General features: G+C 37.9%; 5 protein-coding genes across 5 annotated transcripts; 2 read left to right on the top strand and 3 right to left on the bottom strand.

The window, feature by feature from the left end:
- The first annotated feature begins 2,342 nt into the window (after positions 1-2,342).
- On the top strand, positions 2,343-3,402 carry U2A (small nuclear ribonucleoprotein polypeptide A'-like U2A). Its single transcript, XM_067778092.1, has one exon. The coding sequence runs from the start codon at positions 2,503-2,505 to the stop codon at positions 3,298-3,300; it is 798 nt and encodes a 265-aa protein (XP_067634193.1). The 5' UTR covers positions 2,343-2,502; the 3' UTR covers positions 3,301-3,402.
- Positions 3,403-3,406: 4 nt separating this feature from the next.
- On the bottom strand, positions 3,407-4,718 carry LOC137247028 (GEL complex subunit OPTI). Its single transcript, XM_067778093.1, has 3 exons — positions 4,476-4,718; positions 4,165-4,268; positions 3,407-4,092 (listed from the first exon to the last, which is right to left on the bottom strand). The coding sequence occupies exons 1-3, from the start codon at positions 4,587-4,589 to the stop codon at positions 3,897-3,899; spliced, it is 414 nt and encodes a 137-aa protein (XP_067634194.1). The 5' UTR covers positions 4,590-4,718; the 3' UTR covers positions 3,407-3,896.
- Positions 4,719-7,836: 3,118 nt separating this feature from the next.
- Positions 7,837-9,781, bottom strand: mus81 (mus81 structure-specific endonuclease subunit). The gene has a single exon (XM_067778091.1). The coding sequence runs from the start codon at positions 9,635-9,637 to the stop codon at positions 8,369-8,371; it is 1,269 nt and encodes a 422-aa protein (XP_067634192.1). The 5' UTR covers positions 9,638-9,781; the 3' UTR covers positions 7,837-8,368.
- Positions 9,782-9,981: 200 nt separating this feature from the next.
- On the top strand, positions 9,982-10,651 carry mRpL52 (mitochondrial ribosomal protein L52). The gene is made up of 3 exons (XM_067778090.1): positions 9,982-10,131; positions 10,202-10,350; positions 10,411-10,651. Exons 1-3 carry the CDS (start codon positions 10,083-10,085, stop codon positions 10,597-10,599), a joined length of 387 nt encoding a protein of 128 aa, XP_067634191.1. The 5' UTR covers positions 9,982-10,082; the 3' UTR covers positions 10,600-10,651.
- A 1,782-nt stretch (positions 10,652-12,433) lies between these two features.
- LOC137245249 (host cell factor-like) lies at positions 12,434-17,346 on the bottom strand. Its single transcript, XM_067775593.1, has one exon. The coding sequence runs from the start codon at positions 17,241-17,243 to the stop codon at positions 13,734-13,736; it is 3,510 nt and encodes a 1,169-aa protein (XP_067631694.1). The 5' UTR covers positions 17,244-17,346; the 3' UTR covers positions 12,434-13,733.
- Between the last annotated feature and the right edge of the window lie 33,862 nt (positions 17,347-51,208).

The following is a 51,208-nucleotide window of genomic DNA, read 5'->3' as shown; positions in this document are numbered from 1 at the left end:
TACCAAAAAGCAAATGAGACATTGCAGGAGTTTGCTTCGGATGTTGAAATCCAGAGTTTTATAAATGGAATACGGGACGTAGAAACGAAGCGAGCGACATATGCAAACCCAAAACCCAGATTCGCAGAAACGGTATCCTATGCACTGACTCAAGAAACAGCGTCGCTATTGAGTAAGCCAGTTTTCAGAGCACGCCGTGTGGAAATAGAAAGGCCAGAGTGGGTAGACGCAATATTGGAGGCGCTGAAAGGATCGCAAAAGCGGATTGAAAAAGTTATCAAATGCTTCAAATGCGGTAGGTCCGGTCACATTGCACGTCATTGCGATCTTGGCCTTAATAGTACCAACAATGTGGGTGGGCGTAAACGCAAAGCTGGAGGAGATGAGCAAGAGCGAGTAAGAGGTAGAGAGCTAGATCCAGCTATTGAATGCCCTGTGATATCTGTGTCGCAAATTGGTAGAAAATCGAGCAGTCTTACCGTCAGAGGGAATGTGGATGGCAAAGAACGAGTACTGACTTTAGATACGGGCGCATCTCATTCCTTGATCCGATCTGACTTGGTCAACAGGAGAGTAAAACCGTTACCTGGAGCAAAGTTGTGTTCGGTCACTGGCGAGTATAACCAAGTTCAGGGAGAAGTGATATGTGAAGTATTGACTGGGAAGGTCATGGTTCTACACAAATTTGTTGTGGCGGAGATTGTTGATGAAGTTATATTTGGAGTGGATTTCTTGGTTGACCATGACATCAAGATCGATATGCAGAGAAGGGTGATGCGTTATGAGAACCAAGATGTGCCACTTAACTTTAGTTTGGAAAAAGGGTTCAGCAGTAATCGGGTACTGGTGGAGAAGACTCGACGAAGGCCACGAAATTCAAAGGTAAAGGTTGATGGAAAAAATGGGCCAAACAAATCAAAACCGAAGGTACCTGTGAGAGAAACACTGGCATTGAAAAGCCCTAACGGACGTACTAAAACGAAGAAAGAATGCAAGGGTGGTTTCAAGCCGAGGCACACTACTGTTGTGAAGCGTCGGAGCGATACTGATTATGCAAAGCAAATCCGTCCAGCGCAAGCTCTTCGAAGTAGTTCTTCATTGGCCGAGCAACAGAGTGCGAGGGAACGATCCAGGATAATGAGTAGTAAGATGAAACACAGGTACGGCAAGGAAAATAATTCGGAAGGTTTCCGGGAGGGAGATTTGGTACTGTTATACAACCCTCACCGGCGGAAAGGTGTTCCATCCAAATTTCGGTGCAGTTGGGGAGGCCCGTACAAGGTTGTGAAGAAGATCAGTGATACCATCTACCGCATACAAAGCATTGAGAAACCACGGAGTAGAAGAGTGGTACATTTGGCGTTGCTAGCAACGTTTAGATCGAGAGATTTGTCTGGTTGGGACGATCAGACTTAGGTGGAGGGCATGTTACGAATATTAGCAAAACTAAGGAGTGCTGCCAGCTCTAAGCGATGCTAAGCAGTGACGTGAATGCACATCAATAACTCAATCATCATGTATCTACATAAACGAAACAATAACTGCGTCTACATGTATGTACCATGTACGTATACGAGCAGCGGAGAGTCAATGCACAAATACATGCATATATCTGAGATACTCCTATAAGTATGCAATGAGAAAAACTACAAAATTGTGCAATTGTAGTTACAGCTGAGAAGTTTGAGAGCTGCTGGACTAGTAGATTCTGTAAGCGACTAGAAGATGCGAATGTTAAAATCAAGGAGTATAAAAGGCGACAGATGTAGAGGCGCTGTAATTCAGTTTGATTTGAGTTGTCAAGCAGTTACGACTAAGACGATATCTAGCGAGCAATAGCAGTATTATTTTGAAAGTCAGTTTCCTTTAAGCTATCTGTTTGGTTGTTAAGCTATTCGTTGCACAGTTTGAGTGTTATTGTGAAGTATTTTAATAAAGGCCATTTTTCCATTATTCAATATTGGAGTTATTTATTCACCAGTTCAGCGATACGAACCTAGCAAAAGGGCAAATAAGAGGATTTGTAGAAAATTCGTTACAATATTTTGTGTTCTATTCATTTGTCAGCTTGCAGTTTTTAACTGTGAATACTGTTAGAAAAGTACCAACAGTTGGGAAAATAACTTAACATGCAACATGTGAGGGCACTCTTAGGCAAGGAAAATGTCGAAATTGGCTACTTTCTCATGTCAGATGTCGCTAGTGTCGTTCGTTCTGCCATTCTCCAAAAAAATACCCGCATCATACATAAAAAACTTTTTGCAATATATGCAACCATGCAGTCTCTAACTAGGCAGCACTTTTTTTTTTGACAATTCGATTGTCAACTTACATGTCAAAAACGTTTGTAGCGATTTCTAGCGCTTGTCCTCATTGCAATTTATACATTTTCAACAATTTTTATAAAAATATTTAATTTATATCAGAAAAAGTGAAATTAACCAATTACGTTGAGTCGTAATAAGTAATACTGCCTCAAAATACAAAACACATCTCAACAGAATGGTGAAATTAACGCCAGAGCTCATCAATCAATCGATGCAGTATATAAATCCGTGCCGGGAACGTGAATTAGATTTACGCGGCTATAAAATACCGCAAATAGAGAATTTGGGTGCCACACTAGATCAATTTGATACAATAGACCTTTCCGATAATGATCTACGCAAATTGGATGGTGTACCGTATTTGCCGCGTCTCAAATGTGTTTTACTTAACAACAATCGTATCCTGCGCATTGGTGATGGTCTGCATGAAACCGTACCAAATTTAAGCTCAATAATTTTAACTGGAAACAATCTACAAGATTTGAGTGATTTAGAGCCACTTGCATTACTACCTCACCTAGAGACACTGTCTTTACTTGTCAATCCCGTATCAACAAAACCCTACTATCGTGAATACATGGCTTTCAAATTTCCACACTTACGTTTACTCGACTTTAGAAAGATAAAGAGAAAGGATCGCATTGAGGCGCAAGAATACTTCCGCACAAAATCAGGTAAAGATATGTTAAAAGAAATAGCGAAAAAGTCAAAAATGAATGCAACGGCTGCTGCAGCGGAAGCGGGTGCAAAAGGTGGTGCGAGCAACTCAACACGGTTGGCTAATCCAGAAGACCTGCAACGCATACGAGATGCGATAAAAAGAGCTAATTCGCTGCAGGAGGTAGAGAGGCTGTCGCGCATATTACAGAGTGGACAATTGCCAGATAACTTTGAGCTCCAATTAAGTAAAAATGGTATGACGCAGCAAAATGGGAATGCGTCTGGCGGTGGTATAGAAGCTATGGATTATTAATCTCTAGCTAGATTAGTTCATTATGATGAAATTTCGAGTAACAAAGTTTTCTGATTAGCTATTATTTGTATTAAACAACTGAATTCAAAACGAAAAATAAAACTCATTTTAAGAATTAAACGTCTGTTAACTACACGTAAACGATTATTTAATTGTAAGTCTAATTTTTTCATAGAAACAAGTTTTAACAGTTCGTTTGGGTAGTGGGTACACGTTTTAGCTGTCAATTCTTATGTTCTACAATAATAAATTGCGAAAAAATGCAAGCACGTTTTAAGTAATTAGTAAACGGAAATTCACTATTTAATATAATTTACATATATGTATATGTTATGCTTAGTAATTTTACTAATTACTAAAAATCTCTTGTATCGATAGATAATAATTTACTCAGGAACAAATGCGTTATCTTGTTTGGTTGATTTTCCGACAGGGTGGATTCTTTCTTTGTAACATATTGATATTGGAGCTATTTGAAACATATCCGTATCAAACAGGGAAGATATATTTGAAAATGGTAGCATCACATGTTGATTTGTTTCTTGTTGCTTTAAGTTATTGTACAAATTACTTAGTGCTTATTTGTAACTATTCTATTACAATTCTTTCTCTGCCATAATAGTATCATAATGTAGGCCAGTATAGAAAATAATCCACGTCACAAGAAAGCCAGCAAATGATGTCATAAAACCTTCCTTCACTAGCTCCCAAGCGCCACCGTAGGCCTCCTCATCAATACCTTGGAAGTTGATGGCGTAAATGTAGACAATGCCACAACTAATGCCGGCGAATCTAGTGTATACAAATTTAAAAAATGGATACTTAAGTTACATTCCAGTATTATTTGCAACCATAACTACTCACAGTACAAGCCCTAAGAATCCTTTTAATGGTACAATACCCCATACAACTCCCAGCAGGATACCAAAAACTTGTCTTGCCCAGTAAATAACGTCCAAAAATTCATCCTAGAACAAAAATATATTTTTTTAAGAGAAAATCATTTTATATTAAATCACAAATTCAGGACGAATCATTCAAGTTGAATTGTTTTCGGTTAGCGACAGCCATTCAACAAAAAGCTTGTTAATGTACACTTCAAAAGCAGTAAATGCTGCAGCAGCTGAAATACTCCAACCACCCTCTACACCTTGTTTTCTCAAACATATTCTCACCTTGTCGGGCCATTCTGAATTCGCTGTTACTGCACGGGAGCAAATTTCTGAAAGATTTACTGCTTTTGCGCTGCCACTGCTATTGCGTTCAATTGTGCTTGTTTTTGTTGACATTTTACGTAAAAATTTAGCTTAAAAATATTTAGCTATTGAATTAAAATCAATTTAATTATATTTTATCTCCTGTAATAGTGAAAAAGTTCAGGGACGTGTAAATTAATTGGTGTCAGTTTGACATTTTGTTCCCAGTGATGTGACTATAAAATTTACTTGTAGCCCAACAAACATTTTACGTTTGAAGTGAACTCAGTGATGCCACTTTTAAAACCAATACAGGGACCCTATTCGCTAACTGTGAGTTTTAAAGTGTACACTAGAAATTGTGTAAACCTTGAAATTCCGATTCTGTAAAGCAAAACTGTGAACAAAAAAACTCACTAATAAAAACTTCGTGATTTTTCTTTGCAGCCAGTGTACACTTTTATGAGATTCAAAACTCATACGCACTGTTGCAGAATGCCATTTTTGTTTTCATGGCGTTTGTTGAATATATTCTCACTGACATACGGCTTTTACATTCAGCACTCATTCAGCAAAACAATGTGCACAATAATTTTCATTTCATTTATTTATTACGGCAAAAAAGCCTAATTCATAAATTAAATTATATTACAATTTACTATCTTATTGCTAAAGTTTGACAATATTCATAAAGTTTTGCTTTAAAAGCTACGATTTCATTACAACTTTTTATAACTATAGACAGTTCATTGAAACTTTTTAGACCTTTATAAAAAATATTTTGCTGATCTATTTCAGTTCTGAATAAAGACAGTTTGAAATTATGTTTATTCCTTGTATTAATGTTATGTGTTTGCTTAACTAATACTACGTTTTTACTTAGATATTCAGGTACATTTTCACTTTTAATATTAAATATAAACTTCATAGCGTGAAAAAAAATCTTTTGCTTGACACTTAACCAGTTCAAACTTCTCAGCATATCAGCCGTACGAGTATCTCTAGGTTTTTTAAGAATAAAGCTCATACATCTGTTCTGCATCTTTTGAAGTTTATCTATTTCTTTGTCTGACACAATGAATAGAATAGATGGACAGTTTACAAAGTGCGTTTCTATAATGGACTTATATATAATTATTTTGTACTTTTTTTGAATATATTTGGATGTTCTCTGCATAACCCCAATTTTTTTCGCAACTTTCTGGACTGTGTAGTTTATATGTTCTTCAAACTTGAGTTTGAAGAACCGCATGAAAAGTGTAAATTGTGTATACAAATGAGTTTTCAATGAGTTTACATTTTTCAGTTTTTCACAGTTAGGGAATTGATCCCCAATAGTCGATTTTGTAAAGGGGTGATCGGATTTTTAAAAGGAGATTTTGAGCCGATCAAGTCGAATGGTTTTCATTATATCCGGAAAATATCAACAGTAGACAAAATATTTTTTTTAGGTACTCTGGTAATTATTTACGACAGCATGACACTGCTAACATGCGTCCAAAAATATCGAGAGATGTATCAAACGACGCGTCTTGACATCAGTATTAATAATCCGAAGGCGGAGAATAAATATTTTAACTCTTTCAAAAGATATTAACGAAAAACCGAAAAAGACCCGTGGGTACCTCTGAAACCGGGGGTGGTATCCATAGTATTTTTATGCAGAACACCTTTCTGCATTGGCGGCCTTTGGCCGTGCTTATAAAAAAGGTAATAGTCTAGTTGAGGGGTCGACTGCTAATACGCTACCAAAAATATCGAGAGAGGTGCCAAACGACGCGTATTAATCTCGAGAACAATAATCCGATGGCGGAAAAGAAAAATTGTATCTCTGTACGGAGATATTTGCATTTGAATTTGGCGATTTCCATGTGGTTGTTGTTGTGTTTGTACCCCCAAAAAAAATTGTGCATTACCGTGGCGGTAGCCACGGTTATACCACACACCCGGACTTGGCATGGCGTAGCCCAGGGTTATTTTTATAATCGCGGCCAAAGGCCGCCAACGCAGAAAGGTGTTCTGCGCAAAAATACTATGGATCCGACCCCCGGTTTCGGAGGTACCCGCGGGTCTTTTTTCGGATTTGTATAATCACTGCACTACGCGGCGTGACAGGGAGCGGCAATGCTGAAAAAATAGGAAAAAAAAATGTTGCGGCGGGTCGCCAACGCAATCCCTTGCTTAACATGCCACCTAATATAAACGCACGCAAGACATTTTCTGTCAAAATTGTCTCATGCACATACAACTTGTATGAGAGCAACAGAAATTGAATTTGCTGCGTGAAAACCTAACTCGATTTCCAATTTTTGTTCTGCGTGACATTTAGATTTGACGCTTGCATACATGTTTTACATTATCGCAACGCATTCTTATTTCGGTTCGGGCAAAAAACGCCGGTTGTTTGCGTGCGCTAAACAAATGCAGTGCGGTTTTATTAGCTTGGCATGTATTTGGCGCGCATTTTAACGATCAAACATTTTTATCGCACAACATCGATTTATTGCCAAACGGCTCAAATGACATCACTGGGTTTTTGAAAATTTTTGAAGGTTGTTTTCTTAATTTGAACTGTTTAGTATTTTCTTTAAATTGTAAGTATTTTTTTGAAAGATTACTTTGAAAGCTGCCGATTGCATTTCGCGTATTAAATCGTTACGAGAATAACATATTAATGTACATCGATTTTGTGTTCAGTAAGCGGTAAGTGGTCATTTATAACTCAAAAGCAGTAACTTAACGTTAATTTGGGATTTCGAAAGGTTCATTTTGTTGTTGCAATAGCAAACACGTCATGTAACGTTAAGCACATTCCGTTCTCGTATTTTGGGCCGTGTGGCGTACAGTGTCATCCTCGGTTCAACTGCAATAATTTTTGACTTTTTCGGTTGAGCTGAAAATTAAAATAGGCCTAAAGGTTGTCTTCTGTGCTCCTTGCTGGCGTTTTGGCGGAGTTGGGAGATGCAATGCTTCCCTGACCTGCAGTTGGGGAGGTTTTTTGCACTCCTAATAGGAATCAGTGAAAATTTAAATCTGGCGTGGTGCCAAATAAAGACCAAACGTTTTTTATATACGTAACGTAACGAACGAGATAGTAAAAAAAAGACATGGCTACACGCCGCTAATTGGATTCTGAAATACATATTACTGATTTTGTGCCTGGCGTGGTGCCACAAATATAAACCAAAAAATTTATATTTCGGGAAATAACGGAATTGAATAACGAAGCTACTGTGAATAACGGAGAAGCAAGTGAAATGAAACGACAAATTGACTTTGAATAAAATAAAGATAACCTGGCTTTTAAGGGCTCTTTTAAGCACCTTGCCATTCGACCCTTGCGAATGCAGTGTAAATAAAAAACAAAGAATGTACCATTAAGGACCTTTAGCAGATATGAATTCTTATCATAAAAGTGCTTAAACCTTATAGTTTTGGCATTGGGCTTTGTATTGACTTAAACTTATTAGAAGAAATCTGGTTCATAAGTTCCTAATAAAATTATTTCGACTCAATATACCCAATTGATCGAAAGGTGTGCGCTTCCGAGGCGGCCAGGTCTTTGTACCGGAGCGACTCAGAATCATTCCCGGCAAAGGGTTAACTTTTCAAAGTAACGCCATTTAATGTATTGCATATTAGCAGCCGACCGCTGTTCTCGACCTCCGAGCCTTCGAGCAGTTAGTCTGCATTTACATTTCCTCTGGATTTGTACTGACTGTTGTTGTTGTTGTTCTAGCGATAAGGACACCCCAAAGGCGAATAGATCTTGTGAATTGCCTACATTTTTTTTTAAATAAATGTTAAGTAAAAAAAATAATTTTCTACTATTATACGAAATTTAAAATATTCCCAATAATTTTGGACTACTACTAAAACTCAGTTTTGTAGAAATCAAAGATACTTTGACTTAATTTATCACCCAACGGTCGTTGTAATGGTCCACATGGTATATTACTCAACAGCAAACGAGCTTCTTTCTCACCACCAGCACAAGCATTATAGGCGTCGAAAAGTAGACGTGGTGTAGGATACAATTCAACAATAGCCAATGCTTTTTCCAGCGACAGCGAGTGCAGTTGTAGTAGTTGCTGTACAAATATTTCACGAACAGTTAGCTGAGCGCCTCGTGCCGAATCTTCATATAGAACACGAAATTTTAATAAACCAATCATATCAGCTGTGTGGCGGTAGGGACGCAAATCTTCTTTGGATGTACTGAGCAAAACTTTCTTGCGGAAGTTGCGGATCAGTGTCTTGGTCATGCATTGTAGGTATTTCATCGAACGATAATTGTTTTGAGTATGTGCTATATTGAAACCCGAATGTATTTGCGTATTGACGATTGCCTGTTGTAGATTCTCCATTGGTAAACCCAAATGCTCATTATCACCATAATCTTCAATCAGGTAAATTACATTTTCTAAGCCACAATGGCGCAATCGATGTTTTTGTTCATGGAAACGACCATCTCGTATACTTGACGCTAAATCATCAAAACGTTTACGTTCCACGATAAAGGGGAGTACGAGTTCATTGCCTTCTTGATCGCGTGCAATCCAAAGAAAATCACCAATTGTCAAGCGACGTACCTCATACAACACCTCTAAGCTTTCCAAATATTGACGAGTTTGGTCTAAAGTGCGTTTATTTTTGCCACTGGTTTCTTGTATGTCCACAAGTAAAATGATACGAAAACTCTCCGGACACATAATAACTTGACGTTGGCGTTCCTCTTCTTCGACTAACGCTTTTTGTTCCTTTTTAGTCAACTTTGTTTGTGTGCTTTTCTGTGGCGAGTTTCCACCTTTACTCTTCTTTACTGTTTCCACAATTTGTTTTACATCAGCTTCGAAGATTTGCATTGTTGGCCCTGGTGGTGAGTTTTGTTGCTTTTCTCTATACAATCGCAGTTCTTCATCAATTAGGTTGCATAGTGTGCTACCGAAGCCTCGTAGTATAGCACATTCGCGTCCTGAAGCCAGTGGTAAGGGATAGCTACGTAGAGCGGTCAGTGCATCACGTAGTTTGTATTTGGATTTGGCATTGCGACGCTCAGCATCTTCTAACCATTTCTCAAGCCACTTTTCGAAAAGAGGATTGGGCTGCTTTAATCTGATTTCCAAACGTTGTCCTTCCATACAAACAAAATAAATTCTGGAGTATTCTGCGGGAATCTAGTAAGATTTGCAAAAGGCGCTGTTTTTGTTTAATTTAATCAATAAGAACAGTGCTGCCAAGTTTTATTCGAATTATGATAACAACCAGCTGGACTTGACATACAGGTTATGTTGTTTTGTTTATTTTTGTGGTTATAAATTGAGCATAGTGTACAAGTATCTGTCAAGCTTTCTGACAGCCACTCGCTGGATTCGGAATGACAGCGAATTCAAAATGGATACCATTACCGAGTGCGCCGAATGATTGAAAAAGTCGATACGATTGGTAGTCAAAAATGTTGTTGTTGAGACCAAAAATGCGACTCTAGACCTGAGATTTCCATCAGGTGAGCGAGGCTGTTTGTAGTTTTGACGTTTATCGCGTAGTGAACACACTTGTATAGGTACACTATGAAATTGAGGTAAAATGTTGAAGATATCAAACGCGCTGATAAATATTGCAGAAAATGTTGCAAGTATATTAGAATAAATGCAGTACGATATATGCATGCATGCATACGATATAACATTTACATTCCTTTACAGGTTCTCGCCAACTATCCTCGACTGCGGTTCGTTCAATCGATCAAAAGTGGCGTGAACAAAAAGGGCTACCAGTGAATTCCAATGCATTTGGCCCGCTAACCAATTTACCTGACTACACATTCTTAGATGGACGACCTACGCCATTGGGTGTATGTAAAAATAATTCTTAATAATTTGCGACTTCAAAAGTTGATATTATGTTTTTGTAGTCAAACCAAAAGCGGCGTTTGCAAAAACAACAGGAAATTGCCGTAAAGATTGTAAACCTAAGCGGTGAATTGGACTTTGCTAAGAAACGTTATGCCCGCATACAAGCAGAACAGGCGGCTGCCAAGGAGAGCGTTGTCAAGGGTAAACTCAAGCCCAAAGGTCATTTGATGCTCAAAAAAGAGGATTGAATGGTGTTCTATTTTACGTTGGTATTTAAAAAATAAATAGCTTTAAATGCAATTTATAAAGCGTTGTAACTTTCTGGTCTTGGTGAAAACGCGACTTAGCAAGGTAAACCTAAAAAATTCGAAGATTTATCAATTAGGCTTAGGTAAACTTAAAACTCATGTTTGTTGGTACTCGTAATCGTTTATAATACGAATGTTCGGGTCAATATCAACATCTATTTAGTACAATTTAATGAAGTTTATAGGTTAATTTCCCAACCGTTCAATCAATCCAACCATCCGAATGACTTTCGGCCGATCACCTGGTTGCACTGTCCCTCAACAGCTGCTACAAGTTCTGTTGATTTATCAAACTAGGGGTTCATAAGAGCAATACAAAGCTTTATAGGTCACAGCTTTCGCAACCCAATTATCAAGGGCATATAACCGAGGGGAATCCTTCTACAAATAGGAATGTATCATAAACATATTAAGCAGACGACTCCCATTTCCTCTTGGAACTAGGCGATGAGGGGCGGGACGCTTCCCAAGGCAGCCGGTTCTATGTACCGGAGCGACTCGGGATTTTTCCCGACCAAGGGCTATCATTTCAGTTTAACACCATTTAATTTGTAACTCTGTTTTCTATCCATCAAGTATGAAGATATCCAACATAGAAACAAAGGTGGAAAGCCTAAACGATCGAGTTTGAACAGAAGATGTGAATGGGAAACTTTATCGAAAGCTTTACTAAAATCAGTATAAGTTACATCAATTTCGCTGTTAACCTTAAATACGTTCAGCACATGAGTTGTGAACTCAAGCAAGTTAGTCACGGTAGATTAACCCATGCAAAAATCATGTTAAGACAAGTCAATGGTTGAGGATATCCAATGAGCTAGTTGCTTTGTGTCGATCGATTCCAAGAGTTTGGGGATAGCACTAAGCTTTGCTATTCCTCGGTAATTTGAAACACATCATCTGCTCCCATTTTTGTAAAGTGGTATTATAAAAGACGCTTTCCACTTTTTGGGAAATATCACTTGGATTAGAGGAAATTTTATGCTTAATCTTTTTTAAGTAATCCGCATAACATCTTCTCTGCAGCCTGTTGTACTTGTGGCATAGAATAGATTATGCCACATAGTCACTTCTTGATCCGATAGTTCTCTTAAAATAACGCGTTTTTCGTTTTTAAGATATTTGAGTTCTTTAGAGCTCCAAGAAGAAGTGGGAATTGCTGAAGAGGTGTTAGATATAGGTACGCATTTGTGAAATATTGGATATTTCAATATCTCCTATGTAGGCGGACCAGGTAATTTTGGAAACCTCATCAGTAAGCACGGACAGATTAAAATAAATAAATGTAAGGCGCGATAACCTCCGAAGAGATCTAAGGCCGAGCTTCTCTTCCAATTTACGTCGTGCTCCTCTTGATTTTTCCCTACAAATTGGCCGGACGGGACCTACATGTTTTATGCCGACTCCGAACGGCATCTGCAAGGCAGATGAGTTTTCACTGAGAGCTTTTCATGGCAGAAATACAATCGGAGCGCTTGCCAGACACTGCCGAGGGGACAGGACAGATTAGCTTTCCTAAAAATAAACCCGCCAGAACACACATTCCTAATAGTTCTACACTCCGGTACATGGAGATAATCCAAGTATAAAGCCAGGGCTGGATGGTGTAGCTAATTCCAACAAATTAATAACTATTCATTTTAAGTTAAAACGAGCATGAAAAGTAAATTTATTGATATATGTATTTATGAATGACACTACAGCTTAAACCTCGCATATTGTTCTTTATCCATATAACCCCTCCCCCTTGACCCATAGTTAGCGCAATATTAAGTGTTCTGATCTCATCATTAATAATTATTTATTTATATCATTTTTTAATATCAACATAAAAAATAATGAATTTATAATAATAACCAGGCATCTCTATTTCACATATTTAATTTTTAGTACCTATGTATTAAACAAAAGTTGGCGTGTGGTGAAGTATAGCACCTTGGATAAGGTTGTAAGGGTTAAGTACAAATTAGAGAATGTTCGAACTTTGACTTCTACATCGACGTGGATCATAATCGACCACAAAGGTGTTCTTAGATCAAAAATGAAAAAAAGCAAAAAGCCACGCACTCGTGTATTTAATGTAATGTTAATTTTATAGTTAATAGAGATATACAGTAACTTACAATGTTATCGACTGTTAATAACATTTGCCTATTCGGCTGCGAACTAAAAAATCGATTTTCTCCCGCTCTCTAATACAGTTATATAAGTTTAGTGGTGTATAAGTTAAAACAAAAATTGCTTCTTTTGATTGAAGCCATTTATCTTAAAATAATAAACTTATCGAATCCTTCGGAACCTATTTAAACAGTTATTTAAATTTTTCAGTTCAAATAAGTTGACCACGAAAACTCCACTACGGGTATCGCAAATCTTTTTATTTTTGGAAGTTTTTTAAAAATAATTGGTGAACCTATATTTGCACCTCTCCACAAAAAAGTTGGATGTGAATTTCTGGACGATACACTTAGCACAAACTTAACGAATCGCTCATCTGAGTTTAGAATATTGTAACAATTCATTTAGATTAAAATATGTAAGCTGCAAGATAATTTAAAGAAAGGCATTTAAAAACAGTTTTGAAAAATAGGTAAACAAATTCTAAACGAACTTGGGGGTATTTTAATAGCCCAACCTAATATAACAAAAGCATACACAAAATAAATTATCCAAATTAGTTTCAATTTCGGTAATATTACATTCACACTGCGCCTTAAATGGAGTTTATGGACAATTTTGGAATTCAACAGTAGGTATTAACAACAAAAATTCCTCAATGCGCTATGTGAACATATTACAACTCTCATATATGTTGTACTTTTGAATAAAACGAGTTTGAGATTTCAAGAGCAGTGAATTGCTACATAATATGTTTCCTTCGGTTGAGCGATCCGCTTACTAGGTTAGGTTAACCATTTATTTATTTTCAAATATATTAGTGATCAAAAGTTTCTCTTCTAAGGACATTTTTCTATACAAAGGTATGTTAAAGCTACAACAGTTACGAGCTCCTGGTACACTCAATGGCACATACTTAGATCGTGAAATTGAAACCAGAAACCTACATATTTAGCTTAAAAATCGAAAGTGGAATTATCTTGCTTTGCTTTTTTCATATGTGGCTCAAAAACACCATTATTTTCAACTTCTTCCAAATCTTCATCGATTTCCATCAAACGTGCTTCTTGGTTCGTCGAGCTGCTGTCGTTGTTGTGAATGCCATAGGTGTCTACAGTACCATCTAATTGTTCGATAATATCATCCATCGCATCACCTACACTCATATTTGAATCTGTTTGTAAAACAGTGCCCTCACTCGTCGTACCATCAATATTCATTGGTGTAGCAATACCGGCAAGCGTATTTGATGCACCTCCTGTTGTTTGCATCATATTTTTAGATGTCAATGTTATGGCACGTGGCAGTGTATTTGCACCGCTCGCGCTAATAACATTCTGTGTACCGGTTGTGCTTAATATATTTACGAAACCTTTCTTATTACCTCCATCAGACGTAGCATTACCAGATAACATAACCAATTTACTACCACCACCAGTATTGTTGCCTGCAATGCTACTAGTAACAATAGCCTGTCCAGGTTGACCTTGAGCGCTTGAACCAACAATTGTAACAGTTTTGGTAACATTGGGATTTGAAGCCATTTGTACGGTGACAGCTTTACCACCCAATGTTATAGTTTTTTGTTGTAGTTGAGCTCCTACAGGTAAATTAATTTTTTGTTGATTACCTGTTATTTGTTGGTGCTGTTGATTCAATTGTGTTTGTGTTGTTGATGGTAGCGTGAGTGTAATTGGACGGCCGGTTGTACTTGTAACGCTGCGTATCATTTTAACACCTGTTTGTGAGCTACCAGCACCACCCGCAACATTTCGTACACTTGTTGTTGCTGTTGTAGAAGTTGAACCAACTATAGACACAATACTTCCACCAGAGCTAACTTGTGTCATTACGCTGGAGGCAGGAATTGTACGTAAATTAGATCCAGTGGTTACAATTATTATTTGTTGGTTTGTTAGCTGTTGACCTTGCTTATTGGTAATAACAAACGCAGGTTTTCCACCTATATTCGTGCCAACTTTTCCCATTTGTAAGATATTGGAATTTTTCATTATTAATTTACCTCCACTACCCACGGTATGTGGTGAGACTAATTTGACAAGATTGCCCGAAATAAGTGATTTTTGTTGACCGCCACTATTTCCAGCATTTGAAGTGTTAGCGTTAACTGCCGTAATAAATTGTTGCTGTGATTGTGAAGTGACATTGCCAGTGATTATTTGCCCACCAGCTACTCCAGTCTGTTGCGACTGGCTCTGTGCGACCCCACCACTGTTTTTAACCAAATTTAAATTAATTTTTGGTACTGTCTGCACCGCCACACCGCCAGTGCTGGTTTTTACTATTTGGAATTGTACATTTGAGCCTAATGTTAGCGGTTTTTGTATAATATATTGTTTGCCACCGATCGTCGTTGCAGTAGCTATTGAGGTATTTGCATTTGCGCCAGTTTTTAATTGCCCCACTGCAGTTCCTGCATTTTGTGCTGTTTTTAATATTGTAGTTGTGGTTGGATTGGCTGTTGATTGTGTAGTAGCTAAACGTAAAGTTTGTCCGGTATTTCCAGATACTATCCTTACAGTATTACTTGTGTTTGCTGTTGTTGTTATAGGCATGCCTGCAGCGTTAACAACACGTAAACCGCTGGTTCCGGTAATGGTTTGCTGATTGGAAGAAGATACTACAGTTGCGCCACTTATGACGGTATTAGGGCGGAACTTTTGTAGCATGGTGACATTACTATTAACCAAAGAAACAGTTGGCTGTTGCTGCGATACAGTTACCAATGTAGCACCAGAAACGCCACTTGCACCCACAGTGGCTACGGATGTGTTGGCCGCTGTTGGCGTTGCAGATGATGTTAAAATTTTGATATTTGTTTGAGCTTGAGAAGGCTGTTGTTGGCCAATATATGTGCTTTGTTGCGCCGATTGATGCTGCTGTGGTGTTTGTGTTAAGTTAGTTTTGTTAGCAGACTGTTGTTGTAAAGTTGCAGCAGCTGCTGTAGGAAGTGCAGAACTTTGTATCTTTTGTTGTTTCGTTGTTGCCTGTTGAGTAGCAGCAGTCATTAATGCGGTTGGTTGTTGCACTCCGCCTGATGTAGCTAATGCATTTGTGTTCATTTGATTGGTTGAAGGTGGTGTTACAACTTTAGTCGCGACCGCTGCGGTTTCTATTTTTTGTATTTGTAATTCATATGCCGTTGCAAAAGTAGTTGCGGTCCAACATAACTCGAGAGCATTTGTCGATGCGCGTACTAAACCAACTTTAACTGCATACAGTGGTTTGGTGACATCCAAATACCACAGATCTTTGCAGCATACTTGATTATTCCATGCTTTACGATATCCATCACGTCCAGACCATACGTACAAACGACTTTGTATACCCACCGCACAATGCCCAGCGCGCGCTCTCGGCACATCCTCATCAACCGTGTCGACTGTTACATTTTCCCAAGTCATTGTATCTAAATCTAATACGGCAAGTGTATTGGTACATTTCCACTCGCGCTCTGTAGTTGATTTGGAATCGTTTATCACTAATGGTACCCACCCACCAAATATATACATTTTGTTACATATCATTGTGGCGCTATGTAAAGAGCGTGGCAGTGGTGCATGTCCGCGCGTGCGCGGTTTTGACCATGTCATAGAATCGATATCCAAAAGCCATAGATCACCTAAACGGCATCCACTCATACCGCCGTATATTAATAAATTCAATTTATTTGTAGTTTTGCTTGTAAAGGCTACACCTGTATGTGATTCACGCGGTGGTGGACTCTCTCCATACGTTTTAGGTATGATCCACTTTCCGTTATGTGAATGTACACCACGCGTCTCTAGTATATACAAGTCATTCAAATATTTTGGTATATTATTTTTAGGATCATCAGATTCATTAGCTAATCCTCCGAAAAGATATATACGTTCACCTGCCATAGTAAAGCTATGACCTAAGCGTGGGCATGGTGCTGGCCCATTATCCGGCAAATCCGGATGCATTTTGCGCCATTCCCATTTTGCTGCTTGCAGTTCGTATAATTCGTTTGAATATTTTCCATATTCAATCATACCGCCAAATACAAACAGTCGTGTACCAACACACACAAAACCATAAGCCGCACAACCAGGTGGCACCTCGCCACGCATGGCTGGTACAAACCACTGGTTTGTTATAGAATTATATACATGCAACTCATCTACAATACCCTCATTACCACCACCAAATACCACCATTAATTCTTTTATGTTGATTGCGCGATGTCCATGCCGTGGACGTGGTTGTGGTCCAGACGGATTACCGAGTCGTTTCCAACGAAATCTTTTCACCCCATTCTTATCCTCTTCATTATAATTCTCCTTTTCTATTTCAACACTTCCGTGCACTGTATCATTATTGTTGTTGCCATTTCTTTCAGCAGGTACTATATCTTGTTGCTCTTGCTCGGTTTCATTATTATTTGTTATACTGGTACTTATAAAATCTGAAGATTCCATCATATTAAATTGGTAGTATACAGAATTTAATTGAATAGCAAAAAAATTAGCAAGTCCCACTGAAAGCGAAAAATTAAGATGGCAGCTACTATCAACGAGTAACGAGTTATTGGCGTATACACATTTTACATATTCACAATGCATCAGAATCAGTATTGTGAATGCATTCACAATTGCAGTCGATGCTGCCATTTTAGGGTAACCATGTATGTTAAATAATTAAAGCATTGATCATAAAAAAAATAATTTGTGCCTTGAATAGCACTTTTTATCAAGGGGGTCAACTGCCAATACCTGCCTAAAATGTTCAGAGATGTATCAAAAGGTGCGCTATCTTTGTTGGTGGTAATTCTTTACGACAGCATGACACTGCTAATACGCTACCAAAAATATCGAGAGAGGTGTCAAACGACGCGTCTTCACATCAGTATTAATAATCCGAAGGCGGAAAATAAAAATTTTAACTCGTTCAAAAGTTATTTACGAAAAAGCTAAAAAAAGACCCGGGGAACTCCGAAACCGGGTGTAGTATCTATAGTATTTTTGCGCAGAAAACCTTTCTGCATTGGCGGCTTTCGGCCGCGCTTATAAAAAATTACCCTGGGTGGGTCCAACACCGGTTTGGAGACCAAAACTATATCCGCACAAATGCAGTATCTGCCGTATCTACCGTCCTTTGCCAACTCATTAGTTTTTTCATTACGCATTACCTCGACTACGTATAGATGTACGCTTCATTCTGAGAGAAATCTCCCTAAGGTTTGTTTGACCCTATGATATTTCCAAATAAAGTGTTACACGATATTACTGCCTTATGCTTTCGCCTAGCTATACAAGTTTTATGCAACCTTCTTTTGACCTTCACCCAAAGCCCCGTCAAATGAGCAGTTTTTCGTGTAGATGAGTTTAACGCAATTTTCTGCATGATGCGCGTAGTTTTATGAAGAACGGCCATCTGACGAGAAAAAGGACCCAACTTCCAACTTTTGTTGCAAGCAAAGCATATGAAAAAAAATTTGACATTTGCGGGTGCTTTCACACTTTGCAAGTGAAATTATTTTTCCTACTAGTTGGTACTTTTCTAATATTTTTCTCAGCTAAAAACTGCAATTTAATAAATTAATTGGACACAATATGTAAGCAAGTATTTTTATTGTATAGTGGGAATGTTCATAACAGTGCTTCGCGAAATTTTGTATTTGAATGGGCAAGGCAAAATAAGTTTAAATTGCGAAGTCTGAAGTTCCTTGATATTTACAAACGCAATATCTTGCGTGATTGTGATGATGTTACTGGCATGCATAAGAATCCCTTGAACGCATCTCTATGAAAAAGTTTATTGTGGCTCGGCCTTAATGTTCACTAAAAAATATTGAAAAAATGCTGGAATAAGTAGTTTGTAAAATGTAATAAATTATAATAAAGAAAAAAAAAAAATTGTTTCATAATAACACGATAACACGAAATTTACTTAATCTTGAGCTAAAGAAAATTTTGGTTTGCGTTTTTGGAAAAAATTAAAAAATAAGGCGATTCAGGGTTTTGTGGATTTGGCCTTGGAAATATTGCAAGAGCAAATATAAACTACGGACCGTGAACAACTTGTACCCCCAGCGGGTGAGGGGGCTTAAACCATAACCGAGGCAGGTGTGCCTGTCGTAAGAGGCGAGTAAAATAGCAAATTGATTAAGAGGTTGTGTAGCGCAACACTTGTAAGGGTTGCCAGCACAATTTATAGCTTCTCCAAGCCAAGTGTCCACCTCATTTACCGGTAGCGAATCCTGCTTCTTTAACAGCCTAGGCTCTGGCGACCCCAAGTTTCTCGTGGAAATAGGGAGAGCGGGATGGCCTAGAAAGTTTCATGTGACCATACTAAGTCGTTCCCGAGATGGTCGGGCCAGTACCTTAATGGTGCTTGTTACCGGAACGTACCGGATCTGCATCAGGCCAAGAACCATCAATATCGAAAATACTTCTCAAAACCTTCAAGGAGTGTCCTTATCGCTAAAACAACAAAAAAATTTTTGCACATTTTGTTCGAGATTAACAGTTTCTGATATGCGATGACCGTGGTGTTCTGGTAACGTGCTCCGCCTACCACACCGAATGCTCTGGGTTCACACCCCGGGCAAAGCAACATCAAAATTTTAGAAATAAGGTTTTTCAACTAGAAGACAATTTTTCTAAGTGGGGTCGCCCCTCGGCAGTGTTTGGCAAGCACTCCGAGTGTATTTCTGCCATGAAAAGCTCTCAGTGAAAACTCATCTGCCTCGCAGATACCGTTTGGAGTCGGCATAAAGGTCCCGTCCGGCCAATTTGTAGGAAAAATTAAAAAGGAGCAGGGCGCAACTTGGAAGAGAAGCTCGGCCTAAAATATCTTCGGAGGTTATCGCGCCTTACATTGATTGATTGATTGATTGATATTTTGTGGATGTATTGTGTAAGCATAGTACATCAGTATGCAAATGCAATGTTGCATTTGCATAAAATCATGAACTACCCCTTAAAAAAATATTTGTGTGAACAATTTTTTTCGAACTGAAGGACGGATACACATAGAATTCTTGTTGCGTTGCTCCGCTTTGATGATTTGACAGCGCCATAAGCTAAAAGTATCTCAACTTTTTGCCTTGCTTTATATTACCAAAACTGCGGCCATATCTTGGGTTCAGCTGTCATATAAAACAATGCAACCATTGTTTATATATAGTTTGGCAGCTTAAATAGAGGTTATGTTGCGAATAGAGTGGAAGGCAGTGGACTAGGCAGTCGAATGCCATATAATGAAGGAATGGTGTTCGGAGTTTTTCAAAGTTAAAAAAAAAATGATAAAAGCTTTAATATAAATAAAACTATTGTTTTAATAACAACAAAAACGCCTTATATATTGTATAATATAATATATAATATAATAATGATTATCTCACTTTAAAATTTGAGTTAAATAATCTAAAGTTTTTTTTTTGAAACTGAGTCGAGAACTGTGCGTGTGAATGTGCGAATTTTCACCGATCAGCTGTTAGTTGCGCTACTTGGTAAAATTTACAATGAATGCAACGTTCGCAAATCCGGCTCACCATGGAAATAATTTGTAATGGCAACACTAATAATTAATGGTCCGTAACTAGCGAAATCGGCATTTGAGTATGTATACGCCCCAAACTCGCTACTCGCTTAGCAAAACTAGCACCGAGTAGATTGCCACTTTCATTGTGAACTCATTCAAGTTGCTAATATTTGAAAACAAAACGTTCACAATAGTAAACAGCAGCACCTGTTTAATCACTATTCGATTATTTAAATCATTTGCTCATTAGCGTTTTTCAAAGATTTTTGTGGACGACTGGTATATTGCATTATTTACATATTTTAAAATGTTTGCTTAACTGGCTGCTCAGATTTTATCATTAACTGGTTTTAGAAATCAATATTAATATGTAGTCTTATTTTCTATATACACATTAAAAAAAAGCTGATTTGAAACACAAATGGGCATTTAATGGCACTTCAATTTATTAACCGCGAGCAAAAAACAAACCTTTCTTCCATTCACTGCCCTGCAAAAATTGTTGGATTACGTGTTCCATTTTCTTCATGTTGGAGTACTCTAACAATACTCCTTTGCAATGCGTTTGCAGACCACCATCAGCCGAACATTACTCGTTTTTTAACGACCGTGATCACGACACAATGAGGATCGAACAGAGTTGCCAAAAGTAAAATCACCCCTATTCTGCATTTCGAATAAGTTCCCGTTCTACGCTCCGCTTAAATCGAAGTTGGCTATTCTGCATTACGACGGAATCGTAACGAGAAGAGGAATAGCAAATGATTTTTCGAAATCAGCTGTTTGTGCGGAATGTGTGAACTTTGGAACAAAATAAATGAAAGAAAATTTGTAAAAAACACTGAAAAACGTTAATATTTTATTATCCAAGACATTTTGTACAAAGAAAAGGAATGGAATATATTGCCGCCGTGTTATATTTTTTTGAGTGACGAGCTTTCATAATTGTTAGTGTGTTTTTGTCGTTCTTTTGTCCAATTCCCTGCCGTGGCCACCAGGTTTTGTTAAAACGGATTCCTTCACGAATATAGTTGCCATTTTCTGAATTGTATGGATGCTCATTTCATTGCAGTGGCCTAAAATACTTTATGAAGATTTATTTATTCTTTCCGCAAGGATTGTTTACGTTTTCGCTTCAACTTCCTCTACTCCAGCAGCTTGCTTTGGCATATAACTGAACCCAAGGAACAGACACAAATTAGAGCTGTCCATTATAATGCAAGCAATAGCCGCGGCATTATTTGTGGAGTTGGAAAGCAACGCCTACGAAAATGGCCAGGCGAGAATGGAAAGGCAAATATTGCGAGATTTGTGTAATCCATTTGAGATGAGTGACGAATTGTAAGAAATTTAACTTAAAAGTGGTAAAGTTTAATGACTTATTTTTATATTTAGGTTAAAAAAAAACTTTCGACTTAATAAGGATGCTTTCAAGTATGTGTTAGATACTTTTGCTGGGCAAATATGTCCAAGGACTTCGACATCGACATGTTGTTTTTGACCTGGAAACATAAAAAACAATCATCATCAAGCCTTTTACGTTTCTCAACATGTTTTACTTACATTTTTGCTAAAATTCTGTTATAAATTAATAAAAAAATAAAAAGAAAATATTTTTCCGCCAACTAATTTGCAACTTAGAAAAACGATCGAAATGCAGAATACACAAAATCGAACGTTTCGAAGTTGGATCGAAAGAGATTGGAAAACAGAATACCAAAATTGCCAAATCGAAAAAATTCCAATCCAAGTCGAAATGCAGAATAGGGCTGAATATTGCATACAAATAACTGATAATAAAATTGTACTATGGCAAATCTGATAAAATGCAACCGCGCACTGGTTTTATGTATACATACTCACCCCTATTCTGCATTTCGATTACGTTCCCGTTCTACGCTCCGCTTTAATCGAAGTTGGGTATTCTGCATTACGACGGAATCGTAACGAGAAGAGGAAGAGCAAATGATTTTTCGAAATCAGCTGTTTGTACGGAATGTGTGAATATTGGAACAAAATAAATTAAAGAAAATTTTTAAAAAACACTGAAAAACGTTTATATTTTATTATCCACGCCATTTTGTACAAAAAAAAAGCAATAGAGTATATTGCCGGAATGTTGTATTTTTTTGAGTGAAGTGCTTTCATAATTGTAAGTGTGTTTTTGTCGTTCTTTTGGCCAATTCCCTGCCGTGGCCACCAAGTTTTGTTAAAACGGATTCCTGCACGAATATAGTTGACATTTTCTGAATTTTATGGATGCTAATTTCATTGCGCTGGCCTAAAATACTTTATGAAGATTTATTTATTCCTTCCGCAAGGATTGTTTACGTTTTCACTTCACCTTCCTCTATCCGGCAGCTTGCTCTGGCATATAACTGGACCCAACGAACATACACAAATTATAGCTGTCTATTATAATGGAAGCAATAGCCGCGGCATTATTTGTATAGTTGGAAAGTAACGCATACGAAAATGGCCAGGCAAGAATGGAGAGGCAAATGTTGTGAGATTTTTGTAATCCATTTGAGATGAGTGACCAATTATAAGAAATTGAACTTAAAAGTGGTAAAGTTTATGACTTATTTTCTTATTTAGGTTCAAAAAAACTTTCGACTTAATAAGAATGCTTTCAAGTATGTGTTAGATACTTTTGCTGGGCAAATATGTCCAAGGACTTCGACATGTTGCTTTTGACCTGGAAACATATAAAAAACAATCATCATCAAGCCTTTTACGTTTCTCAACAAGTTTTACTTACATTTTTGTTAAAATTCTGTTATAAATTAATAAAAAAATAAAAAGGAAATATTTTTCCGCCAACTAATTTGCAACTTAGAAAAACGGAACTACGATCGAAATGCAGAATACACAAAATCGAACGATTCGAAGTTGGATCGAAAGAGATTGGAACACAGAATACCAACATTGCCAAATCGAAAAAAATTCCAATCCAAGTCGAAATGCAGAATAGGGCTGACTACAGTATAGAGTAAAGCGGCAATTACCCACCGACGTGTGCCGTACGTACGGACGTTTGCCGTACGAAACACGTTTCACCGAACCCTAATGCGGCAGTTACTCACGAACGTACATACCAAAAACGTGTCAGCTGACACGACCTATCTTATGAGTGTGCAATGTAAACCAAAAGTCATCGACGTGTAACGCCCGTACGTACGTAGCCCGGAACGCAGAAATCAAATCAATTTTGATTTTTTCCGTAAGGACGTGTCAGCTGATCGCTCTCTCACTAGACAGAGTTGCCTAGTAAACTTTTGTGCTCTAATTTTTGACCGTTTGCAGTTTTATGCAAAAACACCTAATTAAAGTTTGAAAAATTGTGAAAATAATTCGAAAATGTAAAAGTGCAGATTATAAATATGTAATCTATTTATATTTATTTAATATTAATTCCAGCCTTTTACAACATCAAAACCTAAATTGGAAAAATTTGATGTTTCCATAAGCACTATACAAGAAACGAGAGGAAATTAATTTCACGTGCAAAATGTGAAAGCACCCTAAGCTAAAGCAAATATCAAATTCTTCTTCTTATGCTTTGCGTGCACCAAAAGTTTGAAGATGGCTACTTTTTCTTGTCAGATGGCGCTAGTGTAGCTCGATCTGCCGTTCTCCATAAAAATACATAAACTCATAATCCATAAGATGGTGATAAACGCATCTAAATGAAAAACTGCTTACGTGGTGGGGCTTTTGCATATTGCTTGTAAGCAAAAAAATTGGCAAGTTTTTTGTAAATCCGCTTAAACCAGCGCAGAGGTGGAACGTGGTCCCGATGGCGTCAACTAGTACTATAGACAAACGTTTTTTAAGTTATTTAAAAAGTTATAATGCAAATTAAATATTGACCCTGACAAACGGCACTAATGTGCATTTAGACAGCTTATTTTGAAGGTTTTCAAGATAAAAAAACTACCATTTTGACCTTATATTTTGGACTCTTGCGGAATAAAACAAGCTCTCAGAAGTCTTATTATTGATTTTTTCATGTCGTAAAGTTTTGTTTGATCAAGAACTCAATCAAACTAAACAAATTACATGTTTTTTTTCTTAATCGAGCAGCAGTATGCAATAAAAAATTAGATTCGTTTGAAACAAAAACAATTTGTGTTGTACATCTTAACACAACTGTTACATATGATACTTCAACCAACTCAAAACACTTCTTTATTTAAAAAAAATATCCTCAGCATATTGGAACGTGTAAAGTATCATCTGAAAGGCAAGATTAAAACCTGTTACACATCTAACCGACAGCTGAGAAACATATTTCAGACTCAGACAGTAGATTATAAAACATACCTAAAACCACGATCAGATCACTGCGATTTGTAACGTCTAAAGAAGGCTGTACTGTACCAGAAAAATAGGATTTCCTTTGAATTATGCCTGGTTTTTCAGTGCAAATTTAAACTCTAGTTAAAGTTGACTAGAGTTTAACCATGCCACTTTGCTCGATAACATACAATATTGCTGCTCATCTCAGTTTAAGCGGACGAAGTGGCAGGGTTAAACTCTAGTCAACTTTAAGCTGGAGTCATTGGTGCTGTATGTCGTATCGCTGTATCCGTATCCCTAACGTAATCAGCTGTTTATCGTTACGACGGTAAACCAAAACCCAATTGGGTGGCTACGATACGGTTACAACTTTAGCGGCACCAATAATCGATTGCATTGATTCTCATAAGGTTGGTCGAATCAGCTGTTAAAAGGTTACCGATACGGTTACCGATAAAGCACCAATGTCTCCAGCTTTAACTGTGCCGCGGCACAATGACATTATTCATATAGATGCTTAGCACAAGCTTATGCATTCCAATGACATCGTCACAATCAACCAAGGTGTTGCGTTTGTAAATATGAAGGAACTTTAAGCCGGACTCATTGGTGCCGTATGTCGTATCGCTGTATCCGTATCCCTAACATAATCAGCTGTTTATCGTTACGACGGTAAAGCTGGAGTCATTGGTGCCGTATGTCGTATCGCTGTATCCGTATCCCTAACGTAATCAGCTGTTTATCGTTACGACGGTAAACCAAAACCCAATTGGTTGGCTACGATACGGATACGAGTTTAGCGGCACCGTAGCCAACCAATTGGGTTTTGGTTTACCGTCGTAACGATAAACAGCTGATTACGTTAGGGATACGGATACAGCGATACGACATACGGCACCAAGGACACCGGCTTAAACCAAAACCCAATTGGTTGGCTACGATACGGTTACGACCTTAAGCGCCAAATACACGACACGAACATTTCCGCGCACATTCCCGTTATGTCATGTTTCTGCGACCTTTTCTGTCGTGCATGGTGGTGTTTGCAGTTCGCGCAAATGTTCGCCAAAAATCAAAATATTTTAATTTTTGGCGAACATTTCCGCAAACTGTTCGTGCGTGTATGGCGAAATAGCTCATAATCGTAGTAATTTCTGAACGGAACAGACGTGCGCGGAAAAGTAAAATGGACAATAAAAAATTTCTGAGTGAATTTATTGAAATGTATAAATTTTTTTTACGCTTAATTGCCACAGCGAGCAATATTGCTGCAGCACAATTGTTGTCCGTATTCATCGCTGTCTGAAAGAGAACTAATGTTCGGCCAAAAGTTCGTATGGTGTATGGCCAAATCTGCGAACAAGATTGCTGAAAGTTCGCGGAAATGTTCGTGTCGTGTATTTGGCGCTTTAGCGGCACCAATAATCGATTGCATTGGTTCTCATAAGGTTGGTCGAATCAGCTGTTATAAGGTTACCGATACGGTTACCAATAAAGCACCAATGTCTCCAGCTTTAGACTTGGCAATTGAAGTTTATTTCGCCTTGCTCATTCACATACAAAATTTCGCGAAGCACTGGTATGTATATGAATGTATATCCCTATACAACAAAAATACTTGCTGACATATTTTGTGTCGTATTCATTTATTATATTGCAGTTTTACTTGCGAAAAATGTTATAAAAGTTACCAACGAGTGGGAAAAATAATTGCACTTGCAAAGTATGCCAACACCCTTAGCCAAAGCAAATGACAAACTCTTCTTCCCATGCTTTGCTTGTAACAAAATTTGTGAGTTGGCTACTTTTCCATGTCAGATGGCGCTAGTATTGCTCATTCTACCGTTATCCATAAAAATACGTGCAATCTACTCATAAAGCATAAGCTTGTGTTAAACGCATCTATATGAAAATTGTCATTCCGCTGCGGCCTTAAAAATTAGAAATTGCAAAAATAAAGGAAATTACAAGAAAAGCCGAAATCGCGGATTTTAATAAATAATCAATTTAGCAACTTTTTTAAAATTTTACGTAAAATAACTGAGAATACATTTGTTTGCTGCATTCACTCAACGTGTTTATAACCATACAATAGTCTTGTTTTTTAGTCTTTAGAGGTCGCCCACAAATACCCGGTTTGTCTAATTTTCGTCGGCTCCCGGATTGTTGGATAGTAAGAAAACGCCATTTTGGGCGGCCTCGGCCGACTTCTAGTCACCAATCAAAAATACTCAAAGATTCCCGCATGAGGATATCACCGAGTAGCGAGTGGGGATGATGACTATTTTGAACATAGCATATATCCATTGTGAGCTTATTAGTATGCAACATTTTTCCGACTTGTTTAGAAAGTACAATTATTGATTTAACTATTTCTGTTACCAAAACTTGACTGATGGCCGCGTCACAATCAATTTTCTCATGTTCATGAGATTTGATGACGTGTTTGTATATATAAACATAAAAAGTGTTGGATTACGTGTTCCATCTTCTTCATGTTGGAGTACTCTAACAATACCCTTCATGTTGGAGTACTCTATCAATACCCTTTGCATTGCGTTTGGGGACCATTGTGAATGATGACAAAGTGTGATCTCTTCTGCATAAACGTCAAAATTCCAAAGTGATTGGATCACCTGATTCGTATTTGACTATCGCTGTCTCATTCTGTATCTCTTTCTATCACCCGCTGAAGATAGGCGCCGCCATATTGAACAGCCTGTCAAAACGCTGAAAAGTAGCCATATTCAACAGCCTGTCAGGCAGTTGACAGATAAGAGATCACACTTGCGGACCACCATCAGCCGATCATTGCTCGTTTTTTAACGACAGTGATTACGACACGATGACGATCGAACAGAGTTGCCAAAAGTAAAATATTGCATGCAAATAACTAATAATAAAATTTTACTTCGGCAACTCTGATAAAATTCAACAGCGCACTGGTTTTATGTATACATACTAAAGTATGTATAGAGAAATATTAGTTTCTTTATTGACGCAAATGCTAAATAACGTAAGAATATTCGTAGTATAAAAAATAAAAGTTGTATTGCCCCTCTTCATTTACTTTCATTTTAAATTAAATTCACTTCGATAATTCTTTCCGACACAATTCCTCTTTAGCACTTTGGCATATGATCCTCTGTGGGTGCTCCATGGAGTACTACAGTGAAAGTACTTTGGAAAGTACTCTCACGTATGTACTCTATGGATACTCACAAACAAAGCGAGAGTGGGATCACCTACTCCTCTACTAGGACATCGCAATGTTAATTGGAGCACATATTTTGTATGGATACAGATTAGATTTGGAGCAGTCCTATACTCCCAAAGGAGTATTCTTTACATTATTTATAGAGTACTCGCGTTTTTTGAAGGGTTGTTTCGGCTTGCCCATTCATATAAAAACTTCTGCGCGGCGCGGCCATGTTGGAAGCGCAGTGTAGTGCAGCTCAGTGCGGCCTTGGTTTAAGTATAAACGAACTTCAGACCTGGCAAATAAATATTACTTCGCCTTGCCCTTTCACATACAAAATTTCGCGAAGCAGTGTGATAAACATTCTCACTATACAAGAAAAATACTTTTATATTCGTTAGTTGAATTACAGTTTTTAACTATGAAAATTTTTTTAAAAAGTACCAACAAGAGCGAAAAATAATATCACATGCAAAATGTGAAAGCACCCTTAGCCAAATCCAATTTAAAATTCTTCTCCTTATGCTTTGCTTGCAACAAAAGTTGGTAGATGGCTACTTTTTCATGTCAGATGGCGCTACTGTCACTTGATCTGCCGTTCATCATAAAAATACGTGCAATCTACTCAAAATGCATAGGAGTGTGTTAAACGCATCTACATGAAAAACTGCTTACGTGACGGGGCTTTTTACGAGCAGAGGCTGAAAATTGTTCTCATTCAAGCGATAACTATGCTATAACTTGGATCCATGACGAGTGCATTTGTCATGAGTTCACATATGTCTTTAATCCGATCCACCATTTCAGAGCTATTGTGATTAAAAATGAATTTTGATCGCGGATCGTAAAGCTTAACACGGGCCCGGGATTGTTTGGTTAAATTACTTAGGCCCACTTGCAGAACGGCAAGTTAACTTTTTAACTTACTCTCTGCCAACCGGAGCCAATTGGTCACACCAAGGGAGTTTAAATCGTTTTCCACTTGGTCCTTCCAACGGAGTGGGGGCCGCCCTCTATTTACTCCATCATCATCGATTGCGAGATTGGGTTCGTCATCTCTGTGCGGTAAATCGTTGTCTCCATTTAGGAGAGCAGAAAAGTGTTCCCTCCATAATCTAAGTACTCCCTGGACATCAGCTACAAGGTCGCCGTTTTCATTCTTACAGGAGTTTGCCGCGGTCTTAAAACTTTCCGTCTGTCGCCGAATGTTTGGTAAAATTTTCGGGCGTTATTCCTGGTGGCTAGCAGCTCAAGCTCCTCGTACTCACGAATTTCTGCCTCTGCTTTTTTCTTCCTGAAAAGGCGTCGCGCTTCCCTTTTTAACTCACGGTAGCGTTCACGCACTCCTCTTGTTGCGCTCGCTTTTAACGTAAATCTGTAGGCAGCGTCTTTTCTTTCGGTTGCAACGCGGCATTCTCATCGTACCAGTTGTTTTTTGTGGCCGCCGGTAACCAAATTTTTCCTCGGCGGCAGTACGAAGTGCTTTGGAGATATGCTCCCACTGCTCCTGTATTCCTTCAGGCTGAGTTGTGCTCTCAGAGAGCAGGTGTGAGAGTCGAGTTGCGAAATCATTGACAGTCCGTTGCGATTTCAGCCTTTCGACGTCTAGCCGTCCTTGTGTTTTTTGTTCCTTGGTTTTAGCCGCGCTGAGGCGGGTGCGCATATTGGCTGCGACGAGATAATGGTCCGAGTCGATGTTAGGTCCTCGGATCGTGCGCACATCTAAAACACTAGAGGCATGCCATGCGTCTATCACAACGTGATCGATTTGATTGCGAGTATTTTTATATCAAGGGAAAGCCATGTAGCTTGATGTATATTTTTATGCATGAACCTCGTTCTGGATATGACCATGTTTCGAGCACCGGCAAAGTAAATCAGCCTCAGTTCATTAGGAAAAGTTTCATTGTGTAGGCTGAACTTTCCGACTGTAGGGTCAAAAACACCTTCTTTGCCTACCCTGGCGTTAAAGTCGCCAAGCACGACTTTTATATCATGGCGGGGGCAGCGCTCGTATGTGCGTTCTAATTGTTCATAAAAAGCGTCTTTCACCTCCTAGTCCCTCTCCTCTGTCGGCGCAAGGGCGCAGATGAACGTTACATTAAAAAATTTTGCTTTTATTCGGATAGCGACGAGACCATTGTTTACTATATAGTTTGGCAGCTTAAGTAGAGGTTATGTTGCGAATAGGGTGGAAGGCAGTGGACTAGGCAGTCGAATGTCATATAATGAAGGAATGGTGTTCGGAGTTTTTTCAAAGTTAAAAAAAAAAATGATAAAAGCTTTAATAAAAATAAAACTATTGGTTTAATAACAATAAAAACGCCTTATATATTCTATATACACAAAATTCTTAAGGATTGTCTCACTTTAAAATTTGAGTTAAATAATCTAAAGTTTGTTTTTGAAACTGAGTCGAGAACTGTGCGTGTGAATGTGCGAATTTTCACCGATCAGCTGTTAGTTGCGCTACTTGGTAAAATTTACAATGGACGAGACGTTCGTCCACAGGCGTGAACGCCAATACTTGGCGACAAAGTCTCTCTCCACCACGAATCCGACGCCGAAACTTCGCTTATTTGTATGGCTACTCCAATAGATGTCACAATATTTAATCTTCTTTCTTCCTTGCTTCGTCCAACGCATAAATTAACCTGCATAAAAGAAATGCATAGAAAAATTGATATCCATCGGAACAGTGGCTATATTTTGCACGCGTTTTTTATAAATTTACCCAAATCTGCCCCTCGATTCCCAACCAAGTTCATTGTCTTGCGGGCGTGTTGGCGAAAGCGAAAATATCTAATTAAGCTAGGTTTTAATTTAACCAGTAATGATTAAATCGGCCCTTGGCGATCATTTGCGATAAAGGAGTTCAAGATTTATAAACTATCTATAGCATTTACCTTCAAAAAGAGTCCTCAAAATGAGAATATTGATTAATTACACAAAACAAGAGCATGTGTTGGTGGGTTAGGGGCTTAGAATATACCCGCGGCAGGTATGCCTTGCAAGCACAATTTATAGGTTCTCCAACCCAATCGTCAACCTCACCTACACGTAGCGAATCCTGTTCCTTTAGCATCCGAGGCTCTGGTGACCCCAAGTTCCATGGAACTAGGGAGTGTGGGGAGGGATGGCCTAGAAGGTTCAATGTGGTCATATTAAATTGTTACCGAGAGGGTCGGGCATGTACCTCAATGCTGTTTGTTACAGGAACGTACAAGATTTATATCGGATTTATATCCGGAAAAGGACCGGCAGCATCGATAACACTTCCCAAACCTTCGGGCTTTCCTAGCAAAATTACGTGCATCAGGGTGTCAGTAAAACGAAAGCGACGCAAATTTTTTATACTCAGTTGAGCAGAGCTCACAGAGTATAATAACTTTGATTGGATAACGGTTGGTTGTACAGGTATAAAGGAATCGAGATAGATATAGACTTCCATATATCAAAATCATCAGTATCGAAAAAAAATTTGATTTAACCATGTCCGTCCGTCCGTTAACACGATAAATTGAGTAAATTTTGAGGTATCTTGATGAAATTTGGTATGTAGGTTTCTGGGCACTCATCACAGATCGCTATTTAAAATGACCGAAATCGGACGCCCACTTTTTCGATATCGAAAACTTCGAAAAACCCAAAAGGTGCGATAATTCATTACCAAAGACGGATAAAGCGATGAAACTTGGTAGATGAGTTGAACTTATGACGCAGAATAGAAAGTTAGTAAAATTTTGGACAGTGGGCGTGGCACCGCCCACTTTTAAAAGAAGGTAATTTAAAAGTTTTGCAAGCTGTAATTTGGCAGTTGTTGAAGATATCATGATGAATTTTGGCAGGAACGTTACTCCTATTACTATATAAATGCTTAATAAAAATTTGCAAAATCGGAGAACGACCACGCCCACTTAAAAAAAATTTATTTAAAGTAAAATTTTAACAAAAAAGTTAATAACTTTACAGCATATAAGTAAATTATGTCAACATTCAACTCCAGTAATGATATGGTGCAATAAAACACAAAAATTAAAGAAAATTTCAAAATGGGCGTGGCTCCGCCCTTTTTAATTTAATTTGTCTAGGATACTTTTAATGCCATAAGTCGAACAAAAATTTACCAATCCTTGTGAAATTTAGTAGGGGTTTAGATTCTAGGACGATAACTGTTTTCTGTGAAAAAGGGGGAAATCGGTTGAAGCTACGCCCAGTTTCTATACACAGTCGACCGTCTGTCCTTTCGCTCGGCCGTTAACACGATAACTTGAGCAAAAATCGATATATCTTTACTAAACTCAGTTCACATACTTATCTGAACTCACTTTGTATTGGTATAAAAAATGGCCGAGATCCGACAATGACCACGCCCACTTTTTCGATTTCGAAAATTATGGAAAATGAAAAAAATGCCATAATTCTATACCAAATACGAAAAAAGGATGAAACATGGTAATTGGATTGGCTTATTGACGGAAAATATAACTTTAGAAAAAAACTTTGTAAAATGGGTGTGACACCTACCATATTAAGTAGAAGAATTAAAAAGGAATTAAAAAGGTCTGCAGGGCGAAATCAAAAGCCATTGGAATCATGGCAGGAATACTGTTCGTGGTATTATATATATAAATAAATTAGCGGTACCCGATAGATGATGTTCTGGGTCACCCTGGTTCACATTTTGGTCGACATCTCGAAAACGCCTTCACATATACAACTACAACCACTCCCTTTTAAAACCCTCATTAATACCTTTAATTTGATACCCATATCGTACAAACAAATTCTAGAGTCACCCCTGGTCCACCTTTATGGCGATATCTCGAAAAGGCGTCCACCTATAGAACTAAGGCCCACTCCCTATTAAAATACTCATTAAAAACTTTCGTTTGATACCCATATCGTACAAACAAATTCTAGAGTCACCCCTTGTCCACCCTTATGGCGATATTTCGAAAAGGCGTCCACCTATAGAACTAAGGCCCACTCCCTTTTAAAATACTCATTATCACCTTTCGTTTGATACCCATATCGTACAAACAAATTCTAGAGTCACCCCTGGTCCACCTTTATGGCGATATCTCGAAAAGGCGTCCACCTATAGAACTAAGGCCCACTCCCTATTAAAATACTTATTAAAAACTTTCGTTTGATACCCATATCGTACAAACAAATTCTACAGTCAGCCCTGGTCCACCTTTATGGCGATATCCCTAAATGGCGTCCACCTATAGAACTATGGCACACCCCCTCTTAAAACACTCTTTAATACCTTCCATTTGATACACATGTCATACAAACACATTTCAGGGTTACCCTAGGCTCATTTTCCTACATGGTGATTTTCCCTTATTTTGTCTCCATAGCTCTCAGCTGAGTATGTAATATTCGGTTACACCCGAACTTAGCCTTCCTTACTTGTTTTGATTTGACTTTCTTTCGTACGGCGTTTTGGCTAGAACTTGCTTTGCTATCACCTAGTAGATTCGTCTTGGTTTCGTGTTTTCTGATTAGAGGATATTCAGGTAAAATTTTAGAATTGGAGCACCTAAGATACCTGTCAATCTTGGTCCTAAAGATGCAAATTATAGCCTTCGAACGGGAGTTTTGAGCGCACTAGCAGTGCAGCGAGCATTCTATGTCTGCACATATCCACAAATTATATAGTCATTTCTAGGTTTGGCGCAGTTATTGTGTTTTGATGCTTTGCGTTACTTTTCATAAGTAACCATATATCTTGGTGGACAGACGCTGACAACGTAAGAAAATCCGTCAGTGCCCTACCTACTAAATCTCGTTTTCTTTCTGCCTAGACCAGGGTTTTGAAACTGCCGTGGTGTAGTGGTACCGTAGTCGCTAACCACCTCGAAAATCCTGTGTTCAAGGCAAAAACAACATCAACAAGTAAAGTTGTCTAAGTTCGGGTGTAACCGAACATTATATACTCAGGGTGAACTTCAATTGTACATTTAATTTCAGATAAATTACTTTTCTATATAACAAGTGGCACCTCCCGTTTAAAAGAAAAATGTCTCCCCATTTCCTCTTACAGTAAAACTTGATAAGTGAAATATCATTGATTCAAAACTATTTTTTGCTAAGTTATAGCTTATTATTCCAGTCTACGACCCTTTTAAAAATCTTTTATATAAAAGTGGGCGTGGTCCTTAACCGATCTCGTCCATTTTTTCTAGAAATATTTCCTGCTATAGGGAACATTTTTGTACCCAATTTTATTACGATGCGTTAATTTTTCTTCGAATTATGGCTCCCGAAACATAGAAAATTGTTTAGTCATAAAAGGGGCAGTGCCACGCCCATTTCTGAAAATGTTTTCCTATTTATTGTTATAAATACACTTGGGAAATGAAATACCATTGATATAAAGCTCCCTTTTGCAAAGATATAGCTTATTTTATTCGTCCACGACCCCTTTAAAAATCTTTTGTATAAAAGTGGGCGTGGTCCTTAACCGATTTCGTTAATTTTTCTTCAAAGCATTCCTTACAGTAAAGGCAACCTCTCTGTCGAATTTTGTTACGATACGTTCAACGATTTTTGATTTATGATTAATAATATTTGTAAAATTGATTTTATCGCAAGCGGGCGGGCCACGCCCATTTAAAAACTTTTTTTTTTTAATTTTATCAAGAGTCTCAATATTAGTCCACACGTCAAATTTCAACAGCTAGGTCTATTATTTACAAATAATCAGGTTTTTTGTGTTTTCCAAAATGTTATATATATAAAAAGTGGGCGCCGTTATCAGCCGATTTCGCTCATTTTCAATACCAATCTATTTTGGGTCAAGATAAGCTAGTGTACCAAATTTGGTGTATATATCTCAATATTTACTCAAGTTATCGTGTTAACGGACAGACGAACGGACGGACATGGCTCAATCAAATTTTTTTCGATACTGATGATTTTCATATATGGAAGTCTATATCTATCTCGATTCCTTTATACCTGTACAAGCAACCGTTACCCAATCAAAGTTAATATACTCAGTGTACAAAGCACTCTGAGTATAAAAATACGGTAGGAAAAGTTTTTAGCTCCTAAGTAGTGCTTTAGCAAACACTCTGCGTGTATTTCTGACATGAAATGCTTCTCAGTGAAAATTCATCTCCGGTTCGGTGTCGTCATAAAACATATAAGTTTTGTCCCGCCAATTTGTATGAATGATTAAATTGGAAGAGGATCTCGGTAGAGATCTTTGTGGAAGTATATAACGTCTTGTATTTTTTCTTCTATTTTCGATTCACGATAATGCTGACACACGTCTCGGTTGGCGTCTGTACCAATTGGTGCCTTACTTTTATCAGACTATACATCACATTCCTGATCGTACAAAAGAACTCCTAGCCAAAATGTGTAAATTGCAAGCACAATTAAAGTACTAAAATGGGATAACAATTATTTTATCCACACACAGTGGTAATGCGAACATGCTGGCTAAAGCTGATGGAGATTCCCCAAAAAGCTATTTTCAAATTGATTTGCACTTTCAGTATCGAAGGAGTTTGTTTACAACAATATCAAGTACCTATGTACAGAAAAGCCAATAAACAAATGCAATTAGCAGTGGCGGATCGTGAGCTTGGCTGTAGGGGGAAATGGTATCAAAAAGTTTCATAAATTTTGTTTTATTTTTATAAAAGCGGCATTATGTATAAATTGCCATGTATCGTGAAATGCCAAAATTTTGTGCCTACTGCTATTTTCATGCTCAAGAAAAATGCAAAATTTTTCTTGAATGTTTGCTTTTGATCTGCGTACAGCGCTTAATAATATCAAAATGTAAGCTTTCGATTTCAAATTATTTTCGAAAGTATGTATGTATTCTGTTTTTAAATACTTTTTGTATTTTTTATTTGGTACTTTTATCAGCACTGGGTGTGTACATTTCATACTTATATAATTTAAAAAAACAATTTTATAATAAAAAATAAAATAAATGTAAGGCGCGATAACCTCCGAAGAGATCTAAGGCCGAGCTTCTCTTCCAATTTGCGTCGTGCTCCTCTTGATTTTCCCTACAAATTGGCCGGACGGGACCTACATGTTTTATGCCGACTCCGAACGGCATCTGCAAAGCAGATGAGTTTTCACTGAGAGCTTTTCATGGCAGAAATACACCCGGAGTGCTTGCCAAACACTGCCGAGGGGCGACCCCGCTTAGAAACATTTTCTTCTAATTGAAAAATCTTATTTCTAAAATTTTGATGTTGCTCTGCCCGGGAGTTGAACCCAGGGCATACGGTGTGATAGGCGGAGCACGCTACCATCACACCACGGTGTTTTATAAAAATAATGTAAATAAATGTTATGTTTAATTAAGCACAGGGTGAAAATTTCTGAAAGTGATCACCGAAAAACGTCATAATTTATTTTAGAGCAACAAAGGTATTATTTGGTAGCTATCGATAATACAAACAAATGCTCGTCTTCGATTTTTCCAAAAAAGACTGTATCCTTAATTATAGCCATTTGAATTTTCTTTGTCCTTTTTCTTTTAAAGTTGAATAGCAGCCGATAGGTGTGTGACAATTCGGTAAAAGTCTAGTTGAGGGGTCGACTGCTAATACGCTACCAAAAATATCGAAAGAGGTGTCATACGACGCGTATTGACGACCTCAGTATTAATAATCCGAAGGCGGAAAAGAAAGATTTTAACTCGTGCAAAAGATATTAAACAAAAACCGAAAAATGACCCGCGGGTCCCTCCGAAACCGGGGGTGGTATCTATAGTATTTTTGTGCAGACCACCTTTCTGCATTGGTGGCCTTCGGCTGCGGTTATAAAAAATTACCCTGGTTGGGCCCAACACCGGTTTGGAGACGAAAACTATATCCACGCAAAACACTTATGTTCACGATTATTTTTGTGGGTACAAAAACATTACAACAACCACATGAAAATAGCCAACTTCAACTGCAAATATCTCCCGGCAGAGATACAATTTTTCTTTTCCGCCTTCGGATTATTGTTGTGGAGGTCAATACGCGTCTTTTGACACCCCTATCGATATTTTTGGTAGCGTATTAGCAGTCGACCCCTCAACTAGACTTTTACCGACAATTCAAACACCAATTTGCTTGTAATTAAAAACTCTTTAAAAGCACATTTTTTATTTCTGTGAAATAAATTTCTATTTTTAAAATTGTTGCAAAAACCGAGCAAAAAAAATTGTTCCGAAGCACGTTTTTGCACGCAAGGAAAACCACGTACGCAAAATTTTACTCTCTATGATATTCCGTTGAGAAAAAAATGGCCCGCAGTATTTATGCTAGATATTTTCATTTGCACACCTTGGACTTGAAGATTTTCCATACAAAATTTTATTGTTCAAATACTTTAAGTATTGAACATTTGAATATTTGTTTTCTTTGGATATTTCATTTTCGTTCTGTAAAGTATTTGAAAAATCAAATAAAATTTTGCATGGAAAATTTTTAAGTCCAAGGCAGGCATGCTTAACCAACGAAACGATATCATTTCGTTACGATAATCAACGTTAATAAACGAAACGAAGTCATTTCGTTTCGTTTATTAACGTTAAGATCGTCAAATTAACGAAATGATTTCGTTTCGTTTTCTGCCATATCAAAACGAAATCAAATCGTTTATGTTGATTATTAATTTCAAACTATGCTGGCAAAGCTGATTGATGGCGGAGTCATTAAAGGTGAAAGCATTAGCCAAGCTGATTGCAACTTTTCTCATGAATTTTGACAGTACGAACATTTCTCAGAGTATTTTTGACATTACCACCAACGAATTACACAAACAAATTACATAGAGTTTGTGTGTGTATGTGCGCTCGTTGTTGCCACCTTACGGCTTCACCATGGCTATAGCATTGCCAGCACAATTCAAGCATAAAGTATCACGTTTTCGTTAACGTTTTTAACGTTAACGAAAGCTTTTCGTTTCGGTTAAAAACGAGATACAATTTATCTTGATAATTTCTTTATCGATAATATTTCGAAGTGTTTCAACGGAAACGGTGGAAATTTTTTGATAAACGATTAGCTTAACGTTAAGGTGCATCCCTGGTCCAAGGTGTGCAAATGAAAATATCTAGCATCAATACTGCGGGCCATTTTTTTCTCAACGGAGTATCATAGAGAGTAAAATTTTGCGTATGTGGTTTTCCTTGGGTGCAAAAATGTGCTCCAGAACAATTTTTTTTGCTCGGTTTTTGCAACAATTTTAAAAATAGAAATTTATTTCACAGAAATAAAAAATGTGCTTTTAAAGAGTTTTTAATTATAAGCAAATTGGTGTTTGAATTGTCAAAATCGGTGAATCCTATATAGGATGCTACTCAACTTCAAAAGAAAGAGGAAAAAAAACTCAAATGACAATTATTAAAGACGCAATTTTTTTTTGGAAAAATCGAAGATAAGCATTTTTTTGTATTGTCGGCAGCTATCAAATAATACTTCTGTTGCTCAATTATCACGTTTTTAAGTGATCCGTTTCAGAAATTTTCACTCAAAATGAAACACGCACTATAAAACCATCCTATGTCCTCCCTGATTCGCGAATCGTTCGACGATCGATTGTTCAATTGAATTTATTAATTCAAAATACAACAAGTAAGGAAGGTTAAGTTCGGGTGTAACCGAACATTACATACTCAGTTGAGAGCTATGGTGACAAAATAAGGAAAATAACCATGTAGGAAAATGAACCTAGGGTAACCCTGGAATGTGTTTGTATGACATGTGTATCAAATGGAAAGTATTAAAGAGTATTTTAAGAGGGAATGGGCCATAGTTCTATAGGTGGACGCCAATCAGGGATACCGCCATAAAGGTGGACCAGGGCTGACTCTAGAATTTGTTTGTACGATATGGGAAATGGAAGATGTTAATGAGTATTTTAAAAGGGCGTGGGCCTTAGTTCTATAGGTGGACGCCTTTTCGAGATATCGCGATAAAGGTGGACCAGGGGTGACTCTAGAATTTCTTTGTACGATATGGATATCAAATGAAAGGCGTTAATGAGTATTTTAAAAGGGAGTGGGCCTTAGTTCTATAGGGTGACTCTAGACTTTGCTTGTACGATATGGGTATCAAATGAAAAGTGTTAATGAGTATTTTAAAAGGGAATAGGCCTCAGCTCTATACATGGATGCCTTTTCGAGATATCGCCAGGGGTGACTCTATAATGTGTTTGTTCGATATGGGTATCAAATTAAAGGTGTTAACGAGTATTTTAAAAGGGAGTAGCCCAAATTGTATATGTGAAGGCGTTTTCGAGATATCGAGCAAAATGTGGACCAGGGTGACCCAGAACATCATCTGTCGGGTACCGCTAATTTATTTATATATGTAATAACACGAACAGTATTCCTGCCAAGATTCCAAGGGCTCTTGATTTCGCCCTGAAGAACTTTTTCATTTTCTTCTACTTAATATGGTAGGAGTCACACCCATTTTACAAAGTTTTTTTCTAAAGTTGTATTTTGAGTCAATAAACCAATCCAATTACCATGTTTCATCCCTTTTTTCGTATTTGGTATAGAATTATGGCATTTTTTAATTTTTCGTAATTTTCGATATCAAAAAAGTGGGCGTGGTCATAGTCGGATTTCGGCCATTTTTATACCAATACAAAGTGAGTTCAGATAAGTACGTGAACTGAGTTTAGTAAAGATATATAGATTTTTGCTCAAGTTATCGTGTTAACGGCCGAGCGGAAGAACAGACGGCCGATAAAAACTGGGCGTGGCTTCAATCGATTTCGCCCTTTTTCCCAGAAAACAGTTATCGTCCTAGAATCTAAGCCCCTACCAAATTTCACAAGGATTTATAAATTTCTGTTCGACTTATGGCATTAAAAGTATCCTAGACAAATTAAATGAAAAAGGGCGGAGCCACGCCCATTTTGAAATTTTCTTTGATTTTTGTATTTTGTTGCACCATATCATTACTGGAGTTGAATGTTGACATAATTTACTTATATACTGTACATATACATATTACATTTTTTGTTAAAATTTGACTTTAAACATTTTTTTTTTTAAAGTGGGCGTGCTAATTTGTATTAAGCATACATATAGTAATAGGCCAAATTTGATCATGCTATCTTCAACGACTGCCAAATTACAGCTTGCAAAAGTTTTAAATTACCTTCTTTTAAAAGGGGGCGGTGCCACGCCTATTGTTCAAAATTTTATTAATTTTCTATTCTGTGTCATAAGTTCAACTCACCTACCAAGTTTCATCGCTTTATCCGTCTTTGGTAATGAATTATCGCACTTTTCGGTTTTTCGAAATTTTCGATATCGAAAAAGTGGGCGTGGGTATAGTCCGATATCGTTCATTTTAAATAGCGATCTGTGATGAGTACCCAGGAATCTACACACCAAATTTCATCAAGATACCTCAAAATTTACTCAAGCTATCGTGTTAACGGGCGGACGGACGGAGGGACATGGCTCAATCAAATTTTTTTTCGATACTGATGATTTTGATATATGGAAGTCTATATCTATCTCGATTCCTTTATACCTGTACAACCAACCGTTATCCAATCAAAGTTAATATACTCTGTGAGCTCTGCTCAACTGAGTATACAAATTAATCACAGACCGGAAAAATAAAACAAATTAATATATCTTACTGAGAAAGCCCTTTTTTTTCAGATATCTGTTGCTAGCCGTGATAAACCGAATTGGTTTTGCTGGTTAACCGTTAAATGCAATCTATGCTATCACGCATTTAACGATGCGTGCGCCACCTATAGGAAATTTTTACATATATATTATTATTACATTTTCGTTGTATACTGAATCTTGTAATGTATTCCCCTGGCGGAATTTTCCCTAATACAGGTTATCGCCATTAAGTGCTGAGGCGTAAGTATTCCAATTAAAACGCCTATAACTCCATTAAGATAACTCATACAAAGATAGCAAAAAGCAATTAAATTGGACAAAAAACCGATTCAATAAAATGAATAAATATATTTTTATGAACGGAAAATTTTTGCACATCTGCCACAGACAGTCAATTGTGTCTGGTATGTTTGGCAATAAATAATAAATATTTATTATTTGATTTGAAATTTAAATGAGTGTGTGAATAAATAGCTAAAGAAAGAGCGTGCCAAATCAAGGAAGTACACAGAGTCGTTGCGGTTAGTTTATAATTTTGTTTGCTTTTCGACAAAAAAAAACACCACCCATATTTTGCAAAACTGAATACAATTCAGAAGGAATAAAAAATAACTACAAATAGTAAAATAGTAATAAACGTATAAATTGGACAAGGTTAAACTTGTTACGCCATTCATTTAAGCATATAACAACGGCGGTGCTAAAATTAATAAAAAGAACAAAAAAAGCGAAGTCAAATTCGACGACTGGATAGAAGATTGACCTATTTCAGCTGTCAGGTCAGAACATCGATGTCTTTGCAAATGGCTAAAGAATGCCGTATCGGCGGTCACAGATTTTGATTTGAGATATTATGGTTAGGTTGGGTTGAGCTGTCTGACCCCGTGAAGACCTTACATCGACTGAATGAATCCATAGTATTGTAACGAATTTACTGCAATTCCCCTTATTTGCAATCTTCTGCCAACGTTCTTATCGCTAAGCTGTTGAATAAATAACTCCAATATTGAATAATGGAAAACTGGCCTTTATTAAAGTACTTCACAATAACACTTATACTTTGCAACGAATAGCTTGCTTAATAACCAAACTGATTGATAGCTCAAATAAAACTGATCTATTGCCCGACAGATAGCGTGCTTAACTGAAAACTGCTTCTAGCGCCTCTACCGCTGATGCTTTTATACTCTGTGATTTCCTCGTGGCATCTTCTAGGCGCTTCCAGAATTTACTTAGTTACCGCCATATAATTATAACTAGAGATGCACGTATATATCTTCTCATATGCGTGTATTTGTGAACGACACTTCCACAATTACAATTGCATACTTTTGGGAGCATCTCAGATAAGATATCTGCAAGTGTTTGTGCATCTCTTCTCCGCTGCGTGTACGTACATAGGTGTAGTCAAAATGATTAAATTATTAATGTGCATTCACGTCACTGCTTAGCATCGGCATAGAGATGGCAGTACCCCTTAGTGTTGCTAACTTTCGTAACAGTGTTATCAGAAGTATACTCAACAACCAACCGGAAAAAATGTTATACAAGAACTCCGCCCTCTTGGCGAATACTAGAAGCATTGTAGAACCTATGATACTTGATGCTTCAAGATCTGGTAGCTGTGCCACTTCTTATAGTTGGAGTTTTAGCTTTGCGAGTGCAAGGCACGAGCATGAGACGTGCTAAATCGTTTCCTCCACTAACCCGCATTTCCGGATTTCCTACATCTGCTTTCACTGAAAAAATGTGACGACAGGAGCCTATAGTTCCCTTTTTTCAATGATAAGAGTAACTTTGGTTAATCTAAGGTTGTAAGACCTGCAGATGACCTTCGACACTTTGCAGCCCCGCCGTTGGTTCCACGCCCTTCTTGCTTATTCGATCATGTCCAGCGCTCACGTCTTCTTTTAATCTCGCCAAATCTGATTGGAATGTTCACGTTACAAGCTTGAAGCGATGCGCTCTCTTTAACTAGCTCATCCTCCTTTTTATCTCCATCTATTCTCATATGCCCACGGGTCGAATAAAGATTCATATTTCTCCCAATCCCGATTCTTTTCAGGGTTGCTTACACTGTAACACACTCTTAGAGGTTTTCCTATGAGATATTATAGCCCTAATTGCTGCTTGGTTGTCAATGGAAAAATTGACGCGGTTGCTGTTCAAGCAATTTTCCTCCAGTGTTTCTTCTGCTTTAATCACGGCTATTACTTTCGTCTGAAAAACATCACAGTGATCTGACTTTTTGTAGGATTTGTTTATTTCTTGAACTATGCAGTATACCACAAACCCCACTGCTTCCATTACTTTAGAACCGGGAGCACCGAGTGTATCGCCTCGTCTGCCATATGAGCCCACCTTCCACATCTATCGTGGCTCTTAGAGACCCATCGACGTGCAGGTAGGGAACTAGGTAGTATATCCATCTAATATTTGATGACGCCATACTACTATAGCCGTACGGTCTACGCTCAAGCTGCCCCGAGACATTGAGTCTCGTTGCAGTTCTTAACGCTACGTTCTTCGCCACCAGGTCTAGTATGCTTTCCAACCAAATTCTAAAATGGGGCGATCTGTTATTCAGACTTCGATAATCAATTAAAATTTCATATTAAAAATACTTTGTTTACACATTTTTTTTGCTAACATTTCTTTCCGTTTCCTCATATATTTTTACTTCATTTTTGCCGCACATTTTTTATATCTCTTTCTGTTTATTAATTCTTGTTTATGCTGATTAAATTTTGTTTTTATTTTCATAACAATTTAGCACTAAGCGCGCTAATTCTGAATTAGCATCTTAGAGCGCACAGTTCCGCGCACAGTTCATCAGCACCACCGACCGGGGGACAAAAAGAAAAGAGTGAAGATGGAAACGATTATGATAACAATTTTATCAGCATGTACCTTTGCATGAATGAATCCATTAAATAAATATAAACAATAAGTCGCGTTTTGTGCCAACCGACTTTGTAGGCCTAACAATTTCGAGTGGTTTTCAAGTGTTCAAAAGACTTAAGAAACGAACTTGCTGAAGGCCATTCGCTTAGATAGTTTGCCTATAACGTAAATATTTACTTAGAGAATAATACAATTATTTTGCTTTTTATTTTATTTAATTGGTTATAAATATTTTTATTTGATATAAATATTATTTCAGAGTAAAAAATTAAATGTAAGGCGCGATAACCTCCGAAGAGATTTTAGGCCGAGCTTCTCTTCCAATTTACGTCGTGTTCCTTTAAATTTTTCATACAAATTGATGGGACGGGACTTACTTGTTATATGCCGACCCCGAATGGAATCTGCAAGGCAGATGAGTTTTCACTGAGGGCTCTTCATGGCAGAAGTACACTCAGAGTGCTTGTCAAACACTGCAGAGGGGCAACCTCGCTTAGAAAATTTTCTTCTAATTGAAAAAACTTGTTTCTAAAATCTTGATGTTGCTTATCCCGGGGCGTGAACCCAGGATCTTCGGTGTGGTAGGCGAAGCACGCTACGCTTTATTTAAGAGTACTTCAAAAACAAATAAAAGCCTCAATTAGAATATGCGAAAATCGTGATTTGCCGTGGTGTGCATTAAATTAGAGTGTATTAAACGCAATTGATAAGAACAAGAATGGAAATAGTGGTACACCAATAATGACTCAAACCGAAATAATTGGAGATCTAACTTGAATGTAAAATCACTTTAAATGATGAGCTCTACGAACTTTATATCGGCATAGTTCAGCGGATAAAAATATACGATCTACGCGGGCCATATTATGCGAATTAATGGCTCAGCTCAGAACTTGTTTCTTATAAAACTCACTGATACCATGAAAGCAAGAGAAAGTATCCAAAAAGAGAGATGAAGTGGTAAAGCAATTGTCTACGTAGATTCAGTGCACGAAGTTTAGTTGCACGACCGCCACTTTATCAAAAGAGCTCGAATTTCTATTCCCTTGACTATGCTGCTGTCTAATGCTGTCCACTAAATCCGAATACTATAAAAGAGAATGGGCTTGACCACCCCTTTGTATAGCCAATATACCACCCTTGGGCTTCAGCTTCTCGCGAATTTCTCGAATGCAGTACAATGCAACCGAAGAGATCGTTCAGAACCACAATCTATAGCATGGGAGAAATAGCACTCTCTGTAGAGTACCTCTTCTCTTCCTACTCGGATTGGATCAACAAACATATACTCAAGATATCAATAAAGAAACCATAAAGGTTTTCGAAAGAACTGTCGGTTTAACATTCCGTTTTCAAATAACAATCCTGGACTAAGGCGATGGAATATAGTTAAAATAATAAAGTTTTCCAGAAAAAGAAGATAGGTATGTCATTGAGGGAAATTTAAATAACAAGATATATGAGATCTACGTAGATATGATCCATATGCAGGGAATCAAATAGCTTGGTTATGTTATGCAAGTGGATAAAGACGCTCCCCAGCGACTTAGGGGGCTAAGAATATATGTATATACCCGCGACAAGTATGCCTGTCGTAAGAGGCGACTAACATGCACAAATGATTCAAGGGGTTGAGTAGCGCTGCCAGCGCAATTTATAGCATCACCAATCCAATTTTCAACATCACCCACCCATGGCGAATCCTGTTTCTTTAGCTGCCGAGACTCTAGCGAAGGACACATTGCATTGATCATATTAAATCGATCTCGAGGGCTTGTACCTTAATGATGCTTGTTACCAAAACGGACCATCAACATCGACAACAATCCCCAAAACCTTCGGAATTTAGAAGTTTTGATAGCCATTTGGCAACAAAGAAGGGCGAAACTTTTATTGAGTTGGAGAAATGGGTGGAAGAATACTTATCCCCTGCGTGCCCCAATTTGCCGACAGCTTTCGCTAACTAAAAGTAGCTCGATAAGCGCTTATAAGCGATAATAGTGATCTATTAGCTTAACGAATTAAATATTAACCGGTAGCGAATGCAATGGCGCAGAGCTTCTTAGAATCCGTGCCTTTAATAAAGCCATTCTTAAGATGAATAAAAGCGTGCAATTATTGCGTATGCTGACGAGATTGATATCATCGGCCTGAAAACAAGCGCCGTAAGTTCTGCTCACCCTAAACTGCTAAGAAAGTATTTTTATCTGAATCCGCCTATGGAATCAGGGGAAGAGTGCGGTAGCCACACCGCTGCAAGGACTAGGTGGAAAACGACTTAAGTTCCCTTGGTGTGACCAATTGGCAAGCACCAATTAACCCTAGAAAAACATTCATATTTTTAGTACACTAAAGACATTCTTCGATCCTTTTTAATGTTTCCCCAGATTGCACCTAAACCCAAAAAGAATAAAATAAAAATGCAATATTTTACTCGAATAATTTATTTAATAGTTTTAATGTTGTCCATTTATTTTAATATAATATAAAACTTAAAATTAAAAAATTAATTTTCAATAAAATATTTTTTTATACTCAGTTGAGCAGAGCTCACAGAGTATATTAAGTTTGATTGGATAACGGTTGGTTGTATATATATAAAGGAATCGAGATAGATATAGACTTCCATATATCAAAATAATCAGGATCGAAAAAAAATTTGATTGAGCCATGTCCGTCCGTCCGTCCGTCCGTTAACACGATAACTTGAGTAAATTTTGAGGTATCTTTGATGAAATTTGGTATGTAGGTTCCTGAGCACTCATCTCAGATCGCTATTTAAAACGAACGATATCGGACTATAACCACGCCCACTTTTTCGATATCGAAAATTTCGAAAAACCGAAAAATTGCGATAATTCATTACAAAAGCGACATAAAGCGACGAAACTTGGTAGATGAGTTGAACTAATGACGCAGAATAGAAAATTAGTAAAATTTTGGACAATGGGCGTGGCACCGCCCACTTTTAAAAGAAGGTAATTTAAAATTTTGCAAGCTGTAATTTGGCAGTCTTTGAAAATATCATGATGAAATTTGGCAGAAACGTTACTCCTATTACTATATGTACGCTTAATAAGAATTAGCAAAACCGGAGAAGGACCACACCCACTTTAAAAAAAAAATTTTTTTGAAGTAAAATTTTAACAAAAAATTTAATATCTTTACAGTATATAAGTAAATTATGTCAACATTCAACTCCAGTAATGATATAGTGCAACAAAATACAAAAATAAAAGAAAATTTCAAAACGGGCGTGGCTCCGCCCTTTTTCATTTAATTTGTCTAGGATACTTTTAACGCCATAAGTCGAAAAAAAATTAACCAATCCTTTTGAAATTTGGTAGGGGCATAGATTTTATGACGATAACTCTTTTCTGTGAAAATGGGCGAAATCGGTTGATGCCATGCCCAGTTTTTATACACAGTCCTCCGTCTGTCCTTCCGCATGGCCGTTAACACTATAACTTGAGAAAAAATCGACAACTTAGTTCACGTGCTTACTAGAACTCACTTTATCTTGATATGAAAAATGAACGAAATCCGACTATGACCACGCCCACTTTTTCGATATCGAAAATTACGAAAAATGAAAAAAATGCCATAATTCTATACCAAATACGAAAAAAGGGATGAAACATGGTAAGGTAATTGGACTGTTTTATTGAAGCGAAATATAACTTTAGAAAAAACTTTATAAAATGGTTGTGACACCTACCATATTAAGTAGAAGAAAATGAAAAAGTTCTGCAGGGCGAAATAAAAAACCCTTAAAATCTTGGCAGGTATTACATATATAAATAAATTAGCTGTATCCAACAGATGATGTTCTGGGTCACCCTGGTCCACATTTTGGTCGATATCTGGAAAACGCCTTCACATATACAACTACCACCACTCCCTTTTAAAACTCTCATTAATACCTTTAATTTGATACCCATATCGTACAAACTCATTCTAGAGTCACCCCTGGTCCACCTTTATGGCGATATCTCGAAAAGGCGTCCACCTATAGAACTAAGGCCCACTCCCTTTTAAAATACTCATTAACTCCTTTCGTTTGATACCCATATTGCACAAACGAATTCTAGAGCCACCCCTGGCCCACCTTTATGGCGATATCTCGAAACGGCGTCCACCTATGGAACTAAGGATTACTCCCTTTTAAAATACTCATTAACACCTTTCTTTTGATACCCATATTGTACAAACAAATTCTAGATTCACCCTTGGTTCACCTTTATGGCGATATTTCGAAAATGCGACCACCTATAAAACAACCACCACTCCCTTTTAAAACCCTCATTAATACCTTTAATTTGATAACCCATATCGTACAAACACATTCTAGAGTCACCCCTGGTCCACCTTTATTGCGATATTTCGAAACGGCGTCCACCTATAGAACTAAGGCCCACTCCCTTTTAAAATACTCATTAACACCTTTCATTTGATACCCATATCGTACAAACAAATTCTAAAGTCACCCCTGGTCCACCTTTATGGCGATATCTCGAAAAGGCGAACACCTATGAACGAAGGCCCACTCCCTTTTAAAAATACTCATTAACACCTTTCATTTGATACCCATATCGTACTAACAAAGTCTAGAGTCACCCCTGGTCCACCTTTATTGCGATACCTCGAAAAGGCGCCCACCTATAGAACAAGGTCACTCCCTTTTAAAATACTCATTAACTCCTTTCGTTTGATACCCATATTGCACAAACGAATTCTAGAGTCACCCCTGGCCCACCTTTATGGCGATACCTCGAAAAGGCGCCCACCTATAGAACAAGGTCACTCCCTTTTAAAATACTCATTAACTCCTTTCGTTTGATACCCATATTGCACAAACTAATTCTAGAGTCACCCCTGGCCCACCTTTATGACGATATTTCGAAACGGCATTCACCTATAGAACTAGGGCCCACTCCCTTTTAAAATACTCATTAACTCCTTTCGTTTGATACCCATATTGCACAAACGAATTCTAGAGTCACCCCTTTATGGCGATATTTCGAAAATGCGACCACCTATACAACAACCACCACTCCCTTTTAAAACCCTCATTAATACCTTTAATTTGATAACCCATATCGTACAAACACATTCTAGAGTCACCCCTGGTCCACCTTTATGGCGATATCTCGAAAAGGCGAACACCTATGAACGAAGGCCCACTCCCTTTTAAAAATACTCATTAACACCTTTCATTTGATACCCATATCGTACTAACAAAGTGTAGAGTCACCCCTGGTCCACCTTTATTGCGATACCTCGAAAAGGCGCCCACCTATAGAACAAGGTCACTCCCTTTTAAAATACTCATTAACTCCTTTCGTTTGATACCCATATTGCACAAACTAATTCTAGAGTCACCCCTGGCCCACCTTTATGGCGATATCTCGAAACGGCGTCCACCTATGGAACTAAGGATTACTCCCTTTTAAAATACTCATTAACACCTTTCTTTTGATATCCATATTGTACAAACAAATTCTAGAGTCACCCCTTTATGGCGATATTTCGAAAATGCGACCACCTATACAACAACCACCACTCCCTTTTAAACCCCTCATTAATACCTTTAATTTGATACCCATATCGTACAAACGCATTCTAGAGTCACCCCTGGTCCACCTTTATGGCGATATCTCGAAAAGGCGGCCACGTATACAACAACCACCACTCCCTTTTAAAACCCTCATTAATACCTTTAATTTGATACCCATATCGTATAAACACATTCTAGAGTCAACCCTGGTCCACCTTTATGGCGATATTTCGAAACGGCATCCACCTATAGAACTAGGGCCCACTCCTTTTTAAAATACTCATTAACACCATTCGTTTGATGCCCATATTGTAAAAACAAATTCTAGGGTCACCCCTGTTCCACCTTTGTGGCGATATCTCGAAACGGCGTCCACCTATGGAACTAAGGATTAGTCCCTTTTAAAATACTCATTAACATCTTTAATTTGATACCCATATCGTACAAACGCATTCTAGAGTCAACCCTGATCCACCTTTATGGCTATATCCCTAAATGGCGTCCACCTATTGAACTATGGCCCACTCCCTCATAAGATACTCTCTAATGCCTTTCATTTGATACACATGTCATACAAACACATTCCAGGTGTAACGAATTTACTTGCAAATCCTCTTATTTGCAATCCTCTGCTAAGTTCGAATCACTAAACTGTTGATTAAATAACTCCGATATTGAATAATGGAAAAATGGCCTTTATTAAAGTACTTCACAATGACACTTATACTTTTCTACTCGCTGGCTTAATAATCAAACTGATTCATAACTCAAATTGAACTCTACTATTGGCCGCTAGATCGCGTACTTAATCAATAACTGATTGATTGCTCAACTCAAACTGAATTACTTCTTACTCGCCTGCCCCGCTTTTATAGTTTACGCTGCATACTTCTAGGCTCTTCCATTTCCAGAACTTACCAACTATATTCGTGTGTGTATAGTTCTCATATAGTTTCTACTTGTTTACAATTGTCTACTTTTTAGCGCTTCTCAGATGTACATATGTGAGTTTGTAGTTTTCAGTCTCCCGCACACACATAAGCGTATAAGTAAATTCATCTGTGTGTGACATCTCATCTCTCGCTGCCTTGTATGTAAATGTTGCTCGTCGGAATGTGTACATATGTGTAGACGCAATTTCTGATTCGTTTATGTAGATACATAATGATTGAATTATTGATGTGAATTCACGTCACTGCTTAGCATCGGCCTGGAAATGGCAGCACTCCTTAGTTTTGCTAATATTCGTAACACTGCCCTCCACCTAAGTCTGATCGTCCCGATCAGACAAATCTCCCAATCTAAACGCCGCTAGCATCTCCAAATGTACCACCCTTCTAATCCGTGGTTTCCCAGTGGTTTGTATGCGGTAGATGGTATCACTGATCTTCTTCACAACTTTGTACGGGCCTTCCCAACTGCACCGAAATTCGGCTGGAATACCTTTCCGCCGGTGAGGGTTGTTTAACAGTACCAAATCTCCATTCCGGAAACCTTCCGAATTATTTTCCCTGTCGTACCTGTGTTCCATCTTACTACTCATTATTCTGGATCGTTCTCTCGCACTCTGTTGCTCGGCCAATGAAGAACTACTTCGCAGAGTTTGCGCTGGACGGATTTGCTTTGCATAATCAGTATCGTTCCGACGCTTCACAACAGTAGTGTGCCTTGGCTTGAAACCACCCTTGCATTCTTTCTTCGTTTCAGTACGTCCGTTAGGGCTTTTCAATGCCAGTGTTTCTCTCACAGGTACCTCCGGTTTTGATTTGTTTGGCCCATTTTTTCCATCAACCTTTACCTTTGAATTTCGTGGCCTTCGTCGAGTCTTCTCCACCAGTACCCGATTACTGCTGAACCCTTTTTCCAAACTAAAGTTAGGTGGCACATCTTGGTTCTCATAACGCATCACCCTTCTCTGCATATCGATCTTGATGTCATGGTCAACCAAGAAATCCACTCCCAATATAACTTCATCAACAATCTCCGCCACAACAAATTTGTGTAGAACCATGACCTTCCCAATCAATACTTCACATATCACTTCTCCCTGAACTTGGTTATACTCGCCAGTGACCGTACGCAACTTTGCTCCAGGTAACGGTTTTACTCTCCTGTTGACCAAGTCAGATCGGATCAAGGAATGAGATGCGCCCTTATCTACAGTCAGTACTCGTTCTTTGCCATCCACATTCCCTCTTACGGTAAGACTGCTCGATTTTCTACCAATTTGCGACACAGATATCACAGGGCATTCAATAGCTGGATCTAGCTCTCTACCTCTTACTCGCTCTTGCTCATCTCC

The sequence above is a fragment of the Eurosta solidaginis genome, chromosome 3 (assembly GCF_040869045.1).
Source record: "Eurosta solidaginis isolate ZX-2024a chromosome 3, ASM4086904v1, whole genome shotgun sequence".
Classification (NCBI taxonomy): domain Eukaryota; kingdom Metazoa; phylum Arthropoda; class Insecta; order Diptera; family Tephritidae; genus Eurosta; species Eurosta solidaginis.
This window is presented reverse-complemented; position numbering and strand designations above follow the sequence as displayed.

Coding starts and splice junctions, on each gene's coding strand:
- LOC137247028 (XM_067778093.1), bottom strand. CDS start 4,589: ATGTCAACAAAAACAAGCACAATTGAACGCAATAGCAGTGGCAGCGCA. Junction 4,269..4,475: donor ATTCAGAATGGCCCGACAAG/GTGAGAATATGT, acceptor TTTTTGTTCTAG/GATGAATTTTTGGACGTTAT. Junction 4,093..4,164: donor GGATTCTTAGGGCTTGTACT/GTGAGTAGTTAT, acceptor TGTATACACTAG/ATTCGCCGGCATTAGTTGTG.
- LOC137245249 (XM_067775593.1), bottom strand. CDS start 17,243: ATGATGGAATCTTCAGATTTTATAAGTACCAGTATAACAAATAATAAT.
- mRpL52 (XM_067778090.1), top strand. CDS start 10,083: ATGTTGAAGATATCAAACGCGCTGATAAATATTGCAGAAAATGTTGCA. Junction 10,132..10,201: donor TATTGCAGAAAATGTTGCAA/GTATATTAGAAT, acceptor ATTCCTTTACAG/GTTCTCGCCAACTATCCTCG. Junction 10,351..10,410: donor GACGACCTACGCCATTGGGT/GTATGTAAAAAT, acceptor ATGTTTTTGTAG/TCAAACCAAAAGCGGCGTTT.
- mus81 (XM_067778091.1), bottom strand. CDS start 9,637: ATGGAAGGACAACGTTTGGAAATCAGATTAAAGCAGCCCAATCCTCTT.
- U2A (XM_067778092.1), top strand. CDS start 2,503: ATGGTGAAATTAACGCCAGAGCTCATCAATCAATCGATGCAGTATATA.